This window comes from Apteryx mantelli, chromosome 21, assembly GCF_036417845.1.
Source record: "Apteryx mantelli isolate bAptMan1 chromosome 21, bAptMan1.hap1, whole genome shotgun sequence".
NCBI classification, from domain to species: domain Eukaryota; kingdom Metazoa; phylum Chordata; class Aves; order Apterygiformes; family Apterygidae; genus Apteryx; species Apteryx mantelli.
Genome location: NC_089998.1, coordinates 9,102,138 through 9,172,716, shown reverse-complemented (window position 1 = coordinate 9,172,716; position 70,579 = coordinate 9,102,138). Strand labels below are relative to the sequence as shown.

General features: G+C 46.6%; 2 protein-coding genes across 2 annotated transcripts; both read left to right on the top strand.

Annotated features, from left to right (window-relative positions):
- The first annotated feature begins 35,011 nt into the window (after window positions 1-35,011).
- LOC106499943 (CMP-N-acetylneuraminate-beta-galactosamide-alpha-2,3-sialyltransferase 4) lies at window positions 35,012-52,495 on the top strand. Its single transcript, XM_067309003.1, has 11 exons — window positions 35,012-35,094; window positions 42,837-42,933; window positions 45,131-45,188; window positions 45,837-45,893; window positions 46,453-46,580; window positions 47,502-47,565; window positions 48,459-48,554; window positions 49,177-49,369; window positions 49,717-49,845; window positions 51,337-51,483; window positions 51,849-52,495. Exons 2-11 carry the CDS (start codon window positions 42,855-42,857, stop codon window positions 51,954-51,956), a joined length of 1,059 nt encoding a protein of 352 aa, XP_067165104.1. The 5' UTR covers window positions 35,012-35,094; window positions 42,837-42,854; the 3' UTR covers window positions 51,957-52,495.
- A 6,611-nt stretch (window positions 52,496-59,106) lies between these two features.
- Window positions 59,107-63,824, top strand: TLR4 (toll like receptor 4). The gene is made up of 3 exons (XM_013961606.2): window positions 59,107-59,229; window positions 60,039-60,205; window positions 61,565-63,824. The coding sequence occupies exons 1-3, from the start codon at window positions 59,107-59,109 to the stop codon at window positions 63,822-63,824; spliced, it is 2,550 nt and encodes an 849-aa protein (XP_013817060.2).
- Window positions 63,825-70,579: the final 6,755 nt, after the last annotated feature.

The following is a 70,579-nucleotide window of genomic DNA, read 5'->3' as shown; positions in this document are numbered from 1 at the left end:
CTCTCTTTTTCTGTGCTTCCTGCCCCAAACAGGCCAGATGATTGCCCTTGCCAAAGCTTCATTTCCCAACCCCAGCTTCGCAAGCCCCAGCTGGGTCCCTGAAGCCTTTCTGGGCTCCTAGTAAGCAATGCACAGCAGCAGAAGGCAGAGAGTGGCAGCCCTTGGGGAAGATCCCTGCATGCAGTTTACTACTTGCAGCAGAAACACTCCTGATTAAGAACCGTTTTCCGCCAGGGACCAGGGGTATACGTGATTATCATGGCTCAAGTCAAATCTACCCCAAAGACTTCTCAGGAGGAATGACCACCATGAAGAAATGGATTTAATTCCTCTGGAAAACTAGCGTAGCAACTTCTGGTTGGGCTCTCTTTGCAGGTCTTTTGCGAGGAGGATATCTGCGGAGCCTCAGCAGGAATCTCTGCGCACTCTCAGGCCTGCTTCCCAGCGGGGATGCTCCATGGCAGAGGGGCCCCAGCCCAGCCCCATTTGGGGAGGGATGGGTAGCTCGGGGGACGGGTAATAGTCCACACAGCCTTCAGCTCAGGGCTACCGGATCTCACCCAAGTGCTGAGAGAAAGCTATTACCAGCCAATGGCTTTTCAGGGTCCAGCGATACGTGAAATGAGCTGGGTGTCTCAGCCCAGTGGTTCCCACTGTAAAGCTGTTTCCATTAATTGGGCCCCTCGTCATCAAGGCCGAGGAGTGAATGTACCATAGAGACCGAGGTCCAAATGCAAAAAAAGGGGCTGAAAAGACCCTGGGGATGTTTAAGTGCCGTGATGTATGGCTTCATCTGGTCCATCAGTTGGTGTAACCAGCTCTCATGCTGTTCTCGCACACTCTACCCAGCAAATAACTGACCTCACATAACCTCACCTCACCTCTGCCTAGAAACATCTTGCAAGGCCCAGCAAAAGGGGGCTCAAGGGCTCTAGTACAGGAGAGCACCTGGGTGAGGGCTGATCTTGATGCGTGGATGCGTCTTTTTCCTCAGGTCCTCATCCCACTGATCCCAGAAACATCAGAAACATGGGTCCTGGGAGGTGAAGGCAGTTCACCTTATTCCTGTGGATTAACCCTGTGCCCAGAGTGTGAAATAAGGCTGGTCAGGGCTTGCATTGACCTTCCATGACCCAGTGGGATCGTACTAAATTGCTGTGCACCGGCCCAGTGAATGTGAAATTGAAAAGATCTGGAGTGTAGTGAACAGCCAGGACCTCAAAACCACAAGCTGGGAGGTCACACTGGGCCTGAACTCACTCCTGTGGACTTGGAGATCAAGTGCTGCGAGTTATATTTCGCAGCACTAAAGAGTCTCCACCAGGGAAAGTCACATCCCAATGAAAGGTGCTGTAAAAATATGCCATACAGTTCCTCTTCTTTTCACCCTCTCCCATCTCCCCTGCTCCGTGTGAACAGGTTGTCTCTCAGACCCTCAGATGATATGTCTGCAACGGCCCCAACCACATACATGCATCATTATTGTTGTGAAGAGTTTTGCAAAGCAGGGAAGAAATGGGTCAATTGCACTTCTTTTTAGTTCACTTTGTTTTCATTTCCAAAAAATCAGCTCTTCTCAAAATCTTCTGTAGAGAATCTTAGCGTCCCTGGAGTTTTTCCAGCCTCTTGCCTAAGCATATAATCAGGCAGGACTGTTTTTAGAGAGGGGATTACACACACAATAGAGCAGAAGAGCCCCATTGGAGCTATTGCAATCCATTAGGATCTGCACTCTTCCCAAAATAAACAGCACCAGGAAAAATGCTGAGCTAACTTTGCTGCACGGGCTGTGCAGGCAAGAAGGAGACTTGGGTTTGGGGTTTTAACAGCCTTTCCTTTCTGTCCCTGCATTCACATTGCATCAGGTCATGTGTGGTCCATGCCAGGGCCCTGACTGCTGAGGATATTGCAGGAGCAGCACCAGCCTGGGGGGGCTGGTGGGGATGGCCAGCACTTGGTGCCTGAGAAGGGGCAGGTGGGCACTGAGGTCTCGAGCAGACTGCAAATAGGCCAAGGAGCATGATGGCAAAATACCGGGAGAGAAGAAACTGCTTGTTAGCCCTCATTCTGGGAAAGGCCTTGCAGGGAGCGAGGACAAGCTGGAAGTGAGAGCGAAACCAGACAAAACAGGAGAGAGGGAGACATTGCGGCTGGCCCCATCCCCCCTGCAAAGGCGCCAGCACAGAAAAGGTCCAGTTCATCCCCAATGCAGCTCCAGGGTGTTGACATCCAGGATTAATTCTGACCACAGGCTTTTGCTCTGCAGGGAGGGGGGCGGATAGGGAGCAGAGGCAGGGAACAGCATGCTGGCATCTTGGGAGAGGCAAGCGGGATGCAGCCAGGCAGCCCGGGGCAATCCCCGGCAGTGGATGCTTTGCCATTGTCGGTGCACAGCTCCAGCCCTTCGCCGCCCTGCAGAGGACCCTCCTCCGGGCTGAAGGGGGCTTGTGGCCAGGATGGACAAGGGGCCGGTGTCCCTGCTGAAGGTGAGGTTGGCTGGCAGCATTGCCATGGAAACTGGTGCTTCCCAGGAGGAGGAGGAAGGGAGAAGTGGAAACGGAGCAGGCCCCGCAGCCCCACCATGGATTTGAACGGGGAAGAAGTTTTGCACCCAGAGAGGAAAAAGCGGCATAAACAAGCCAGTGCGTGGGGATCTCGGGCGCTAGAGTGTTCCAGAAGATCAAGGGTAATATGCCCTGAGCACGCTAGCCCCTGCATGCTTGCGTGCACATACACACATGCACATGCACATGCAATTATTCATTTTGATGCATGACAAAACTGGTTTCATTTCTTAATGGGAAATCTCTATTTAGACCCAGATACAGCTTTCCATACCTTTCTGCTAGTGTTGCTCTGAGGACGCACACAGAGGAAATAAGCAGATATCTGTAATCACACAGCTAGTAAGAGGTATGGATTAACAAGGCAGGTGGCAGGAGAGCCAGGCACCAGGTCCGGGGAAGGGGCAGGCTGAGATGGAGCCCAGCAGAGCGGCCAGGGCAGTCAAGGGGGCTAGATGAGATGGGCAATGGGAAGGAAGGGCAAAGAAGGAGGCCTTAGCAAGGAAGATGCAGACAGTATCTCTGTTTGAGGAACTGGGCTGTGAAGAGAGTGAGAAGCAGGTGTGAATGTTTTTCTGCCTGCCTCAGGAAGGGGTTGGGGATGGAAAGCCGGGGTGGTGCAGAGGAAGGGATATTTCTACACTGAATGTCTCTCTCCCTGCATGCTGGCTCCAGGCCACCCAGGCTGAACACCCACAGTTTGTGCTGAAGTGTTGGAGAACCAGAAAGGGCCTGAGGCTGTGCTGGCTGGTCCCTGGCGTCTTCCATTTCAAATGCCCTCCAAGTGATGGATTTGATGCTTCCTCTTTTATTTATTACATTTAAAGCAGTTTTGCCAGGAGGACAGCTCAAGAGAACACAACTTATTTTTCTCAGGATCCCAGGAGCAGGGTGACAACAGCTACAGGCAAAGCAAAAGACAAGACCCCAGCAGCAGTACACAGTACAGCAGTCTACTTTCATCCTGGGCAGAAAGTGCAAGAGAAGGCAGAGGGGAGGTGGAGGAAGGAAGGTCTGTCTGCCTCTGACCTGGCTAAGGAGCATGAGGAGGCAGGGAGCTGGGGAGTCATTTGCTGTGCTTTCCTCCCAACTGTCGGGCAGTTATTATCAACTTGATGCAGCTGTAAATGTTCTCGCAGCAGCAGGGACCTGGGAACTGAGAGTGCGGCTCAGCTGAGTGTGTTATTGGATTATCAACTGATTAGAGCTGTTAAGAGTCCACTCTAGAATAATCAACATGGTGCTTTTTGGCTGCTGTATATCAGTAGGAGGGGGAAGGAAGAAGAACAGATATTCTGGCTGCTGTTGATTCACAAGTGAGTCCCAAGCATTGCCATCAGGAAGCCACACTCCGTGGGGAGTCGCGGTACCCACATGCCCCATGTCCAGGCTTGGCAAGCACCATATTGAGGGGATGTAGAGCTGTAGGGGGGCCTTCTCTTTTCCTGGCACAGGTATCAGGCCATCGGGTTTCCTGCCAGAAAAGGGTTAGGATCTGAAGTGTCTTGACCACGTAGGGAGACCCCCATGCAGTCTGGTGGTGGCTGATACTTGTGGTAGGCTCGATCCACCATGACTCAGGGCAAGGACATAGTGCACCAGAGATTACAGCTGCCTGCTCATGGTCTTGGAGAAGGAAAGACAGGTGGAGGAGGCCCAGGTCTTGAAGGGGAAGCTGGAACACCTGGTAGCAACTCTGAATCCCTCTATTGGGATAATACAATGGGTGGAGACAGCGTGGGCACTTGGGTGTTCCACCACTTGCAAAAGGGACTCACGAGGCAGGGTGAAGTGCAGGGGACTTTATAGGTTGTGTAAGTGCCAGTGAGATCAAAAGCTTAGGAGGAGCTGGTAGTGATGCACTTTAGTGGGCACTTATTGAGACAAGGGGAGATGAAGACAGAGGCCCAGGGAAGGAGTCGAGTTAGCAAAGGTTAGGCTGGGAGCTTTTTAAATGAAGAAGACACTGCATTCCCTTTCTTTGCCTCTCCTTGTACTGACACACAGCAGCATTTGGGCAATGGACAGACAAACGGTGCTGTGCTTGTTGGCCTTTCTCTTTCCCCTTATTACAATTCTTCAAGATTGGTTTGGCCTGTCACTGAATCATGATTCCCCCTGGAGAAGCTTCTTGCAGCCACCTTGCAGTAGGAGACATCCTGCTCTCCTTTGATGCATATTTTTGCTCTCTGGGGCTGCATCCTTCTGATGCTCTCTGGTCTGGAGAGCATAATTCGGCAGTGATGTTGTGGACCCCATTTTCCCTTCAGTCACAATGCTGCTGTCCCCACTGAAGTCAATGGCATGGCACTTGTGTGAGTGAGGAGAGAATTTGATATTACAAGGAATAACAAATCGCAGACACATCAAATGTGCCCTGTTATCCAGGGGTACTGAGCCAGTGACAAGCATGGAAGAGATCCCTTGCTCACTTTCTTTTTCCCTCCCTTGTCTGTCTCTGAGGAAACTAGTATTCTCCTTTCAGAGACCTGTAGGGGTCACAGTTGGATTGTACAACAGGCTGCATTCCCATCCTCGGAAAAGGAAATCAGAGCATTACACAGGCCACTTCCTGCTAAACTATAGGCTGGAAAGCCAGCAGGAGGCTGAGTGCCCACCACACACAAGTTGCTACCCCAAACCTGCACTCAGAGGTGGGTTCCAACCATTCCTATGTCTCTCTCTGTGTTTCTCAGCTTCCACCACTAATGCCCCAGGAGATTTGTTTTGCATTGGGATGTTTCTTGACTTCAGCAGGTAGTGAAGCCAAATGTGTTCCAGGGTGAAAAGAGCTGGACTTAAATTCATGCGCAAAAGTGTGTGATGAACAAAGATTTTACTAACAGGATGGGGTAAGGGAGATGGAAGAGGACAGAGATGCTTTAGATTAATATGATTTATACATGTGCAATTCTATCACAGGTCTGGAGGAGGGCCTGATTAGTAACTTGGAACCCATTAAAGAAGGCTTGTGCTGAAGACTTCTGTCTGTGTCCAGTTTCCATGCTCACGTAAACGGTGGTGGTCCCTCAAGGTTGGCGCAAAGGGGCTTTGCTTCCTGTTTGTCTAACCTGTTCTTACTGAGAATCAGGTAGTACAGACCTCAAAAAGAAAAATCCAGATGCCAGAATTTGAGGAACTTCAGGATATGGGACTTGGGTCTTGGCATACCTCCAGTGAAGTGAGATGGATGGTGCAGCTCCTGAAACCCTGACCTGGTTCCCTCTGGGATCAGTACCTAGTTCTGCAGTTCACTTATGGGGCTGTGGGCACGTTCATCTTAGCTTCTACATTCAAGGGAGCCTGCCAGTAACAGAGAAGTCACAGGAGTCATGCAGGAGCAAGTGGACAGTGGTGTGCTAGAAAAAGGAACTGTGTCGTGAGATATTCATAACCCCACATGAAAGCAGTCCCCTCAGCAGGTATTTTCTGCTGCTGTTGCACCAAACATCATGGCCTTTCTTCTTCCACAGGACAGCTGATGCAGTCTCCCACATAAAGAGCAACTCAGAAACAACATCATCCATCTTCATTCTCCAAGGTCCCCATGCTGAGACTCACCCACAAGAACACCCAGGTCGCTATCAGAGTTCCCTCCCTACTTCTGCACCTCACACGGCTCAGGGAGGCAAAGTATGATCTGGCCATGACCCTCAGGAAGATGGATCCTTTCCATTATACAGTAATTAAATTGCCTGTAATTATGTTTTTGACAGTGAAATACAGGCAGTAAATGATCCTAACATTCTTCGTTCCCTCCCTCTTCCCAGCCCCCCCAGCTGCCCCTCCCCTCTAAATGCTGAATTATTTTACAGTTGATAGTTCCTTAGATTTGCCGACCTTTAAATGCTGAACACTACATGCCTGTTGAATTTTAATCAATTTATTTTTTTCAACTGGAAATGTCAGACTTCTGTACGGAATTACTTGGAGCCGGCTGATGTGACAAAGACTCAAAGTTCAGCATCTGAAGCCGCAGAGGAGCAGAGAGTTGCGTGCATTAGCACAGATAATTTGCAGGATGTGAAAATGAGAGCAGGAGTGAGAGAGCATATATTTTTCATTAGCTTTGGTTTAGAGGGTTCGGGGACCTGCATTTATTTCATCCAGTGAACTCTGGCCTCATTAAATCCAGACCGTGGCAGATAATGACTGGAAGTAAGAAGCTGCGGAGGCCACTAAAGAGCAGGAGGTAAAGTGAGTTCTCTGCTGGAGCATGGAGTGAACCTTGGTGTATACAGGGACAGCAGGAGAGCAGCAACCTCTGCTGTGCTCGGTCTGTGGTACTGAGCATGGCAGAGAGGTGCAAGTTACCCAAACCGTCTGCCAGCCTCCACAAGTCCGGTTCATTAGTGCACGTTATATCACCAGCTTCACTCTGATCCATGAAGACACTGGGCTGTAACCCGAAGAGCCCAGCAAGCCTTTCACCTGCAGCGCTAGCCTTTCTCTGCCCAAGCACAGTGACGATTAACCTTCTCATTAGCGTTAAACTTGGCTGGCGCTGTTGAGAAGGATTAAAAATGTCCCAGTTGGAGCAAAGCTTACCTGTAAAGAGAGGAGGCCTACTTGTAAACATAGTCCTGTAGGCTGTTTCTTGCTGCTGGGGAAGCCCCCAGCAAGGAGTATGCACCCACAAGGAGCTCTGTTGTTTACACCGGCATTTCCTGGCCCTCCATGTCGTGAGTTTGGCATCCTGTTTGCGAGCAGTGGCTACAGCCAAGGCAGTGCGGGGCTGGCTTTGGGCCTGTTTGCCCAGCATGCTGCTCTCCCTCCTTTCTGACCAGGGGATTTATTTACTGTCAGTGGCTAGGACGCTCCACATCAGTCCTATCCTGCATCTCCTACTACCCTACTATCACTTTTTTCAGGTAAAAATTATCACCTTCTATTTTTCTTCTATCGGTGATCTCCCGTGTTTCCTGGCAGTGGTGTCTTCTATTCCAATCCTGGGCCATGACAGCCCTACAAACATGTTTCAGTCCTATTAAAATTTAATTCCTTCTTTGGAATAGAGACTTCTCATCACATAGAACTGGATGGATAAATGTTTGCTAAGGTGACAAGGACAGAGTATATTTAATCTTCCTTCCTTCTCTTCAAAAAAACTGCACCCATTGTTGCCTCTTGGCACAGGCACATTAAAATCAATAATGAACCTTACGAGTGAATTTGTGATAAAATATGGTCTTCTCCTCCTCCACTGAACTGTAATAAGGAGCTTTTTCAAAAGCATGCATGCACTTACGTGCAGCAAAAATAATGGGGTGACTGTGCATAGGTTCAAGTAAAGTTCCAAGTCTTTCTGGTGACTAGTAGGTCGAGGTGCAACTCAAATCCAAGTGACCTTCTAGTGGCCCAGACTATATTTGGAGATGTAACTTTTGGAAACCTGAAAAGTATCCAAGGAGAAGGGGTATTTTTCTATGGGTCCTGACCTTAAACCTTTCCTAAAGGTTTCCTGCCTAGTGTCTGAGACAGGGTTCAATGAGTCTTTGGTCTGACACAGCACCACAGTTCCTTTATTATGCCCTTATTTCCCTGAAAGGGATTTTAATTGGAAAAAGCTCATTGGTTGCAGTCCTTTCGGGGGGAATGAACCAGGTTAGATGAATTCCTAATTGGGAGAAGACTAACAGGTCTGGCCTGGTGGAGGGAGGCAGAACTGAGTCACAGTGGTGAGGTGCACAGGATTTTCACCTGGAGAGTGGACCCAGCTATGATTCGGACCAGCCTTAGTCTGAATCAGGCTGAGACAAAGACTTGAATCTGTGTTTGCCAGATGTCTTGGTGATTGTCCTGATCATCAATATATTGACCCATCTGAGGAAACCTGTTTGTACTCTCTTGCTCATGTTCAGTACATACAATTTTGAAAGTTCTCATTTTTGTCTGAAGAGGGAGAGACATTTCTTTGAATTTTGAGATGTTCTGTCAGGTAAGGGACTCATTCCTGCTCTGGTTTTTTGTGGTTTTTTTTTTTTAGCTTAGAGGTCCTACTTCTCAAATCCTCCCCTATCAAAAGGTTTCAGAGAAGGTACAGTAAGCCTGGGGAAAGCAACCTAGACCAGGCTTAGTAACTATTCATCAGTATTCTCTTTAGAGAAGGCAAATGTTATTATCGTCTTTGCCAAAAGGGAGTGTGAACACATCTGCTTCTCCACCCACCTTTTTGGCACCCCCTCTTGATACAAACGCCCACAACTCACCCTCTGTCACAGCTCGACAGCCCATTACAAATGGCTGTGTTTAAGTAAGGTCTTGCTCTCCGTTTTTAGCCCTCTTGGCAACTCCAATGGGTTCCTTGCCTGGCCTTTTGTAGCATCCATTTGCTTCAGGTTAAGAAAATGTCAAGCTCATTTGGAAATTCCTTGCCCTCCTTGCTTTGCTGCAACCATTAGTGGTCGTCTCCCTGCTGCAGGAGGCTGACATTTACATCGCAAGCTAGGGTGGAAATAATAGCAGTTAAGTAGGACTTTGCTAATCACCAGTTATGTCCACCTTCAGAAATGAGCTCAGTTGGCCAGAGCTAATTTTCTTTTCCTATTTCTCACATTCTCATCCCCCCATCCATGATTACCTGGTTATTCACCCTCCCATCCCATCACCACTTATTTATTGACTTGAGGCTATGTAGGTAAGGTGCCATTTGATGAAATACAGGTGAAAAAAATCACTGTCGTTTTGGAGACAAGAATAGACTCATGTGAATTTACTCGTCTCTTCACATGTGACCGTCCTTGCCAACTCTCCCCTATTGAGCCCAGCAAGTAAGATGCTAAAGCCCATTGACAGAGCTAGCAATAAGGAGGGACTGAGTATGCAATCAGTGCTGCTTGTGTTGGAGTTCCTGGGACACACAGGCTTTCAGGGGTGAGATGTTTTCTCTTCAGCAGAGAAAACAGTTAGGTTCTGTCCATTGTCCTTTTGTAGTCCAAACAGCACTGAACGAGAAAAGGGAGCTGGCATTTCCCATTACTGGTCACTCTCATGCACATGTGGCTGTTTGACAAAGGGATGGATTAGGTGACCTCTGGAAGTCCTGTTCACCCCTAATTTTCTATGATTCTGCAAGGCTGACATTTAAGGATCAAATCAAGCCTGGAAACTAGCTTCTGTGGGGCTCTACTAATCACAAGCTTCATTCAGATTTGAAAATGAGTTTTGACCAGGGCTATTGATTTCCCTCCTTGCTTTGCCTTTTCAGTGTGTATGCATATGTGTGTATTTGCGATTTTAACCTGAAAGACTTGAAAGCACCACTCCCTCCTCTTCCTGACTTCTGTGCACCTCCCCTTTGAAGCCCTGATATGGGACTTCATTAAAAAAAAGCAAACAGCAGCAGTCAGGAAGTGCAGGGGGAGGAGAAGTAAGAAGAACTGATGAGGACAGCAAATGTTTGAAAGCTGAAGAAGAAGGGGAGGAGCTGCAGCAGATGTTGCCAGCTGTTGTTCAGTGTGTGGGTGTCACATCAGCTCACCCCTGCAGAACGGTACAGCCCCACAAATTCTGCCAATGTGCTGCGGCCCTGCTGCTGTCCTTGCCTCTTTTAACTGATTCCGCTACCCAACCCTCCTTTCTTCCTGCTCTCATAGTCTTCATCTACCGATATTCTTTCTGTTGCTCCATTCTGTGCTCTGGCCCTTACTGCTGTGTCTGATAGCTGTCAGCCAGCTGTTAACAACTGGGAAAGGGGAGTTGGGGAAAGCGATCTCTATTCATATGATTGAAATCTGCTAAAAACATGAAATCAATCCAGTCTATGTGCTTTGTATATAAAAAAGTCTGCTTTTTCTATAGCCTCTCTCTCTTTCCTTGAAATTTGCTTGTTTTCCTAGGCTGACACTCTGCTTTATCATTAGAAAGGGAGTGCTGATGTATATTCTTCCTTCTGTGTATGTATACAACTGTCTTCTACCAGCCTCAAGAAGTCTTTCTCTGAGGTGTCAGGATTTTTTGAAGCTCTATCAGACAGAAGCAGCTTGACTCCCCAGTCTTGCCAATCATGCCTAAAATTTCATTACCCTCTCCCATGCCTTCCTTCCCCCTCTTTTCCCATTTGATCAAAGAATATTAGTAAGGGTGCAAAAAGGATGTATTTGTATAGCCAGAAATGAAAGGCCAGTTGTCCATCTAACCTTAAACCTTCCCCTTATTTAAATTCATTATGCTGTTTTTATTCATCTGATCACAGAGTATTCTCCCTGCAGGACCTCCACCTTATTCAGCATCTAACACAGATGCTTTTTGAGAGTGCTCCAGTGAAATGTAATGTGGGAGACTTGTGTGCAGAATAGTCACTTCATTTTGTGCAGAGAGTGATCTTTTCTCTTTTTATCTGTGCTAGTTTCTCCATGACCCCTCTGCCCTAATCTCCATTCCCACTCCAGCTCCCAGAAGTCAGAAGAAGAAAGTGAAAACCCCTCTGTCCCTGCAGCTAGAAAGGTGTGACCCTCTGACCACAAGCTCTCTAGCAACCTTTCCACCACATGCAAATTTTTATAGCATGTCAATAAAAGGATCTTGAGGCCAAATGAAAATCGAGCAGCTGCCTGAATTGCTTGAGGGGAAAGAAACCCATTCAAAGAGTTTTTTTATTATTATTATTATTGTTAGATTAAACATTCAAATGAATGACCCAATCAGTTTCAGACCTCTTTGTTCTGCCAGCCCTTCTGGGGAATCTCATGAGCGCCAGCCAGCCACAGGACAGTCAGCCCTGCTCTAAAGAAAGCGAGGCGCTTTGGCAAGCGCTGCTCAGTCCCTCCAGCCCCTTAGGGTTTGCTGTCACCCTGCCCTGCAGTCCCTGCCAGGCCACAACATTCAGAAAGTTTCAGCACTCAGTGCTGGAGTGGGATTTCCCTGAAAATCCTGCTGCACTGGGTACTGGGCAGCTGTAGGGGAAAAAAAGTGCTGGGAAATTTGGTCTCCTGAGAGTAGAGGGTGCTGTGTCCTCCTCACACTCATGCGGCTGTTAAGAGTTTTTGGGGGACACAAACAAGTGCAAAGCTCTGCTAGGGTCACCACAGAGGTTTCTCCTCACCTCAAGCGTAGCAAAATGAGCCTATGTTGTATTTGAGTGCCGCTGTACCTAATATTGGCATTGCATAATGTGATTAACTGATGGATTTTCAGAGTGTGTAACTAGCAGTGGACTGGACTTCAGTGCTTTTCTACCTTGAAGACTAACTAGAGACCCTCAGTTTCATCTGAGTGATCAGCAGTCTGACTAGAGCAAGGCTAAGCCAGCTGCGCACCTCTTGCAAAGCCACACGTTCCGTGCCTCGTCTTTATTCCCCTTCTTAGTTCCTTGACCGTTCACCTCTCCAGCAGCAATCAGCCTCTCTGGCCCTGTCATTATCCTTGCTGTAATGATGAAATAATAGCCTGCTGCTCAGAGCTTGCCATCAGGATTGTCTTGAGTGCAGATGGCCTGGTATGTTATCCAGGCAAGGGAAAGTGCCAGGGGATGTATCCACTGGCTGTGAGAGCACCCGCTGTTTCAGTGGTCCAGCCCAAATGTCCTTCCTCAATGGCATTTCTGCACAGCCTTCTGGGGGCAGAGCTGCAGACAGGCTGGGTTTCAGGTGCCTTGTGTATATGCAAAGGTGCAGGTCCTGTCCTTCCCTCATTACTGCACAGAAACAAGTTACCCTGCATGCGTTCACTGAGGCTTTTTGATGTGGTACTAGATCCTCATCAGGAAATAGTCTCATTCTGGACTCATGCACTGCCCTTAGAAAAACTACTTTTCCTCTCCGTTCATCTCTTTACCTCTCTTATCTTTTTTTTTTTTTGTCTGCTGTACCATTGCTGACTGCAAACTGAGATTGTCTCTTAGAAGTATTTGCACAGCGCTTAGCATGAAGAGATATCCTGGTCCTACATTCGTAGTGTGAGTGTCTAAATGCATTAGCTCAAGGACCTCACTGCAGGGCACCACACACTGTCCTCCATTCTGGACAGGACCTTTCTACAGAGTTCAATGTCTGGAGGGACCCTGCTTCTGCCTGTTTCCAGGCTCTTAAGAGCTAGCATCCATTTCAAAATTCAAACCAACTTCCCTGCCCATCCGCCTCTTGTTTGTTTGTTATTTTAATCTTCCTCCCTGGTCTACGGTGTGAAGAGAAAGAGCTGATTGACAGCTTAACTGTTTCAAATCAATAGAAAGAGCACTTGGAGATTAAAGCAATTTAAACAAGGTGTTGATGTGGTTTGGAGCTAAAACTGCACTTGAAGGAAACAAGCAGAGGAGATGAAGGAAGTGGGTCAGCCATGAGACACAGGGAAACTGCTTGGGTAGAGGTGAGATTACAATAGGCTAGGATGGTTTTTTCATCAAAAAGAGATTACTGCTTTCCATAAAGGAGGCCTAATCTTGAAATTGCTTTAGCCTGCGCCTGATCGTTCCATCGATTTAAACATGCTGGCCCTGCCCCTCTTTCTATCCTGATGCTCTCTAATCTCTGGCACATCTCTCTCTCTTTCAATCTCTGATCCAAAGTTGTTGTAACTGAGCCGTAGAGACAACTCCTCCCACTGAAGCCACTTTCTTTGCCTTAAAGAGGTCTCCTGACTACATTTGGTTTGTCAGGCTGGAGAATAGATGCAAAGCCCCAGCAGTATTGTGACTTCCTCCTCTAGCTGATGAAGTACTTCAGGGGCAACTTTGAAGCCATCTTAAAGATCTTTTTATGTTTTTAATCAATGCAAAGGCCTTGTCCCCTTGCTAACTTACTTGATCTCCTCCCCTTCCCAGGCTTTTAGGTAATTGCTGTGGATGAGCAATACTGCATATCAAGGATAGCTGAGCCAGGGCTATTGATCAATCCAAATGTGCTGTTGGCATGGTTTAGAAGAGCTTTACTAACTTACCCCAGGGGTAGATCAGTTTTTTTAGCCAAATCTAGTGAGTTTCATGTTCTTCCTATTTTGCATAGCCCTAATGAGGTAGTAATTCAACCCCTCCTTCCCTAGACACCCACTGTATGATGGCAATAATTTGCCCTGGGACATGCCAGTCTTTTTCCAGTGACCATAGAAAAAGCTCAGCTAATTGGTTTAGACTAAATGCCTGAGTTCTGGCCAGCTAAAGTCAGGGAGGAGGACTCCCACTCTGAGTGACTATATGTCTGCTAAGAAGCAGCATTGCCACAGTGAGCAGGTAGGTCAGTTCTGCCTATGCCAACTGAGGATCTGACCCTGCGGGGAGGCAATCCTGCAGAAGATGCACAAAGAAACTGCTCCACTGCTCCAGACAGCTAATTTAGGAGAGAGAGCAGCAGTGTGGGGAAGCTCAGTGTAAAGGACAGGGAAACTTGGTTTGTCTGTAATTCCAATATTAAAATCTTCTCTAAATCTGCAGGTGAAGATCAGCAAGAGCCTATAGCCTCCAATGCAGGCACAAAGGCTGACATCAGCTAAGTGCTTGACCTTTTGGGGCACCCACAGAAAATAAGAAGTCTTCAGGCCAGCTTTACAGCAACCAGACTACCATAGAGTAATTCCTGATCTGTATCAGTCTCTGGGAGGTAATGTCAGGTCCCAGTTCTTTATCAGGGACTTGAGAGCAGAGTATCAGAGAGGATGGTAAATTACTGTTTATTTTCTGTATCACTAGAAACATACAGCAGGATTCTGCCTCTCTGAGTTCACAAGAAGAGCATCAAGTGGAAACATCTGCTCCTTTGGTGAGGGAACTGAGTGTGTTTCAAAGGCCATCCACAGCACTGATGTACCCTGTCTCTAAGTGTTTATTATTTTCTTGGTGACAAGTGTCCAGCTGACATGGTAATTCACATGGCACCAGAAGAGCTGTCACAGCTCTGTGCAATTAGAATGTGCCTTACAAAGGCACGTTCCAGCTTCCTGGGTGACGTGGTGCTTGCACCGATGCTGAGTGTTGTTTGGTTCATCATCTCATTGTTAGGCCTTTCAGCTGTCCCACTCTCTGTGCTAGGCACTGCTTGCTTCAACATGCAGCCTGTAACATAACCGGGCTTTCCAGAAGGGACTTTTGAGTATGCGTGGGTCTGTGGATCTCAGTATGGGACATAACTCAGGTGAGTGGACACGGATTCAAGAATTCAGGTCAGTCCCACCACTGACATGAGAAAATTAACTCTACTGCTTTATGAGCCAAGTCACTTATCTCCAAGACAGGGATCATTATATTTGCCTGCCATACAATCATTTTGGATACGATTTACTGAAATACTGGCCTGGTGCTTGACTGGTGTCTTTTGAAATGGACAGCTTGCTCTGTAGGGAGGGAAGGGTGGCCTGTGTGTGAAGGGGCAGGACTTTTGGTAGTGGTTAATTATTAGAAGCTTTGTTTAAGAGAGGCTAGAGATCTGAGTGAGGTGTTGGTCGCCATGTAGAGTCCAGACACACCTCAGCACTGATAGGGATTCACAAGCTGTGAAACACAGTCTTAGCACGGCCTGCTGCTGGTGGATATTCTCCAGCTGAAGCAGTGCCAGCTTGGGCTCCTGCCACTCGAGGTCCAGTCTTCCAGCTCTTCTACACAGCACAGATGGGGTTTAGCTGGGGTTCCGGGGTTTGCACTTGTATAGCTAGCAGACTTACAGCACCAGATCAGTCTGACAAGGGGACACCGAACTGCAGATCTTCTCATCTGCAGTGGCAGGCACTGAGACCTGGGAGGAAGTGTAATCCAAATCAACCTAGGAGAGTACAAGAACCCTCCTGAACAGCTGGCTTTGCCCCTTACACCCTGCTTTTAATTTTCTGGCAGATGTAGTCCATGCTGGTTGCTCAGAGGGCAGGGCAACTTTGCAGGGAGACAGTGAACATTTGGAGTTAACTTAGTGTCAGGAAAAGCTTCTGCAAAATTGCCAGCCTCCCATGGGCTACTCCCTTTGTAATGGGCTGGAGAGCCTGCTGAAGCGGGGAGAGAAAGGCATCATGTTTGCAGCTTTTATTTCCCCCCTTCCCTAGACTCTTCCATTATAAATCTTGGGTCCTTTCCATTCCTCCCTGCCTACCCCTGAGCTCGTGTACATACATTATCCTCCAGCTGACAGATTCAGCAGTGACAGATTATCTGTGCTGGAGAAGGGCCATTTGGATCCTGAAAAGCTGGTGAGGTTGGTGAAAGAGTCCAATGGCCAACAGCAGGAGTGCAAAGAGAAGCGTGTTTTTTTCTTGAAATCTGAGAGGAGCCAGAAAGCACAGGGAAGCAAGAAGGAAGGCTAAAGCCCTGGGGCCAGATAACACACATTTTACTTCAGGTCCTGAGCTGGCTGCTCCTGTCTAAGGTCTCTTTGGTGGCTTGAAGGCTAAACTGTTATCTAGGCCCAAGAAATGGTCTCCAGTATGTTTCTACTACTCAGCATCTAACTGTGTTTCCCTTTGAATATAGGCAGTAGCGCGGCACGGCGAGTTTTCACCCAGGCCAGGGAGGAAGTAAATAACACTCTACTGTCATGATAGTGTAACCCCTTTTCACCACGTCCAGCATGCTGAGAAAGGTTGTTACGTAGAGAAAGGGAAGTTGTAGGGAGATGCAGGTGCACAAGTTGGGAGAAATGGTAGAAAGATGCATGAGAACAAGCCAGGTCAATTCTGTCACGTCCTCACGTGGTGACGATCGATGCATTTGCACTGTTGGCCACTAATCTGTGCCAGTCTGCACCAGCTGAGCACTTAGGCCATGAGTTTTGTGTGCTGATGGCATACAAAATGTTTAATGTTTCATTGTGTTCTGCTAGTAAAAAGAAAAAGGATTGTACTGGAGATATAGGAAGGATATATTCACCAAACATGCTGAATAACTACTGGGCCTTTTCAATGAGGCTTTAATTCTCCAGCAAATTGGAACCTAACTAAAACATGAGCCTATTCCCCAGTTCCTCACACCACACAGAAAATAGTCCAAATTTAAATCTGGATTAATTCACTTTTTGAAGATAAAAGCAGGGGGTGAAAAGGCACTGAGTTCCCACCCAAAAGCGTGGCTGATTCTTAGGAATGTGACAACACTGCAATGAAACTGCTTCAGTTTGGCTGTTGGGGGAGACGTGCAGTTTGGCATCTGCAGGTGCAGATGAACTGTGAGCTGAGGGAGATGGAAATACATCACCCAAGAAAGTGTTCCATTTGTTCACAATGTGGTAAGACTCAGGATGTCATACAGTGATAACCTTCCTCACCTAAATATGAAGAGCTACTTGTGGAGACACTAGAGGCATGACAAAGGATATCAAATGCCATCCTTATGAAAAAAGGAACTGTGCAAAGGGAAGGGAGCTCCAAATTTCCCGGTTCATCTAATCTCATGGAACTGTGAACATCCAGAGGATGGAATGACTCGCTTGAAGGCCTCTGGCTGCTCTTGATGTTGTTGCCTCCGTGGAAATAGTTCCTTCCAGCTTGCTTTTAGGAGGCCCAGTCAGTATCGTCTTACATGGAAATGATTCTCCTTGGGAAAAGTGCTATGCTGAACAGCCATCCCCCTCCCCATCAAATCATGAGGCCCAGTCTTTGGTGTAAACCATGAAAGAGCCTCTGCAGGAAGAGGTAATATCACTTGAAAGGTACCAGGTGCCACCAAAACTGTACTCACTTTCTTCTGTATGCTCCTGGCCAAATCCAGCAGATAAGGAGGGGAATCTGCTTGCAAGAATGGCGTGGCTATTGCATTTCAGGGTGCAAGAAGAACATAGTCCCTTAAACCAGTAAGCAAGTGGGCTTTCAGATCCTGCAAGGGGAAGTAGTGTTATGCCATAAACTATATGAGACCAAGTTCACCGATGTGCCTCACTGCACTCATGAACACCTGCATGCATTATGGTGGCTGCTAGAAGGCAATTCCAGGATAATGGCAAGAACTCATTCTAATACAACTCCCCAACAGTGTGAAAGGTGATGGGAGAAGATGGGAAAATTTCTTTCCTAAGGCTGCTCTTTCTCTCTACATTCTGAAGTCTGAGATCTCCATTCCCCCATTCACAGGTATAATGATATGCTCTTAATGGCTGTAAAATTACAGAGCTCTTTTTTAACTCCAACAACAGCATATCACTCTCTGACCTCCTGCAGTAGTGAATTACATGAACTGACTACACAGTACATCAGGTGTTTTTTCTTTTAACCTGTATTATATTTACCTAACCATTAATCTAATGGAATAACACCATAGTTTTCATATTATGGAATAAGGCAAGAAGACTATGAGATTGCTTTTCACTATACCTCTTCTAATTCTAAAATAGTCCTGCCATTAACATTCCTTCCCAGGCTAAATATCCTGAGAATTCTGGCTACATGGGGTACATAAAACCCACTTAGGGCACCAGTAGCCTTTGTTTCTCTTGAATTTTTCAGTCTCAATTAAACATTGACATCTTCCCCAGTGTGAAATGACCCAGAACACACTGTGCTACTGTTTAAGTATATCCAGTCTAAATTTGGTCATATCTTTCTTCAACAGCTAAGAGACATGGACAGTGGCTGTTTGCCTAATGCAAAATATTCAGACCCAAATTCCTATAGCTCAAATTTCCTTCTCTTCCCTGAAGTGGTAGCATTGTATTGAGACTGTCCAGGCAATATCCCCATGCTAACGTTCTTGCCTACAATCTTCTGTGGAATTCATCATATTCATAAAAAGATGATATTGGAGAAATCTGCTACTCTTCTCTCTTGCTACACCGAAATGTCCCTCTTATGAATCAAATATGTCAAATGATCTTGTAAATTCATTGCATCAAATAATCCCTTTCAGAAGTTCCTTTAGTGCGAATGGCCAGTTATCTACAGTACATCAGATGTTGTCTTGGTGAGGAAGACTGGAGAAATGTTTAAAGTCCCTTCTCTATCATAACATTGATGATCTATTATGATCCAATGAGCAAAGGTTTTCTTAGATTGAATATGTTGCTAGATTAGTTTAACAAACCACAGGTACCATCTTGGATGCAACACCACCCTGGAGTATCAAACCAGAACTCCTAACAGTCTTCAGGAAGCAGAAAATGACCCCATGCCTTTGTGGGTGAAAAACACACTTGAAAGGTCAATCCCAACATGACATCAACCAAATCTGATGTTTCTGTTTGTACACCATCCCTTTCCTGGGATGCTACAATCTTTGCTGATCCCAGATCTCTCATATGCTGTCTTAACCTTTTTGCCCTCTGGCCACTGCTCTGCCTCAGACTAGCAAACATCAGCCTTCAATACAATTAAGTTTCTGGAAAATCATTTTTGAATTGGAAAAGACCAGAACAGTTAATACAATAATATTATCCTGTGATTACATAGAATCTTGGAGCAATCTTAAAAGGTAGGAGAGCATCATTAACTATTTTTCACAGATGGCAAGGTGCACGGAAGGGAAATGATTTATTTGAAGCTACATCTCAAGGCAGAGGTAGAGGCAGGAAAGGAACCCAGGAGCCCTGACTTCCAGTTCCATTATAGAGTGTAAGTGGAAACCAACTGAGTGCTTACAAGCCTCTCCAGGTACAGGAAGCACCAAGGCTGCTCTAGCAGACTTGGCTGCCAGCCAGCTGGAGAAAGAAAGCACATATGGGGTCCAGCTGAAATAAATGAAATCCTCTCATGGGAGTTTCAGACTTAGTTGGCTGTTTTACGACCAAGAAAGCTAGCAAAAATCTCTGGACATGTCCCTTTCCTGCAGCTGAGCAGCCTGTGAAGTCTGAACCAAGTGCCCTAAACATGGCTTGAGTCTCCAGAGGCTTTCTTTTTTGTCTGTGCTTAGCAAAACCTGTCCCTTTTTGCATGAGATTAGCCTTTTTTATCAGTACGAGCCTAACTCAACTCAGTGACACCGGCAAAGGAAACACCACTGAGATGAGATTTGTTGAGGTTGCAGGCCTTCTGTGAGGATAAATGCAAACATATTTTCCCAACGCTCCCTCTGCATACACCTTCCACCTCTGAACAATCAGCTCCAGAACAAAAGGAGGCTCCCTGGAGACACACACACCAGGCAGGCTTTGAGAAGCTCTAGAGACCTGCTGTCCCTGAGCAGGTGTGACTAAGAACATGGACACATGTCCATGGCTTGCTTCTCTCTGCCCATGTTTCCCATTTGCTTTCAGCACCAGAATTAGCTTCACTTTGACTTTGTTTATCAATTTCCTTTTCTTCTTTCAATCTCCCTTTCTTTCCCTCTCTTTCTTGCTTTCCCCTCCTCTCCTGGGCTAAGCCGTAAAAACACTCTGCCCAGACAGTTTGGCAAGAGGAGCTGTACAGATGGAATAAGGGGGAGTCACAGATTTAAAAGCATCTTTGGGATCAAGGAATTTGAACTATTTTTATGTAGTGGCATAATTACAGCCCTTGGGGATCTTGGTTCAGTGGAGGGGTCCTCCATAGAGCAGAGCAGCTGCAGGGGGAGTTTGGGGGTACCAGGGTGAATGTTTGACACGGATGACAACAGAGTCAGGGCAAGATCCAGAAGAACAGCAGGCAGGATACAAAAGATCTCCCTTGAGTTAGTTGCTCCCACAAATATGTGTCAACCCCTGACACCATGGCAGATGCCCCAAAACGAAAGCAACCAGAAAGGGAAATCTGGAAAGCTGTGCCTGTATTTGCACAGAGAGTCTTGGTCCTTCCCCTGTTTGCTAGCTGTTAAAAAATGCTACTCCTGGCATCGGGAGCAGAGAACCAGGCTCCCAGTCCCTCGCCCTTCCTGTGGGGCAGGGGCCTTGCCTCAAATGGTGCGGTTTTTGGCCTGGGCTCCAGGTCTCCTCTGCACCATCCTCACAGGGACCCTGAAAGAGGCAGTCTCAGTTGCTCTTCCACTCGCCTCATGATGGAGCCAGAGCAGCGTGTGGACACAGCACTGTGTGCCAGGGGAGCCTACCTGCCAGGGAAGGGGCGTGAGCAGCCGTGCAGCTCACTGTAATTTCTCTAATGGCTTTCTTTGGCTTGATAGATATTGAAGGAAGCTTGTTGCCGGGGCAATTTCCATGGAGAGATAATAAGAGATCATTTTCAAGTGAGCAAAACTTTAATGGCACATTCTGGTAATGAGGCAGCAAGGAGAGTAATGACCGGAGACCTCAGAGTGCGAGCACATCATGAGACGGGGGGAGGAACTTTTAGTTCACTGCTTGAGACAAACATTTGAGGTCTGATCTTTGTCCCCTTGAAGTCAGCCTGGAGTTTTGCTGTTGACTACGGAGAGAGCAAGATTTAGACTTAAGTGCTGATAATGGGGCTAGGTGGCTCCATACAGAGATCCTGTTGAATTCATTGAAGAAGCAGGAAGACCCTGGGAGAGCTCACACACCAAAAGCTCCAGCCTCCCACTTCTGCACAAGGTAGGCTGGAAACAAAAGCCAAGGGAGAGCTGGTTACTCCCACACACAATAGTGTACTTTCTCTCTGAAACCAAAAGGAAATATTTTTAGCCTGTGTGTGTTCAGGGGCTGAATTCCTAGATGAGCAGGAAGGGTGTATAATGGATGGTGAAGCTCCCTTCTGTTTTATGGTCTGTGTCCTGTGATGGACATCTTCAGAAATCTGTAGGACACAGTTCTGGAATACAGGGAGGGCTGTAGTGCCAGAGGGTTGGTGTGCAGAGACCAAGGGTTCATGGATGGGGAAAGCGAATGATAAAAGAGAGACTAAGGAAGGCACACATCTCCTCCAGCTTTTATATCCAAGGAGAACTATATTGATTGCTCTGGTCAACTCATGCCACTCTGGCATGAGTGTAAATATGTGATCCAGCAGCATAAAAGACACTGCTGAATTAGAGGAGCAAACTGTGCCTCTGTGAGACCACTGCAAATAACCACAGAATGGAAAGGACTGTGGAGAATCTATGTGGGGCCAGAGATGCATCATGGAAACCAGATTTTCCCCTCAGTTTTTCAGAGTCAGGAAATTCCAGTGAGAGTCTGGTGCAAAGCCCCAGACACTTAGGTGTATCTAGATCAGCCATGGTTCTAATAAGCTGAAACATTTGGAATAGGATGAAAAAATCTCCTAAATCCTAAGGTACAGAATTCTTTTTCCTAGCTAGTTCTAAATCTCAGATAAACCTGGGAAGATTTGCCCCATGATAAAAATGCAAAAGTCAGTGTGGTTGTTTGCCTCCACTTGGAGACATGAAGGTGCATCATATCTCTCCATGCCTTGAATTCATCTCTGTAACCTGGTTTTGACCTCTCTCTTAAGGAGGCCCCTCATCAGCAATTTCTTAAGGGCAGGCAAAGCCAGTTGTTGTTTATCTCCCCTCAGAAGAAGGAAGGTGAAGGGTCTGCTTTCCTCCAGCCTCGTTAACAGTTGTTTCATTAATCACAGCTTTCTCTTCAAAATCCGAGACAATCTGTCCAATTAACATTAAAGCTCTGGCAGTCACTTGTGACAGTGGGGAACTTTGCAAGCAGCACTTTGACAACTGTCACTAATAAGTCTAACATTTTAAAAGCTGCTCACAAACAAAACAGACCGGTTTCACCTCGTTAATACCCTGCACTCTCTGTTTTTATGAGCAGTGGAATGAGCCTCCTTTCTGTTCACTCTTATGCTGGATCTCAGCAGAGCCAGGTTCCCAAAATACTTATTTCATGGACCTCTGTCTCTGTCCGTCACATCCTAGCACCCTTCAAGGGTTAACTAGGCAATTTCTTTCTCCTGGAATATACCCCCAACCAGGCTTTAACACTAGACTACACCTGAAAGGACTGAGTTTCATGGAGCTGTAGGTCAGAAAGAACCGTCTCTTTGAAGTGGAGGTCCAATAGAAAAGGTGATTAATAACAACTCATAGGGGTCACGCCTAATGAGCAGAGAGTAGTAGAAGTAGTAAGTTGTGGAGAAAAAGTTATCCAGTTAGCCACATGCCTCTTAGTCTAACCTTGACTCAAGATTTCAGAGTGAATTTTGAAGGAAAGACCAATTAAATACCCAAAGATAAAGGGGAAACGAGATAAGATGCAACACAGGTTTACAAAATGTAGATTGTGTCAGACTACCACGATAACTTTGTTTTGATAAGATACCTGATTTTCTAGACAAAGGAAAAGCTGTTGATCTCTTTTTATCTAGTTTTCAGTAAGGTATCTGATAGGTGCCATGTGGGAAAATATTAGCGAAGCTGGAGGAAATGAGGATTAGTAAACTGTAAGGTGAGGTACAACTCTCTGGAGGGAATTTATTTAAAAATTTCTCACAGAACAGTTTTGGAACCAATCTTCTTTTCTTCTTGTGGATGATCTTTGCAGGGAAAGCAGGATCACAAGGCTAAAATCCCCCAGTGGCAAAGAACTGGAAAATTTTGGCAATACAGAGGAGAATGAGAATACGAGGCAGAAAGAACTACATGACCTTGAGGACAAGAACAATAGAAATGAGACAAAAGACAAAAAGTTTGAGATGAAAGTCACAAATCTGAGGACTTGTAATAGCCTCAGCTATAATATGGGAGATGCTCAGCTGGAAATGATCAAGGAGGAGATCTGTGTGGTCTGAATGACTGCAGACTGACTGAGATATCAGCCACAGAAAGCCAAATGCTATTCTGGGTGTATCAGGAGGGGTATTTCAGCAAATATAGATAAGCGATGGTGTCACTGACTATAGTTCTGTCTTCTTAAGGTCAACATAGATAAGGTTAACCTTGCTTGACTGCAGAGGAAGGCTGGAAGATGATCTAGGAGAAGGAAAACAGATCACAGACAGGAGAGCAGAAGAGTGAGAAATGGTGGTAAAACAAAGGATGACATGAAAGAAGCTCCAGAAAGGTAAAGGAGCTGCGTAAACTGATGGGGTATGGCTCCTGAAGCAATGAGAGTGTGTATGTGGTCAGACCAGAATCAGGAGAAAAGGTTCCCTGTCTGCTGGTGGAAGTTGAAGGGAATAGAGAGAATGCTTTCAGGTCTGAGCTTTTGATTTCACACCTGCAATGACAAGGACTGGCCTTGCTAACCTGGGCTGTCCCTGATACTTGTGTGGTCCCAGGTAGGACATTTCTCCCTTGAGTCCTTTATTATATTCTGGCCAGTTTTCTCATTCCTGATGCTCCTGGGAATCCCTTGAGGCTCCTGCCAGAGAACCAGTACATCTCTGTGGGAAACTGAAGTTATGACTGCAGCATATGTAGGAACATCTCAGCTTTAATGTAGCCAGGACTGGTAACAATATCAGGCAAAACAGAGTGGCAGAGGAGTTAACATGGCGTAAGAACCCAAGCTATCTGCTCAGGGTTGCAGTGATCTGATTGCTGTCCTGTGCTATCACACTTTTACCGTTCTGGGTTAGCATTTCTTGCTACTTTCTTCCTAACTTACATCAACATATGAGACAAATGCCTCTTCATTTTGCTGTCTAAAGATACCGAAGGAGGTTAAGCTGGCATTTGAAATCAGGTGAGCTGAGACAATTTTCACAATACATGTTTTCCCCTCCTGTCTTTTGCTCCTGCATTAAAGTCATTTTAACCAGCACTTGCTTTTTTTTCTTCTGCTTTATATTTGCCTCATTTACAGGCCTTTTGTGAAAGCGGGGCAAGTGTTTTCTGATGAACTGACCATGGATTTGAGGATGTTGCTGGGAAGACTATTTACTGGGTGGATATGAACTGGGCTTAGATCTAAAGGCACTGTTAATACCTTGTCTGGCAGAAGGCTATCACATGTGTCACAGCTTTGATTATTGCTGCCAGCCATGCTGGGAAGTCAATGTGGAATGAAAGAAGATTGGGAAACAGATCTGAACAATCAAGGTGATATACTTCCGGAAGGAGATGGGAGGGAGAGAGGGAAAGGCTTTGGTAATCCTGCAGGTTAGGACCAGCAACACACATGTAATTACATGTAGATGCTGGCATGATGGGAGAAAAGTGTTTAAGGAAAATTTTAAAGAGTTTTCTTCCCTGGTGTGATTATTATGTTAGCGGCTGCCAGGCACTGGGGAACCTGCCGGCCCTAAGGATGACAGAAGCAGGAGCTGTGGACTAGGGGCTGTGTCTGAATGACAGGAGTGTCCTTCCCCACCCCATTCAGAGATGTCCCAGCTTAGCACACAGGTATGTGCCTGCTCACCTATGTGTTACCATTCCTGCCCCTGCCCTTCTCCTTGCCCAGACAGCTCAGGAGATATCACTAGAGCATGTGTACAGCTCTGCTAAGGCCTGAGTACTCTTTCAGATACATATGTAGAGTGTCAAGCTTAATCTCACCGTTTGTGTCGAGCTACCAGATTAGGAAGCCCCCCTCTTCTTCCTGAGGGATCACCATGTTGACAGGTTGATGGTGAACCTCCAAATGTCAGTACTTGTTCCCTCCAGAAAAGGTCAATGCCCCAGCACTTCTGGACAGTGACTCCATGACCTTTTCAAAGCATGGACAGCTGGAAACAGCTCTGTGAAGAAGGCCAGGGCAGGAGGACAGCAGACAACTATTCCAAAAGTCTGTTTTAGTGACAGAATGTACAAGTATCCCAAACACATAAGCATTTACGTCCAGCTCTTCAGCTGCTCTAAATTGGTTTACAGCCAGTAACTTCACTGGTACTGTAGTACTCCTACCAGCGTGTTGTCTACCTCATCTTCCTCCATCTCTTCTTTTATCTGTAGGATCCCCACACTGAGTGCACCCATTTCATTTTCTCATCATGCTCCAAGGGTCAAGTTTTCCTTTCCCTGATGCTTGGATAGTCATTTACCTCCATGCAGGCGAGGTATGAAATGGTGCCATGTTTGAGGTCTCTACCTGTGCCATCCTGTCTCATTATCTATCCTCTAGATACCAGTCTAGACACAAGGTTGTAAAGCTGAGGAGAAAGGGTTTAGCTTCCACGTGCTGTCAAGCGTCACGTATTAGACCCTCAAATGGGAGTGTGAAGAGAAAAGAGGTCAGAACAGAACTTGCAGGTGACAGACACCGGTGCTTCTCTCACTAAGATGCTTTGCCAACATATCTCCAAGAAATGAAGACAAAAACTAGATTAAATTTGCATTTCAGAGCCCATATATGCCCTGAGTCTTTGTCAGGATAAGAATTTCCTCCTCCGTGTATCAGTACTATGAAAAGGGGGTTGCAGTTGCATGGCTCAGAAAAGAAAGGAGGATATTTAGGCCAGGTCCTATCAGCCCCATTTTCGGTGTGATTTTAGACGTTCTCATTTCAAGATGAAACACAAAAGTCTTTTCTAACTGTCTGAACTCAGTGAAATGCCTCTCTCACCACCCCACATCTTCAGAGCTAGGCTCATGTTCAAATGCACAGATGAATTGGGGTCCAAACCTGGAGCTATTTCAGAGATTAGAAGAATAGACAAAGAAGATCCCATGCCCTCAGGAGAACATAGTTGGGTAAAATTGTCTTACTGGCCAAATGAGATGAAGCACGGAACAGGTTTAATTTGTGTGTTACATTCTTGTTAATAACAATATCTAATTAAGGCATCTGGCGACAACTTAATGGGGAGAAAAAGAAAAAATCAAGAAGACTTTATTGAATTTTTCTTCCAACTCCAGCTCTCTGGATTTAAATGAATCCATCATCGGGATAGAGCTTTGTTTGTCTGAATCTGTCTTCAGCCCAGCACTTTAAGCTGTAGCTTTATTGTCTAGGACCTATCCCTTAAGACTGAAGTCGGCATTCTTATGAAGATAATTGCTTGAAGGGGAAATTAACCTTTATGATGTGATGATGGAAGCTGTTGTTCATTTCAAGAGACTGTGAAGATTTTGGGGGGCTGGGAGCGATTAAAACTGGACTAGGATTTGGGGATGCAGATGAGAGGTTGAAATGGAGTTTGCCTTGGACAGGGATCCTCTCATCCCCTTTTTCATTTCTGATTTTATTGTGAGATTGTTATTACTTAAAAAAAAAAAAAAAGTTGTGAAAGAGCCTGAAGTCTTATTTGTATGTGTGGACATCTCATGCAACAGGATCTTTATCCCTGGCTAGGAACTTTATGTGATTCTAAATAAAAGATAGCTGATGCATCAACAGCAGGGTGGTTAGTTTTGTTTGTTATATGCTGCACATTCTCTTTTCTCCTCCTGCTGCTGGCTTGCAGAAGAGACAACCATGCTGTCCACAGCCTCTTGCAGAAGGAAAGGCCCTTTGGCCTTCTCTCCCTGTTATCTTTTAATGTGGAAGACATCAAGGCTCTGCATATCAATATTGTAAGGTCTAGCCCCTCAGAGTATGTCTACACTGCAACCCAAAATATAATGCCAGCTTGTGCAGACCAACCCAAATTAGCTGTAAACTCAGGGAGGGAAGCAATGTTTCTGCGACAGTTCAATCAGGGTAAATCTTTACCCTCAAAAAGAAGTCCAGCAAGGGCAGGAGTTTAGCACTGATTAAACAGTTCTGTGTAAAATGACACTAAATATTTTTTGTGCTATTTTATGTGCGTTGATCTCTTGTAACAGGACACGTACAATTAACCAGCAGCTTTGCTATTAATAACTATCCCTGAATATACAGATAAAATGAATTGGAGTCTCTGTGGATTATTGCCTTTCTCCATCTGACACCTCTTTAGTTGAATGACGTGGAACAAAAAGGGAATCTTAAGAGTATATAATTGAGTGTGTATTAGGGTTTATGAAGAGATTCCTACAATAACTGTCATGTTCTACCTGAAGGAGTAACTGTTATGTGAACATGCCAAAGTACCACTTTCCTTGCTATGATCTTAGTTCTCACTTGCTTTCTCTGCATTAGCTTAAAATCTACCTTAGCCAATGCCACTGAATGCAGCCTGAGTAATGACTTGAGTGCAAAATAAGGATGAGAATAAAGAATGAGATCAACACTTACTGTCAGAGGCCTCAAATTGGGCACCAAAGTAAAAGAAGGCCTGCTATTTCAGAGGTAGCTAGCTTCTGCTGCTTCCACCAGCGACAGCTTCTCTGAAAATCAGGACATGTTGATTTATATCCTCTTGGAAACTAAAGATCTATGCTCCACTGTGCTAGGCATTGTCAAGTCTCTGCTCCAAAGGGGACAGTTAGATCAGGCAGACAAAGCACTGGAAGAAAATTGAGGCACTGGGAGATGAAGTGACTTGCTTTCAATGTCACAGTGGATTGGTGGCAGAGCCAGGAAGAGGAGCTCTCTATACTGGGCTGCACTGTCGGGTATCCTGATATGGACACCCCTCAAGGGTAGGTGCATTGCTTTGGGCAGCATTGCTATGTGGCTTCATTCAAATCCTCCAGCTCCCACTGATATCAAACCATCACGCAGCGATGGAAAACCATGGCCTTGCAGGTTGCTTTGAGCCAGATCCTCAGCTGGAGGGTACTGGCAGGGTTGCACTGTTGTGGGAATGACAATCCGAGGGAACATGTGCTCTGAGAAATGAAACCTACCTACAGTTTTAAACACCGGTTTGTAGTGGATGCAGCAAGAGGGAAATTGAACCCTTACATTCCCGTTATTGGCCTTCTCTGAGGATGTGCTGGGAGACCTGCAGTTCCAGGACAGCACTGTAGTTCTGCTGCATGTGATACCAAACGACAGTAAAATGAGGAATCACTGAGATTGCTCACATTTTGACAACAGGAATGCTAGCCTGATGCCCTGCATTGCACTTGTCTGCTCTTTCCCACCGTCCTGCTCTCCAGTGTCGCTGTGCCCCTGCTCCTGCCTCCCCGCACACTCCCTCTCTCCAGAGCCCAGCAAAGTTTCTTCCCACGAGGTGAGGGAGAGGAAGGCTGGTGGTCCAGCTCTTGCTCAGCAGCATAGCAAAACAGTGCAGCATGGCCACACGTAGTGGGCCAGAGCGTTTGCATGCTGGGAGGGGAGGGGAACTCGTGCTGTGGTGAAGAAAGATTAGGTTTGTGCCTCCTCCCGTGCTATTTCTTACTCTGGTGCAGCTGGTAAGCACAGCAATAGTGACGGAGAAGAGAGACACCATATTCTCCTTTCTGTTTAGAAACCCCCAAGCCCCATCTGACTAAGGGTCCAAAAAGTTTAATAAGGTCAGGATGCCTGGAGGGGATCAGGCTATTGATCCATGTGGCTGCATTGTGGAAGATCCCAGAGACATCGACTTGTACTCTACATGGCCAGTCCCAGGCTTGCTGTGCCAGTGCCTCTTGCCAATGGGGTCTGAGCAACCGCGTCTGGCTGCTTTGTTCATTCCCTGGATGTCCAACCCCATCAGAAGGGAAGAGTCTCTTTGCCTGGTACCTCCTGCCGTCCTGACTGCAGGAGGAGACCCAGTCTGCAGGGAGTCTGCTCCACCAGGGATGGGGGATCCAAGGGGGCAAAGATCAGATATACAAATAAAAGACAGAAGATTTTTCTAGGGATCCTGAAGGGATTAACCAGAACAGCTAAAGCTACTGTCTGTGAGCCATTCTGAAAGACAGGATAGGTCCTGTGCCAGTGGGAGAAGAGGAAGATTTGCTTTCACACTCTTCAAGGCCATGTTGTGTATCACCAGCTCCTCTGACCTTCTCTGACTGAGATGTTTGTTGCTCTCAGTTACGTGTTAATAAAATGTTGGCTTTGATGAGTTAATGTCCTCTTGAGATTTGGGGGTGCTGGGGTGCTCTCATTAAAGAACACACACAGCTTACCAGAAATTGGGTTTCTGCTCTGCAGCCTGGGAGCAGGGCTGATTAATACAGGCACAAACCCTTCCTCTGGCTGGGAGGTGGTTGGTACAAGGCTGGCCCAGGGCATGGTGGAGTAACAGGGAGACTACTTGTGCCTGCCTGTGGACATACACCCCGAGATGGTTTGTGAAAGGATGCTCTGCAACTGCAGCTGCAGCCAGTCACCATGTCCTTTCAGCTCCAACGGCTCGGGGGAAACGCTCTTTGCATCCCAAACCCTCCCTCCTTGTTCCCAGCCCAGCCCTTTTTCCATTGCTGCCCTGGATCTTTCCATCCTATGTTCCTTCTCTCACCTCCCTTCCTATCCCCTCTCCCCCACCACCTTTCAGTCTGGCTCATCTCTCTCTCACGCACAGACACACACACACACTCACACACTCAAGCCTTCCAGAGCCACAGACCTGCCAGCAGATCCTGAGCGTCGTAGGGCTGAGGGATGCCCTGTCACCTTCTGCCCCTCCACATCCCTCCTACCCTATTCCCCACTGATCTATTGCAGAGGACAGGTAACCTCAGCCAGAAAGATGGATGCTACAATTACATTCCCCTTTCCAGCAGCTCTTTCCCCTTGCTTCTTCCTGATGGAAATCGTGGGCAAGAAAAATCTATTATTACTCTCCAAATCATATCAAATATTTATCAGGGTAATTCTCTAGTTATCACCACCGATTGCAAGCCTTAGTCACGTAGTAAATCTTGTTAGTGTCATCCCTGGGAACGTGTCTCGTCTGTCTCCTCAGCTGAGCGCTGCATAAACCAGGTTGCCCCAGGGGAACGTAGCTTATGGGAAAGTGAGTGGCGAAGGAGGAGGCGGAGGCGACCAAAGATGGTGTCAGGCTTCCCAAATCTCTTTTCTCCCAGGACGCAAGACTAGGTCAGTTCAGGATGTGGCTAAAGGGAGGTCAGGCTTGTGGCATGTAGGAAGGGGAGCTCTGTTAGGCCACATCAGCTGATGCCTCCCTGACGTGCTAGGTACCGTACACATAATAAGCTAGTTCCTAACCAGAAACTGTCTGAAATAGGCAAGGTTAAAAAAAGGAAAGGTGTATTAACCTCCACAGCAGAGAGATGAAGTGAGTTACTCAGGGCCACACAGGGAGTCAGTGGCAGCATCCAGAACTGAGATTAAGGTCTGTGAGCCTGAGGCTAGCGGATCAGTTACATGATTATTGATCTTGGAGGACTGCAACTGGTTTGAAACTGTGCTGTTCCCAGAGGTGCTCTAAATTGGGGCAACCTTGACATCTCTGGTAGCCATGCCAAGGACTCTTCTCTTCCACCCGCTGCATAAAGGACTGGCAAATACAGCCACTCTAGCTGGGTTTTTTTTTTTTTGGTTGTTTTTGCTGGCACCAAAATGTTTCCAGATTGTACCTATTTTTAAACTTTATTGGGTCAGATCTGGACAGCTTGGAGACTTCAGCTCTTTCCTCCTTCTACCCCTGTGCACATAACTTATAGCTGCAAAGGGAAGAAATGAGCAGCAAATTTCCTCTGCCAGAACCAATCAATCTGGCACCTGTCATCAGCATCACAGCAGCTATAAAATATTTAATTTCTTAATGATGGATTGGCAGATTGTTTAAAAAAGACAACAAGGAAACAAAGAAAAGGAAACAGACACTCACAATCTGCAGTCACACTCTTTGCCAGGCTGAGTCTTTGGAGCCAACAGAAGAAATGTGTTTTTCCATCCAAGCTACCTGATAGTGTTGTCTATTAATAAAATCCTGCTTGTTGTTTTTGGGTTGTTCCGGTTCAGTCATTGCACCCTTGACTTGCCATCCCAGGGCCCCTCCAGAGATTCCTGATGAGATTCAGCCTTCAGAGGAGTCTCTCTTCTGAAAACAGAGAAACTTCTCAGTGGCACAGATCTTTCCTCCCTCGGGTGCTAATATGCCAATATAAATAAGGAAATAAGAATGACCAGACTGGGTCAGAGGAAAAGTCCATCTAGCCAAGTATCCTCTCTCTGGCAGTGACCAATGGTGGATGCTTTAGGAAATGCATATGAATAGGTCAGTCATACAGCACTACTTCTCTAGAAGCCTCCAGCAATTTGCAGTGCAGGGATATCTTTGTGGTTGCTAGCTCCTACTGGAATTTTCTTCCATAAACTTGCCTAGTCACTTTTTAAACTCCTGCAAACTTTGAGCATCCAAAAAATCTTGCCGCAAATAGTCCCAGCATTCTACTACACACTGTGTGAAGCTGTACATCTTATTTTGTTTTCAGCATATCACCTGCTAATTTAACTTGATGTCCACGGTTCTTGCATGAAAAAGACAGTGAAAAATCATTCTCTCTTTACTTCCCATCCCTTGGACATGTTTGGCTCACAAAATAGGGAGCAGCACAGAGATGCCTGGGCTAATGGAGATGAGAATCAGTAAGTCTGCAGTGGATAGTCTCATTTCACAGGATATGTCAGCTTAGAGTGTGCCCAAGCTAATATCATCTGCCTCTGATACCTCCAGTTGCGAGCTTAGGGGGGAGCCTGAGTCCTTATCCATATTATGGTCTATTTGCAAATGTTCTGCATTAAGGGGAAGGGGATGAGTGTCCACAGCCTAAAAAGCAAGAAGGAGCATTGCAAAGGGAAGGTTTTGCAGGCAGAAAGACCCTCTGCTGAAGTTGCATGAATTACTTAAAGGACTTAAAAAAACATCTCTCTGTCCCTATATCAATTTATACCCATTCCACTTGCACCTTAACAGAACTAAATTTATAGGCAAGCAAAACTGTCTAGTCAAAGAGTTCCTTTTACTGTAGCCTGTTCTGGTGGGCTTTATTGCAGATTCAAAGATATTTGTTTCTTTGTTTGTTTAAGCTTTAAGCTGTATTTCTGGAACTCTTTAATGAAGAGAGAGTTATACGGTTTTGCTAAAGCAAATGCAAACTTTTAGCCATCATAGATGCAGAGAAAAACATGAAAACAAGAGTTCTAAAGTCTCAGAAAAACCCCTCCAAATCCCTAGAGAGAGGAAAAGGAAGTGAACATTTATTATTTATCGCTGTTTATTATTTTTAAATCAATCTCATGATTTGAAGTAGTGACGCTCTGCAGTGGTGTGGCCAAACCTACATGATTCATCTGGGCTGGGGGAGCTTGCTGGAAGGTTTGGCAGACGCAAGTGGGTGGCTGGCAGCTAGCACACGGAGCCTTCGTGCTTCCTCCTCTGCCTCTCCACGTGGTAGTGGGGAACGAGGGCTCTGACAGATGTCTGTGGGGGGATCAACCGGTTGTGCTGAGCCTGATTGTGGCTACCCTGACTTCAGTATGGGATAGTAACGCCCGGTAGACAGCAAGTGGAAAATAACACCTTAGCTAAAACAGCTTGATTCACTGGGAGATGTCTGGCAGAGCCCTTGGGCTTTGTCTGCTCTGGTGATTTGTTCTGGCCCTAATGCAGACATCCTGTTTAAACAGGCTCACAAAGGCTCCTGGTTGTCCCAGTAGGGCTTAATCCTCTCTGAAGAGGGGTCAGGGCAATTAGCAGAAGTGCCCATCACCACTGGGAGCTGGTATGTGATTGCATACTGCTGCTTCAGACCTCACCCCCTGCTTGGATGCGGCTGCTATAGGGCGAACTGTGGTTTCCCCCTGCTCCCGTGCAATGTCTCCAAGCCGCAAAAGGATGTTGCTGCGTGCACCAAAGCATAGTGCGCTCCTAGGGGCTGCTTGTTTTGGCACAGGGATAAGATGAAATCAAAGGCCTGTACTCTCGTGTCTGACAGCTCATTTTCCTCTTAACTCCGGATCTCTGTCTTCTGCCGATGGTGTTTAAAGAGAAGTTGCTACATTGATCCTGTCTAATATCTCTTTGAAAGTGTTGAATGGAAAACATCCTGCTTATCTCTAATCAAAGCTGTGTTTTTCTCTGCCTCTGGGCCAAAACACCGCACAGACTTGGCCCTTCCGGCAGTGCTGGATGCTGAGCAGGCATGGGGCTGCCTGCCACCTTTTCGGGCATGAGGAGCACTTGGAAACCAGCCTGTTCCCACTGTGCAACCGGGCAGCAGGATTTTTTGGATATGCAAAGGGAATGCAGAAAGGCAGCAATCCAGCAATTCCTAGCTAGGTGGTAGCTGATTGCAGCATAGTGAGTCTAAAGAGGGATCTCTTTCCAATCTATTAAAATAGACTATAACACCAGCAAAAATTGGGAAGTGTGACTCAAAGCGGAGGATGGAAGAAGGATAGGGCTGATTGGTAGCTAGACACCCACAGCAAGAGAGCATCTAAGCAAAAATACTTGCATCCTACTGTTGTCAACGAGATTTCAAATTAAACATATGCTTAAGTACAGAAGGGACTAAGAGAATAGTTGGTTATAGGAAGTTTTTGGCTTTCAATTATAGAAGGAATATGTTACAGGAAGTGTCCTTGGGAGGAACGTTGCCCTCTCTACCACAGCACCTTTTCTATAAAACTTTAGCAAAGAGCATGAGGTTAAATAGATTCTGCTTTCCTTTCTTCCTTGTCACCCAAAGTCAGAGCAGAGGGCCGGTCTGCGGGTGTTCCTCCTCACTTGACTCCTTGCCAGGCATGCCTAGCTGGAAACCTTCCTCCAGATGGAGCGGACTAGAAAAGGTAAGGAATAGCAGAAAAGGAAGAAACGAAAATGTATGAATTCCCCTAATTTTGACTGTGGTTTTCCTGCTGTGTAGACCACTGTAAAATGAATGTAAAATATTGTGATTCCACTCTAATAACTTTTTACATCCATTTGCACTGGCATAAATTTCCTCTGAATAGAAATTTTTGTCAGAATCGGGTTTAGGCAGATTCTTGGTTTTATTATTTGATTCAAGAGAACCTACTTTCTCCCAAATATATTTTTTTCATTAAAAAGTAATAACTGAGCACCGCCAACCAAAGCCATGTAGTGTAGTGAGTGTAGTCCAGCTCCAGAATTTTAGTGTTAGAGGAAAGAAGGAATATGGGGCACTGGGACAGGGGCATTTCCAAAACTAATTATTCCAGTTTTCAGTCAAAATATTTTGGTTCTCTGGTAGTTTGCTAAAAAGTCAAAATTTCAGTGAAAAAGCTTTGACAGAAGAGGATTTGGGGCTGAATTTCTCCCAGAGATCACCCTCCCCTCCGGCTTTCTCACTGTCATCCTACCTCATCCCTCTGCTTTTTCTCCAGTTTTCATAAATATAAGTGCTGGCTCATATCTGTGGTGGGCTGGTGATTCATCCCTTTACCTTCCCGTCTCCAAGGAAAGCCTTGCTGAGGCTGCTGCAGGCACGTGGCCTGGAAGAGCAGCTTCCCAAAAAAGTCCATTCCCTCCCGAATCCTTCCCTACAGGTCGCCGTTGTCACCTCCAGGGATTTCATGGAGACGCCCGGCCTTGTTCCAAAGCCACCGGCCTGGGAGCCACATGAACAGGAAACTGCAGGCCACTGATTCCAAAGGAATTATGAGTCTCTAGCCATTACGAGTGTGGAGAAGACACTTGAAAAGATTAAAAAAAGACAGAACGTGTGTAAAGAGAACCGGTGTTTTATGTAAGGGTGTGTAACCGGCGGCGGCAGCGGCAGCCGGGGGACGGTGCCTGCTCCTCACGGGCGTCTCCGGGGGCCGGGAAAGGAGGGCCGCCGCCTTAGGGAAAGGGACCGGACAACGGGCAGGGAGCGAAATGCATTTCCCCGGGGTCTCCTGGGCCGCAGGGCGGCTCGCGGCTGCAGCCCCCCCCCCCCCCCCAAAGTAACGGCGGCGAGTTTCCTTCACGGAGGGACGAGGCGCTTCTGTTCCTCGCCATCCTGCCGCGCGGCGGCGGCGGCGGCCAGGCCTCGCTGGGGCCCCGCGGCGGTGCTTCCCCTGCTGCACGTGGCACCGGCTGCCCCGGGCCGCGCCGCAGGGCTGCCCCGTCCGGCGGAGCCCGAGCGGGGAGCGGGCAGCGCGGGGCTCGGTTTCCCGCCGCCGCGGAGGTAGGTGCCGCCGGCTGCGGGTGGGGCTGGGCCGGGCCGGGGGGCGCTGAGGCGAGGGCAGGGCGGCAGGGCGGCCGCGCCGGGTCCTGCCCCGGCGTATGGGGCCGCTTGCTCCGACTCTTGGGGGCACCCAGGAGCAAAGGGGCTGCGCGAGAGGCCCCTGGCCCGGAGGTGCCGCCGGGCGCTCGGGTGGTCGGTAGAGCCGGGGCCGAGCCCGGCCCGCGGCTTCCTGACAGGGAAGGGCGAACGGGTCGCGGCTGCGTCTCCTCAAGGCTGGGGCACGGCAGGCAGCAGCGAGCTGGGCTGGCGGAGGCCCGCGGCGGCTCGGCCTCGCCGGCGGCGACTCTCCCCCGCGCGGGCTCGGCTCCTCCGGCCCCGGGGGAGGCTGTGATTTCGGGGGATGCAAACGCCGCTGTGACTGACACCGGCTGGAGGAGAGCGGACGGGGGAGGGAGGTTCTGGAGCACAAAAAAAGGAGCCCTCCCCCCCTTTAAAAGCAAAGTTTCAAGGCTTTTTTTTAGTCCTCCTGGCAGGTGCGAGACACACGCAAATGCAAATCCTTTCCTGGGAGCTGCAAGGACCTAGAGGGGTCACCTGCTGTGAGGGAAATGAAGGCAGGGACAGGGAAAGGGGCTGAGCAATGCCCTAGCGTGGCGGAACGGGGAGCACGGATCAGGCCTCCGTGCTGCCACTCGTGGGCACAGCGGACAGGGCAGGCCTGAGTTTTAGCAGGGAGACCACCTCCACAACTTCCAGCGGAGGAAAGCCCTTAAACTCGAGCAGGAGGAAAAAGCAGGGGGCTGGGACCTTTGCCAGGTGTCCTGCAAGCAGTCAAGCTTCAGGTGCCCCTGGGGTCAGGGCTGCGATGACGAGGAGGCTGCAGCCCACCTCTGGATCCCCCATGGAAAAGCTGTTTCAGGGAGCGGCTATTGCAGGCACCAGTTTAATGATTTGCAGACCTCTGCGCAAGCCCCGGCAGGCTCAGCGACTCTGTGCTCCCCGGCACGGCCCGCCTGCAGCGTGCCCAGCGCCGTGCACCCTTTTGCACCAGATCTGACCCTTCCTCCCACCCCACTTTCTGCCTCTCTAATGCTTTATTTTTCACCTGCACTGTGGAGACTGCAAAAACCAGAACTAAGGGCTTGTGAAGCCAGGAGTGGCCTGTGCTGCCACAGCAGGCAGGGCAGAGGTGGAAAGTGTGTGCATATCCCGGAGGTTTGAGAGCCATCGGCTCTTCCTGGGCCAGTTTGTGCATGTGGATCCTGCGTGGTTGCGGGTCTGCCTCGATTGCTCATTTTTGTCTTGCAGAATAGGTCGGGGTTGGTTAGGCTCCAGGGCCTGCTCACCTGCCTTACTTTTAAGGCTCAGGGCGAAGAGAGGCAGGAGCTGCAGAGGGCAGGATGAATTGCTGAAGCTTTGGGCCCAGAAAGCTGAAATCAGAGCAATGGGAGAAAACACGAGGACTGAAGGAGGGTTTTATTTGAAGTCGTGCTCTGGAGGGGACTCTAGGAATAGGAACAGGTGGCACGCAGTGTTAGCACCATGGTGAGGCAGGACCCGTCCGTGATTACAGCAGAGGACATGCGAAATCAGTCTGGCTCCAGAGTGAAAAAGCTGCAGCACCCTGGGGTGCCTTTTCCCATTGGGGTGCCAGACATCAGCAAGCAAAGAAAATGCAGCGATGCCTGCGTTCCCCCAGCACCCTGTCGTCCCCCATGCTGTGCAAAGTACAGGAGACTGCTCCTTTCTCAGCCCTGCTGCTGGATGTCCCCATTTCCAGCTCCGCGCTCCCCTGGGGTGGCCTGGAGACCATGCCACGTGTACCAGTCGCTGCCACCGTCACTTATTGGGGCACTTTGCAGCTGTCACCGTAGGTGCTGTCAAGGCTTCGTGATGCCGTTTGCTGGTGTTGTTAATGAGCGCTCTCTCCCATGGACTTGCTTAACAACGTGGCACAGCGCCTGCTGACAGGAGCTGAGGACCTGCCACGGCTGGAGCAGGGCTTGTTAAGCAGAGAGAAGGGCCTGCTGGGAAATTTCCATGATGAGGAATTTTTCAGGCAAAATAGAGGGCAGCATAGGGCAAAATCTCCATTTTCCACTCCATGGCTCCTTTGGTGGGGCACTAGGTTGTTTGCATCCCCTGTTTGCTTGAGTGAGTCAAGCTATTTTGGTGGCAGCAGCACCTCCCCAGCCTGCCTGTAGGTCCAGATGTAAGTGGAAACTGGGCTTCTTCTGGTTGCAGCTGGCAAGAAAACCCCTTTGTGTCAGAGGGGTTGAGAGGGATGGCTGAGCTAGCACCCAGCTGGCTTTGTGGTCAGAGATGGATTGCTTTTGAGCTGATCCTGCCTGGAAGCCAGAGCTAGCCCCTCTGAGATCTCACTAGCCTTTGATGGCCCTGTGAGACATGGGGCTGATTTCAGTCCTGTATGTTGAACGGTGTTGAGCCTGCTGAAATATTTTGTCTCTGGCTTTCACCCCCAGTTTCACACTGCACCCTGGCTCTGTAGGCATGGCCATGCAGGGGCTCGGAGGCCTCTTTGGAAAGGGAATGTGTCCTGCCTGTCTCGCACCTCCCCAGCTCCATGCAATCATCTGTAGGTTTTATACACAGCCACTTAAAGACAGTGCAACGCTGGCAGGAGGAGAGTAAAGCCCATGTCAACGTGTGCCAGATGCAGGCCTGCCCAGCTGATGCACATGTGTGGCAAGGCGGCATAGGGGTGGCTGCAAGGCAGGGGTGCTCGTTTCAGGTTGGGTGCACACCCTGCTGGGGTGCTCCCTGCAGACTCCCCCCATGAATGTGTCTGTGGGTCCTCCAGGTCCATGATTACACACCTTCCTTTTAAAAAAGGTCTCCTTAAACCATGGCAAGCTGAAGTAATGCTGTGCTGGCCATGGCACCTCCTGGTCTCACAGACTGAGTTGTAATATAGCCATTGAACCGACTTTCTGCCAAGCATGGAGCAGTCACACGTCTGTGCTCTAGAGAGCGTCACGGCGTGGGACTCCGCTGCGACCACATCTCGGTGCATGCTTGCATGCAAACGTGGCCGATGCAGGACTTCCTGCCTTGGGCCACCTCCTGGGCAAGCAGGACGGTCAGTGCCAGGAGCTGGGACGTGCAGTGTCCAGGGACACCCAGGATCACTGGGTTTAGCTCGCCAGTTCCTTGCTGCCTCCCTGGCCCCTGCAAGTTTTGGCAGCCCGGAGTGTTTCTGCAGTGCATACCGAAAGCACACGATGGCACTGCAGGAGCACAAAACCGACTAAGCCTCCTCTGCAGCTCAGTTGGATTTTTAACCCCTCCGTGGAGGCGAAGCTGCTGCAGGCACAGTGGCTTTCCAGGGGCAAGGTGCGGAAGGGAGGTGGGCGAGTGGCCGTGACGCCCAAGCGGTTTGCTGCCCCCACTGAGGGCACAGCCTGGAGCGTGAGCCGCTGGCACTTGCTACGGGAGCACCTGATCTCCTTGGGAAAGGAGGAACCGTGAGGACAGGTGGTGCCGCAACACAGGCCCGAGCACGCATTTGGGAACTGGCACTGTGGGGACCTGGGTCCGCCCAGAGACTCCCTGAGCTGGTTTCTTCCAAAATGCACAGTAGATGCTTTGCGCTGTGGCTCCTCACAGCTGTACTCGGGGTTCACTGGTCTTGGTGTGCCTCCAACCTGTCTCTGCACAGGCCCGGGCAGACCTGCAAAGGGCCTGGGCGCGCTTAGCCAGGTGGCAATACAGCTCTCGGGCTAGTTTCGGCAGCAGCATCTATAGGCACCAAATGCATCAACCTAGGGCCGCTTAGGGAAGCTGCCCTCTTCCCTAGGCTTGCTCAGACCCTACTGCTGCCGCTTTGGCTTTGCCTCCTGAGCTCCTGCAGGCAGAGAGTCTTCAAATACACACCAGTCGGAAGGAAGCCCTAGCGCAGGGCTTGCATGATAATATCCTGCTGGCAGCAACTGGGTTTTGGGAGAGAGCGAATGAATTTGTTAGTCTGCTAGTTCCTGAAGCTACTGATCCTCTGGCTGAAAACCAAGGAGAGCCATAGAGACAAACGGAAAGACTGCAACATATAGGACTTCTTTTTTTTTTTCTGGAATAATCCATGCAGGAGAGAAAGTCTCCTCAGAAATATTTGTTTATGAGAATCCTAGTATTTATCTCATCTTTGTAGAAAACTCCTACTGAACTGAAGAGGGATAAAACCAGCAAGTTCTGCCCAAAATATTGCCAGATCCTGTAGGAATCTGGCAAAGCATGGTCCCCTTGAATTATCTAGTGGGCATGAGGTGGATGGATCTGCTTTTCCTCCTCCTGTCATCCCCATAGGAAAACGTTCTCTTTAGCAATTTTCCATAAGTAGCAAGAAATATCTCCAGGAGAAAATGCACAGAATTAAGAGAGGAGATAAAAAAACAAAAAACAAAAAAACAGTCTTCCAGAAGAGGAGAGGAACTGAGGGGTTTGGGTTTGTGCAGCTCTCGTCCATCTGTCTGGATGGAGCACTCTTTGCTTGATATCTTCCTGTTTTAAATCCAGCTGATTGATTTTCTTTCTCTTTCTTCTTTCAAGCTTGTTTATTTTAATAAAGATAGATTTTTTTGGAAACTCAAAGCAAAATATTCTGCTGTCTCCACCTACCCTCCTGGCACTGAGTGCAGGTGGTTATTTCAGTGGTTATAATTTGATTTCTGCCTCTCCTGCTGGGCCGATATGAGAGAAACAATATTTAGAGTTGATTTTCCTTTATTTTTTTGGTGGAGGAAGCAAGGGAAGGCGGAGGCTAGGAGTGCTGTGGGAAGAGAGAAGAGAATCAGAGGGAATGCACTCTCATTTTCTAGGCCATTTTTTTCCCAAGTTTGCAGTCTCTGGTGGACAAAAACCCCGGTATAGCTCAACTGATCAATTGCTCTCTGAAGAATAGAAAATGGCTCATGTCTTTAGGTATTTTTATGTTATTCTTGGCCTGCCGCAGTGACTCATAGCAGCTGCTCTGTGCCAATGAGTTCAGGTTTGTAACCTATTTGAGAGGAAGAGGATTGTGATAATCTCCAGTTTGCAAGTGGGGAAACTGAGGCATGGAAATAAATGGACTGCTTTCCCTTTCAGACATGTGCACAGCCAAGGAAGGCATATAGCATAGCACTAGGGACTGATTTCCAAACCCAAGAGACCATCGGCACTCACAGTCCAGACCACATTTGCAGCAGCACTCAGATCCCGATTAAACTTCAACAAAAGTAGATATTCACCACTGCTTAGCAGCCAGCTTTTCTCCAGTGATAATACTAAGCAACAGATTTTCAAAAGAGTTTAGCTACTCCCCTGTTCTTGGAGCTTTTTAGGGAAAGCGCCTGCTTTTAGGTTTAAAAAGGAATGGCTTTTTCTTTGCCAAAAATCTAGCCCTTCATTTCTAGGCATGGAATTAAAAACATAATCATTGCTTATTTCTAGCTTCTAAATGACCAGCGTCCCTCGTAATCCTTTTGTTCCCAGTTCTGCTGGTTTCTGGGGACAGGGCTAGTGATGGTTTCTGTGCGTATCTGAAGATAATTGCTTTGCTAAATAATTTTTCCTACTTTAAAACATATATCAAGATAGTCTGTCACATAGTTTATGTTTCCTGCTGTGGAGACAAATACTTTAATTAAGAGGGAAAGGGAAAAAAAAAGTATCACACAGAAAAAGAAAAAGCTTCTGTGAAAATAAACCTGAAAGGCTTGAGAGAAGTAGAACAGGGCAGAGAGAAGTCCTTTGGCAGGCAGGAGGCACACTGCCTGGACGAGCATGCATACGTGCATGTGCTGTTGTGATTGTTTTGTTAAATGCAGAGAATCAGGTGCTGGTGAAAACCCAGAAGCGGCTCAGTTGCATTTCCATTGAGCAACCAGAAACCTTCCCCATGCAGCTGCCAACACTGACAGGGGAATTTTTCCTCCTAGCCAGCAAAGCAAAGAATAGGAGTAGGACACCCCAAAGCTGTTCCCCAAGGGCTGATCAGAATCACATCCCCTGGAAGAGGCAGTGGAGGCAGAGAACAAGGTGCCTTTATCAACCCTCCTGGCAGCCCCTGTACCCAATTGCCCTTCCCTGGCTTTAGCGTGCCCTGGGAAAAGTCCAGCAGAAATTTCCCGGTCAGAAGAAAGGAGCAAGCGCCTAGAAGTTGCACTTCAGGGCTGGCATTAACTCTAGGGACAAATGAAAGGGATGGGAAGTTGCAAGTACATGAATTGCTGCTCAGTCCTGAGGATTTGCTCCCTAGGCCTGATTGGAGGCTGACAGCATTGTGCCTAGTTTCATCTGCAAAGCGCAACAGAGCAGGAGAAGGAGACACCCCATTTTTAACTGAAAGCCCAGTGTGAGTCTGCAAGGTTTGTCTGCAAGGAAAGAGAGTAAGAGAGCTCCTCTCTTCCTTGTATTTCTAAGCAAAGGCACCCAGCCTGAGAAGGACACACACACTCAGCCCACTTGTGGCTCCATGCCTGGAGTGGGCCTGCAGCCAGAGCCTTCCTAAACCGCTGTCTTAAGATCTTCCTGGAAAACAGTCCCCATTCCTTTTCCTGAAGCCCACACAGAAAAACCCTCTCCTTTCCCATAGCACATCAGACTAATCAGGACCTCCCTTTTAATGCCAGCCCTAATGCACCACAGGTGCTGCCCTTAGCTGGGTGATCACCTGAGCTCCGTGGCATGGCCCAGGTGAGCTGCAGACACCAGCCGGGGGTTTCAGGGGGCAACCTTGCTTCAGCTGTGTGGCAGTGAGCAAGAAGATCTGCTTGGATGAATTAATTAACCTTGCAAAGGTAAAGTTTCAGGCCAGAGGACAGGGGGAAGGAGGAAGGGAGTGGACTGAAAGCACCACAGAGCACTTTCCCCAGCTGAGCAGGGATTTGTATCCCCTGCTCATAGAGGATAATTAGATGATTGCCATCAGATGGGTAAGCTGAGCTCTTACTTTCTGCACCATCCCTTCAAGAGAGGAGGATATTATTCCTGTTTTTTACTATCCTGAGCCAGCAATTGTCTATGTGAGCTGTGGCACTGTCCCTATATAATTAAGGCTGTCAATCAAACTCAGGCACCTAAACACTACAAACTCCCTGGCTTGTGAGGATTTATCACAGGACTTTATTGCTTTGCAGGCAAACCAGTGCTTTGTGGACTTTCTTTTCTGTTGTCAGAGGAACAAACTGTAAGGCCTTAGGAAGGGAATGTCCCTGTGAAAGATGTCTCTGGTGCTTAGTGGGATTGCTAGCTGTGCCCACAGCATCCTGCGCAGGCAGGTGGCAGTGAGCCCAGTGCTGGACACTTGCTGATGCTGAGTTGGGGTGGGGTAGCTGTGGTTAGTGCACCTCCAATCCTGATCACTGTGGTTGGTTCAGAGCTTGCTTCTGGGGCTTGGAGCATGGGGAGGTTTTCCTGTGGTGACCTGCAGAAGATGACCTGGACATCTGTTTCACGAGGGGTGTTCCAGTTTATCTGCTGCTGTGACTGGCAGGAGCACCCAGCAAAATGATGAATGAAGGACTTGCCTCAACGCGGCCATTCTTCTCTTTGCACGGGGGTCTCAGTGGGCTGGCAGGCAGTGTGGTAGGTACCAGGGCTATATGGACTGAGGCATGGTGCCTGGAAGGCTAGGCTTATGGGCCAGCCAGTCAGCCTGTGTCTGAGAAATCTCTGGGCAAAAGCCTTATGGCACAACTCCTTATCACCCCTGTTTTGACTGATGAATAGTCTCTGTTTTTTTGCAGAATGTGCATGAAGACAGCATGAATGCCAGATCTCTAGTGGGGAAACTCTCCTTGGCTTTTTTCCAGTGGAAAAACCTGGTGATCTTGCTGTTTGTGGGTAAGAAAACTTCAATCCATGCTGAGCCCTAGGACCTTGCTGTGCTAGGAGCTGTACAGAGGGAGAAGCCCCTCCAGGCCCCAGTATCTTCACTGGGGACCCCCCCCCCAAAAAAATGGAAGATGATGGAAGAGTGGAGGGAGGAGATGTGTTTCCATAAATCAGACATGCACAGCCCTAGGTGTCCCTAAAGACTGAGATGAGGGGCATTTGTGAACTCTTATGTGTTCCCGACAAGAAAAGGTGGTTGAGAAGGGGCCGTTTCCCTCTTGCTTCCCCCGGTTTATGCTAGTGTGCCTGGTGTGAGTGTGAGCTGGGCCCACCGATGCAAGAACGGCAGCAGGCTGGCTCCTCGGCCCTTTGCCATTGCACCAAGAGCTGGCACCAGTCATTCTCATTTCCAGGGAGGATCAGCAACCAGACTAGAGGCCCAGATCACAGTGCCCTCCTTTAGCTGTGTGTCTCTCCGCTGGTTGTGTTTTCCAAATGCTGAGCCTCATCCTGCAAACAGTCCCACCACAGGCAGCTTCCCCTGTGTGGGGTTGTTCTGTTCTCCTGTGGATCCGCTCCTGGCACAGGCATTGCTCTTGCATTTGTCATTAATAAAACCGAACTTCTCCAGAGAGGCTTTAGCTGTGCCTGTTTAGGGTATATTTTTAGAAAATTAAGTCATCTTGGATGTCTTTGGGGGCATGGAGAGAACAAAAGTGTCTAAAAGGTAACTTTTTTCCAAAGTGTAAAAATCTCTTTACTGTTTTGCACAACTGTAAAACAACCAAGTGGTGATTCCCTGAGTTCTCCCCTACATCCCCCTGCAAATGCTATCTCTGTAGCAAGGACGTTAAGGAGATATTTGCAGAGTAACTATTTTCAAAAGTGTTCATACTTGAAAACACCAGTTCAAGGCCTGCATCCGCAATGGTGTATGTGCACAGGGCTGTGGGAGGCTAGAACAGGGTTAACCTGCTTCTGTGTGTGTATGTGATACACAAATTAAATTCCTCTGTGTGGGGGGAGGTCTAGCAGTCACCCTCTGATAAATGCCGCTGTGCTTTTTGCAGGATTAAGGTCCAAAGGTGGGTGTTTACCTATGTTGTGTGTATGTGTGTAGCAACCCAGCACTAATTGGCCTGATGAAAGCCTTTGTGTGGTGAGTGTAGGAGGTCCCGGAGAGACCACTGATACAATACCTGTATGAGTGTATGTAACTGCTTGTGAACTCCCTCCAGAAAGAAAACCAATTCTAATTTCATACCATCATTAGAAAGGCTGATTGTTTGTCGCAGAAAAAACTCTCTGCTGCTTAATGACCAAGATGCAACCGTTGTCATTTTCATAAAAAAGAAAGAGCCATCATGGTGCACAGTAATGTAATGACTATTCTGTGGTACAATATGGGAAGCACTGAGAAAAGTCAAATTAAAAATCTTTATCTCCAATCAGAACAATCTCTTTACTAATGTTTAAAGGCCCCAAATAAAAAGCAAAACTAACACTGGAAAATCCATATCCTCCTGTCCTCCATTTGGCATGAGCACACAGGCAGCTCTGTAAAGCCAGCGGGAGGAATGGGCACAGTGGCCAGCTGGCTGAAGTGACAGAGAGCTGAGCCTTTTGTAAATGAAAGCTCCCCATGGGTCACAGAGGAAATCCTGCCCTTTCTCCCAAGTCAAAGGTCTTCCTTAGGTCTGCAACAGTGTGTGTCTGGGTGTCAATTCCCTCATATTTCGTGGCCTGCAGAAAGCCTTGCAGTTGTGTTCTCCCACAGATGCCCTGAGTTTTTGATCATGCACATGCTCAGGTATCCTGAGCTCCTCTTCTCTCTGTGGTTCCCTGCTAGGCCCATGACCTCGGCAGACGAGGGCAGTAACCTGCTGACAGAGCTCCTTGTGGACCTTTGATTTAATCTCTGCTGCCCCATGCGTCTGGAACGCAGGATGGTGTATTTACTAGGGTTCATTACCAGAAGGCCTCATTTAATTCTGGCTAGCAAGGGGCTAATTCAAATACAGCCACTTGGAGGCTCCTATACTCTGGAACAGGGTCTGCTGGTCTTCAGGTCTGATGGCTGGAGAGGCTCCAGTGATGCTGTCTGGGGGGAGAGATTCTGTGGGCTGTGCAGTGGGGCGGTTCTAGCTGTAGTGATGTTGCTGTGCAACTGCGTGGCCTGTTTCAGCCTCTCCATTGCCTTCAGCAGGTCTGTATGTGCAGAGCCTATACTACTCTGTGATGAAGTCACGTGAAAGTCAGGCAGAGTAAGTTATCTTTTCTTCTTCCCTTTTCTGACCTCAGTGCTACTATGGTCTGGGCAAGTGGTAGGGCACATGGAGGAGGAACAATTTGTTATTGTGGAAAGAAAAGGCAACCCTTCTTCCAAGGTGACACAGTAAGATCTGGATGAGAAACAGCTCCCCCAATATGGTATGAATCCTTGGGGACTTGGAGGACTGTGTTCTGCCTAGCAGTGACTTGAGGGCAGGGCAGACAGAACTTGCAGGATGAAACAGCAGTGATGAAACTGGTGATGTCTTAGCTAGACTATAGTAGAGACCACTGTCAGAGTGTCTTGTGGACATCCCGCAGTGCTCTTCATTGTATGTCCCTATCTGGAGGCATGAGCATGGGTCACCTGAGGCCACTGATTTTCTAAAATTTGACGGGTCAAGACCCTGCACAGCTTGACCTAACTTTGATGTTGGCTCTCCAGAGATCTCTTTCCACCTAAATTACTCAATGATTCTGCTGAGCAGATATGGAGCTCTTTACATGTTCTTTGGAGGGGCCCTGTTCATGGACAGATGTGGTCAGGAGCTCAAATCCCTCCTACATCCTGGCATCCTGGACTGCTTTCAAAGACCTCCTGAAGAAGAGATGGTTGGAAATGAGCTCTGTTTCTTTCACAGGAAGCGCCTTGGTGCTTGCAGGAAACGCTTTGTGTGGAGAAAACCTTTTCTTGGAAGGTTTGTCAATTATGTTTTTTGTCTGGGGAATTTTGGTCAGAGATGACTGAGTGCTCAGTGGCTGCTGATGGGTGGAGACTGTCAGTCTGGAGTTTATGCGCAGATATGCAGGAAAGGAAACAGCTAGTTTGAGCTGTTGCACAATAGCATCTTAGCTCCATTACAAGTGAGTCAGCAAGTCAGCAGAATGGTGCAATACAGATGCATATGTAAAATGTCCTCTGAAGGGCAATCAGAGAGGAAGAGATGCACTGTAGAACTGGTCAGCGCACAGTGAGGGGTGAACTTTGTCATGAAGTGAATGAATAAATGAAAGTGGAACATAACTGGAATTGTATGCCATTACTGCTGCTCAGAAGGTGGGTTAGAAACAGTGAGCAATAAGAATTATGTTTAAAAGATGTGGGTCATTTCTGGGAAGTGTTTCAGGATAGCTCAGTAACTTTCCAAAGCCCTTCATCATTCAGCCTGCTTCAGATGTCTTAGTCCTTGTGTCTGGTACTGCTGTGACTGCTCCACTCTTCCCTGAACTGCTGGCACTCTGAATCTCTCTTGACAGGTTTGAACCTCACTGGAAGCCTTTCCTGACCAGCAAATCCTTATACTCGCTTATGGACAGGCCTTTTAGAAGAGAGCTTGAAAAAGTTCTGTGGTTCCATAAACTTCCTTTTGGGCTACAGAGTTCAGGTATTGCAGCGCTCTGCCCTCAGTGTTGTAATGTTGTGGACGGACACTGTGCAACTGAAGAGCCTCTTCCTGATGCAGCTTCCATGAGTGCTGCAGAGGAAAGGGAAATCTATCTGGGCACCAGGGTTCATTGAGAGGGGCTAGGTTGAATGGTTGGGATGCTTTTGAGGAAAGGTCATAGTCCCTGATGGTGATAATGGAGGAAGGGGATAGTGCTTTAACTCCGACTTCTAGCTGTGCCAAGAGGGATGGAAAGAGAAAGGTTGACAGAAATGCTCTTATGGATGGAGTAAGACCCATTGCAGAAGTTAACAAACATCAACTGAGAGGGAATAACTGATTGGATTGGTACCCCTTGCTGTTTTCAATGTGAGGTAATACAGACCAAGTTCAAGTGCTCATAGTGCTGGTCTGAGGTAACCTGTTTGTTTTTGCATTGAAATAGACTGGGCAAATTCAGTTGAGGAACTACTGCATGTGGTAACTTCTGACAAAGCAGGGTGGTAACCAGCTTTTTAAACTGAAGATACACCTCAGTGTGCAAATTGATCAGCTTTGCGGTGCTTCTTCCACGGGGCAGTATCAGTGCCTTTTGTTCCTGAATCGTTCCTCTTGGGGACCTTATTATTTGTGCAGCATCCAAAATGAGTGGAGAAGAGCTAGCCTAAATGGTATCCCTGCCTCCCATGCGTGCAGAGCATGCCCTTTACGTGGAAAAAGGCCTCAGTATTGACAGTGTTGGGTGGATCGCTGTGACAAGAACAGTGTTTGAGGTTCTCTCATGTAAAGTGCCCTGGCACTTTATGGAAGGGTGAAACCTGGCTCTTCAGAGCCTAACGAAGAGAAGAGCTCTCCTGTTGGCACTGGTGGGGCCACTTTTTTCCCCTGAAGATAACTCTTCAACTACTTCTTGTCTTTCAGTTCTGTCTGCTTTTGCCACATTGCAGCTTCTTCCACAGCAGGAGTTGCCTGAATCCTTTGAGCGGTACGGAGACTGGGCTGGGGCTGGGTGCTGGGGGAGCAGGAGCGTGAGGGAAGTGGTAGGTGGTCTGAGAGCCCTGGTTTCTGAAGCTTTTCAAAGTTTTCTCTCTTATTCCTCAATTTCACAGCCCTTTCTGCCTCTCACTCCTTCTGACCCTCCCCATCTCTCTCAGTGGGTTTCTCTTTCTTTCCTTTTTAAATGTGCCCTTTCAAGCAGCTCTCATACTGATGAACTTAAGCTGCTAGATCCACACTTCCTCCCTTTAACTTCTGTCATGCCGTGGTCTCTGTTCTCAGTGTTGCCCTATCCCATCCATTTTCTCTTGCTCTAACTCCATCACAAATGTGGCAGTCCAGGGCCTGAAAAGTTATATGCATCCTTATGTTCTGCCTGCCTACATTCAGAGAGAGCAGGAAGTGAAATATACTGTCTGCTGCAGCTACTGGAAAACTTTTGAGTTTGGAAACGCTCTTCTTTCCTGTCATAAGCGCACATTAGATGAAATTTTCTGTGGCCTCTTGTTCTCTCTCTTCCCAGTATACTGTGTGCCTCAAGCAGAGGTTCTCCCTCCAAGTTAAGAACTGCTGGTCTACTGGGCATCCCTACTTGACTTTCCATTTCCTCTGTGTCTTGTGTCCTCCCTCTCCTCTAGCTGACTAGAGGTCCCACTTAATTTTGCCAGCATGTTGATGACACTCCATTGCCTTATGCTCACTAAGTCACACCTCTGTGTGGCTGGGACACAGCCAGAATCCTACTAGTCAGGGCTTCTCTGCTCTGATGCCACCTAGGGAGTTACTTGAGGGCACCAGACAAGGCTCAGGGATGCTCCTCAAACCTGGTGGAGAAACTTATCGGTGAAGGACTTAACCTCTTGGAATCTATTCTTTTGCCAGCTTATGGTGCCAAAGGTGTATTGTGGTCGGCAATGGTTATTCCATCCATGGCCAACGCTTTGGGAAAATGATTGACTCTCACCATGTTATCATAAGGTACTGAATTCTTACTAGAACCTAACATTTAGACAGAGACTGAGGAGTGATAATGTGCATGTGTCTTTCTTGCCTGGCAAACATAACATCTAGGATCCATCAGGTCAGGTAATCTAATGACTTTCTTGCAGTTCATGGCCAGTCACTGCAGGAGTTAGAATTTACAGCATACTCATTCGCAGATATGTTCCCTGGGGCCTGGATAGCCAGCTTCAGTGGCCCAGTCAATGAGGTAGCAAGCAATCCCAATGTTACAGGATGGGTTTGGGCCTTGACAATGCCAAATCTTTGATTGCAGTGCAACCTTATATGCATTTTTACTCTCACTTAGGAAAGTCATTTAATTTCTGTGTGCCTCAGTTCCCTGTATGAAAAATGGCAGTTTTCTGCCATCACCGCCTGCCTTTTTTTTAAGGGGAGGAAGTATTCCTACATCTGTGTGAGGTACCCAGTTCTGTGGAACCAGGTCGTAAGGTTGGATCATAATGTGTATCCGTTCCCTCATGTGAGTTCACATGGCCCATCTTGCATTTAACAGCACACAGCTGCTTCCGTGGTTGGAAATAGGTGATATTGAAACTGCTCCAGGGACAAATCCTGCTGTTCTGGCTTTGATTCTCAGATTAAATGATGCTCCAGTAAAAGAGCACAAGAAAGATGTGGGTGAGAGAACCAGCATCCGTCTCTTCTTCCCTGAATCGGCTCTGCCCAACCCTCTGGAAAACAATGACAATGAGACACTGATGGTGTTTGTCCCATTCAAGCCACTGGATTTCCTCTGGCTGAGGGAGGTATTGCTGAAAACAAGGAATAAGGTGAGATGTCTTTAATGAGGGATGGTTGAAACCAAGTTATCTGGAATGACATGTTCCATTGCTCTAATAATCATGTATCCTTCAAATATTTAATGAGCTGCACAATGGACCTGAGACTTTATTTTTCCACTAATTAGAAACACCCCAGTCTCAGCCACATTGCAGATAGGTGCATTGGCACGAGTGGAAGAGACCTGGAGTTTCTTTGCTCCGCCAGACTGTCAGTCCTTCTGAGCACCCAGGCAGAGCAATAGATTGCAGCTAAATCAGGGATCTTTATCATGGCACTGTCTTGTGTGCATGGGCATGCCTTGAATATCTCTCTTTCTCTTTGCCTTTCCCTACAGACAAAGGCGGGGTTTTGGCGCCAGCCCCCTTGGGAATGGAATGGGAATGTCTCTCACCTACGTATTCTCAACCCATATGTCACCTATGAAGCAACGTACAAACTCCTGCAGTTGAAAACGTGGAGTAGGGTATGATATCACACTGGAAAGCAGACAGACAACCATCAGTATTCTGTGTCTTCTCTAATACCTTACTGCTTGAGTGCCACACAGGGCAGAAATCTTGGACAGCAGAGATGGGGAAAGAAAACAGGCCCATTGATTAGATTAGCGAGTCCCTTCCCGAGTAAATGCAGTCTTTCCCTACAGCATGGTATTACAAGTTTTGATCGCTGCTCCTACCAAAAAAACACAAGACTTTTCTGACCTGTCACAACACTGCAGTGTTATTCCTGCTTAGTGCACCATTCCTGTCAGTCTGCCCCATGACTCTTTGCCATTCTGCATTCAAATCACTTTTTAGAGTTACACTTCTGTCCAGAGTTCTAGGCATCACACAGCCTGGTTCCCTGTTGTGACAAGCAGCTTTGTCAAATAAGCCCTTTCACGTATGTTCCTAGACTTTCCCTGTCTATAGACCATTACTGAATTAGCTAGTGTAAAATGAGAGGAATTTTGGTTGGCATTCCTTAAAACACTCAAGTCTAACAGAATTCTGGCCTAAGGCTAGCTTTTATGCCCACTGCTTCTGGAACACAAATTTCCCATTCGCTACATGGTGGAGGATATTAATGAATGTAATGATACTTTGTCTTTGGTCCTGACAAACTTTGTGATGGTGCTGTGCAATCTTTAACTTTAAGCCTGCCGGGCGCCACCAGGACATTTCAAATCTGCAGCAAATCCAAGAGAAGCTTGAAGGCCTGGTGTGGCAAAATAACCTTTTCCAAGGTCATGCAGTAACTCTTGGCCTGGGCCGAGACTATATGCCAAGTCTCCTGACTGCTGAAGAAATGCTGTTAAAAAGCACATTTCTCTGCTAAAATGCTTGAAAGGTGCTAAGTGGGGCAATCCAGGTGGGGAGTGTTAAGTGCTCAGTTAGGCTTGGGGGACCAAGAGCATTTTCAACTGCTCTGTGAGTGTGGTTACTGTTCTGCTCAGTCACAAAGCTTTTAATGCAGTGTGTGAGTTTGTACATGGACATGTTAGCTTTACATGAACAAAGAGCATTTTTGTAACACGTAGGCCAGGGACAGGCATTTAATGCTTAGCTTAGAGATAAGGCACCACATGAAGGCCTCCAGTAGAGAATACACTTAAAGAGGCACATGAAAAAGAAAGAGATGCAGAAACCTTGTACAGGCTCCATCAGGGATGTGGCTTTGTCAAAAAGTGTGCTGATTCCCTCCATACGAAACCTTTTGGTTTCCATGGAATGCTGTGTTTTAGCATCACAGAGGTCACATTCTCCTGGACCCTCCTTTTCTGCATCACCTTCCTATAAGATGATGATTGCTTGACTTCTGGGAACACTGTCCAGGCATCTGTCCTGTTTTATTTATGTATTTTTTTTCTGCGTGGAGTGGAGGAAGCTACTGGTCCCAGCTGGTTGCTGATGTCAGTATTGTCAAAGTAGGAGTCTGAAATGCTAAACAGCTGTTCTCTCTTTTCTCTTCCCAGAGATATGCCACCACGGGAATCATTGCTTTGAACCTAGCCCTCCATATGTGCCAAGAGGTCAACATTGCAGGCTTTGGTTACCCTGGCAACCATGACAATGCTACGCCAATACATTATTACAATACGGGTCGCTCACGGGAAAAAGAGGTAGTAAATGCATCCTCTTCAAACGAAGGTGTTCTTCATAGTGCAACTTAGTGGACAAAGCTAGGACTCAGATAGCTGTGAGCTCTGGTAGCTATCACCAGCATTACCCATGGTAATTCTTGTTGGGACATGCCAGGAGAAGGAGTGCTTTGTTCCCAGAAAGGACCTTGAGCACAGATACGGGCTCATTCAGTGTGCCTTTTACCTGTCCTTGTTTGGTGACGTGGGTCCTGCCCAGCCCTATCAGTGGAAGTCCTGCTTGGGGCTGCAGAGGAAGCTGGGTCAGAGGGGATCCAGGGCATTTTGGGGAGCATTTGGGGCACTGTAAGAAATAATCTGTAACTCTGGCTCTCTTGTCTCTGCAGCTGATTCAGCACAACCTAACTGCTGAGAGGAACTGGCTGCTGAAAATGATCAAGCAGGGGGTGATTGCTGACATAACCAACCCTTCCTTCCAGGCCCAGAACCACTGAGTTGCTGCTTGTTGTCCTCCTGCAGACACCGCTGGTGGTCCCAGCTGGGCTTTGCCCTTGTTCCAGGTTGTTTTGAGCAGAAACATCCTGTTCCATGTGGGGTGGGAGATGAATTTTGGGATTCAGAGCACTTGTCCTTTCTACTGCTGGCCTCCAGCTTTCGCCACTGCCTGCCATGGTGGAGGATGAAGTGTGTCATACAATGCTTCTGCCTTGGGTGATCCCCTCCTGTTTTGGAAATGGCCATTCTTTGCTCACTGGTTATTTGTATAAAGCACCGAACTGGGATGCTAAGCCGGTCCCCAGCCCCTGGGTAAGGGAGGAGGGTGACAGTGTTTTGTGTGCCTTGAGATTTCAAACTCCTTCCTAAGCAGATTGGAGTGAGAGGCAGACCCAGCAGTTTGGAAAAGGACTGTGCTGAACACTCAGAGATTCAGAATCTTACTAATTGTTGGGAAATGTTAATGTCTGCAGGAACCACTAAGAAAGTGGGATTTTTTCATTGTTCTGTTTGAGAATAAAAATGCTTCTGATTTCGAGGAGTGTCTCTGGTTGGCACTGTCTTGTGTGAGGAGGATTTCTGGTGGGGACAGGTGAGAATTACATCAGCATCGCCTCTGAGATCTTTTCATGGCTTCACAACCCCATGTAATCCTGCTTTCTTCGTCTTCGTGCTCTCCGTAGCTCAGGATGTTTCTTCCAGCCAGTTACGAGCATGGAGCCAGCCTGCCAGGTCTATTTTGTGTGCTAAAGATCTTCTGCATTTAAGAAATCCCTTCAAATTTCCACTTTGTCTGTGGCTGGCTCCTGTTCAAATTACACCTCTGGCACCCTGTCTTTTGGGTCAGAAGCCAGCCCTTTGATCATAGGTCACAGCCTCCTTCCAGCATGCATCTAGGTTGTATCTCCTCTTCTTTGCTTCTCTCATTGCTATTTTCTTCCCAGCCTGCTATCATCATGAGTCCACCTCAGTTGCTGCCTCACTAAAAGGCTGTCTCTACCTGGAAAAAGAACCTATGTTGTGATGTTAAAATGATGGCTATGTTGGTATGATACCTTCTTTGCAGACTCTTCAGCTGGGTGCTCATTGAGGTGAAGGATCTTCTTGAGTAACTCTTTGAAGATATGCTCTAAGAGTGGGGTTGGCTTAACTTGCATCAGGCTGTATGTGTCTGACAGCAGCAGCATTTGATGTGTGGGAACATTAGTACAGTGCTCATATAACTGCTCACAATTTCCACAGGAGACAAATCTTCCCTCCCATTTCCTTCTGCCATCCGGTTTGCTGTGGCCAGGCTCTCAGGGCACTTCCTGTCTCATGACACTCCTTTTCCTGGGTAACTTCTCTTCCAGTATTTTAGCCCTGTCTCCTGAAACTTCTGTGTAACCCCTTCTTTCTCACAATCTGCAAAGCATTAATGCCCTCCATGTAGCTCCCACTGTTATTCTCTTTTGGCGAGCCTGGCTTCTTCTCCATTGGAGCTGAAATGTTTTTGCTCTGGTTGGTGCATACAATTCATGACCAAAAAATCTCTACCGAAACTCCCCAAAGCTGCCTTGTACCAGAAGACTGGTGTAAGAACTGGATGCCCCAGCTGTTCAGCTCAGCTTGATAAAGAAGTCACTTGAAGGGTAAAAGGAGATGACCTAATATTTTCTTACATGCAAACAGAACTGAACTGAGCGAAGGAGGATAACTGTTTCAGTAAGTTTCCCTTTATCAGCTAAACACTGGCTTCAGGTTTTGCTCTATATGTATACAAGTCTTTGCTGTCTACATAACACATAATAGCCACACAGGCTCTGCTAGATTCCAAAAAATGGTTTCTGTAAATGCATACAAATATATGGATTTTGCTCGACCAGTATTTTGGAAGTTACTGCTTTGTAAGCAGTGGAACTGGGCTCTCAACTGTGTGGATGACTAATACTCTATGTTCCGCTCCTGGTAGGGTAAAATGGCATGAAAATATTAATGTCCAACAGCTGAGGTATAAAACATGTTATGAACTAAGCCCAAGAGATGGTTTACATTTTCTCTCTGGGTAACATGTACAAGAATTTCACCACAACTTGCAGGACCTGTCTCTGCACTTTCTGTGGCAGTTGTTGCAACATCTTCCTGTCATGTAATGACAAGTCATGGTAGTGAGACCATAAATATGAGGCTCAAGAGTCTTAGTATTGGTCATGGCCTGTGGCAATGCTCTCAGTACTTGCAGCAAGCAGGTCCATTACACAACTTTTTGAATTTATGTTTGAGAACTGACTGATGTGTTTTCCCTTAAAACAAGGTTCTATAATCTTTCTAAGTGACCACAGTTCATTACAGCTGTCTCTTGTTCCAACCTTTTCCAGAGTGTAGGAGCTATGCAGTAGGGACTTAGTGTTTAACCATACTTCAGTGGTGGCCCTGAATCCCAAAAGCAACCTATCTTGTGTCCGGTTTGCAGTGGCCTGGGTAGCACTCCTGCCATGCAGTTCCATAGAAAGTCTGTGATCTGCAGTCCTCCAGGTCCTACACACATTTCTTGTTTGATAGTCTGAATAAATCCTTGCCCTACAGCAGACTCATTATTATCAAGAGAACTGGGGGAAAGAAGGTGGAATAAGTAGGATAGAGCAAAGCCACAGTAATACAAAACATATGCAAATTAGGTTATGAGATACCATAATAAGGACGTAATGGAGGGAGGAAGAAAAGGAAAATGAGTGGTATTGTTGCTTGAATAGCAAAAGCTAGCATCGGTCTGAACAGAGAAATCCACCCTCCTCAGGGCTGCAAAAGGCAATTACACCCCTTCCGAACACAGTGCAATTCATGGTAAGGCACTGTGAACATCTTTTCATCAACGGCAGCACTGCATCCCCAGCTTAGTGGACAGCTGAGGTGCGACAGCGATTCATCCGTGACAGAATGGCACGGCATTGCTAGGCATCTTCGGTACCAGCCAGCCTCTCTCCAGGAGTGAAGGGAGATCCATCCTCACTCACTGTCCATGAATGCTTGGCAAGCGAGTCTGGATGCTTCCACCATCTGTGTGAAATCCTCCCAACCATTCAGATTAAACATCAACTGCAGTAAAATATAGGGCTCCTAACTGACCTGACATAGTCCATATGGAGTAACTGCCACAGATAGTGACTATCTTGACACTGATTAATCACTTCTTCTAGTCGTGTATTTGTCCCTGGTTACCTGACACAGTTCTTCCCTAATAGCTTTTGCATGGTTCTGGGGTATTCATGTGACCTTGGCTTTGGGGAATATCCCATCTGATGACACACATTACCTACTCTGATGTAGACTGCTTTTGATCAAACTGACTTGGACATTAGTTTTTGGTTTTGTTTCTTTCCCCTGTGTACACCAATATCTGTCCTTTACTGCAATGGGAAACACCTTAGGTATGCTGGACTGTGTTTTGTTTTGGGTGGCACCATTTGGGTGGCACTTGGTCTGTGCCATATAGCATGTAGAGATTGTCTCCGCTCCCACCTCCATGTCCTTACCTGTCACTTACAATCACAGGCATGACAAGCAATCTGCATTGCTGGCACTCCTTGCTTTGAAACTAGCGGTTAAATGATCTGTAACTAGAGTCAATCATTGCTCAGACAGACAGCAGTGAAGCTGTCTAGCACCCCCAACTAACTGCAGAGTTTCTCTCTCAGTCTGAACATGGTTCTGTTCTTCAAAGATACAAGACCCCAAACCAAAGGCAATAGGTCTTTCAGGCTGATCAAGTGTGAAATTACTACACCTGTTTCATATGGGGAAGCAGCACAAGCAAATGTTATATGCACCAAGACACTGTAATAAGGACTCTTTCCGATGATATTAGTTTCTTGGCTTCCTTGCCAGCCTCAGTTCAGTGTGTGGATTAGGGCCATCTCTAACCAGTGTCTATCAGGCCAGTCAGGGGATACCATACAGTTGCTGTACGAGGTGGTGCCTAACCATTCCCAGGAAGCAATGTGTTTGTGGTATCTTTGAAGCAAAAGGATATCAGAGTCATCTTTGATTTTTTTTTTTTCATTTTTCCTTGTGATTTATATAAATTGTCTTTCCCAGCAGAATGGCTGGGAAAATTCAACATCCTGCTGAATTTTTGAGACATTTCCTTTTTCTTTGTCTATCCACTCAGACAACCTTTGAGACTTGGGCAGGTGACTGACTTGTTGAGCATAAGTGACTGTGCATCAGCTGAACCCTGAGGACTTGCTAGCTGGCTACGCGTTCTGAGCCTAGAACCTAGCTGCAACACAAAGCAATTTAAACTTAATTCACCACAAGTGACTGTTACGCCAAGTTGTGCTGGCAGATATTGTGCGAGCTAGGAAGGCACACATGGCCAGTGCTGCAACTCATCTGAGAGCAATGCTTGGTTGTCTGGTGTAGCGTGATTGTTTGCCTGAGCTTCTCAAGTACTTTTGGAAGTTCTGGGCAATAGCAGTTGATCTGCATGTGATATTGGGTTAGCTGTGGCCTTCAAATCACCGTAGTTACAACAGGCCTATTTATTTACATCACTGACATGTTAGGGCAACTCCATTTGCCCCAGATAACCTCACATTACAGGGTCCTAGAGATGCTGAGGTCCTCTTGCTTTCTTTGCCTCCTTTGCAATTACTGGGTCGCTTTGCAGATGTTAAGAATTCATATACTGTTCATATACTTTCAAGTTCCCTTAATGAATGCCTGGAAGGTATTACCAGTTATATCATCCAAGAGTTTTGCAAAGTTTTGTTTTCAAACAGAGTTCATAATTATTGTTTTTTGTATAAGAAAACACTAGATGCTTTGTCAGTCTGTCTACATTGTGACCATCCTATGCCAGGTAATTCCTGATTACTTTGCTTCGGATCGCAGAGGCTGAGTACATGCTGTTTGCTGTTGGGTTACTTATATTATAATATTGTTCACGAGAGCAAAGCTTTCCCAGACAGGTGTTTTTAGAAACATTGAGATTTTCTGTAACATCTCATTTCTAAGAGATCTTTAATGATCCCACCAGTAAATTGCCAGCACAGTGAATCATGTGTCATTTTAGATGTTATTCTTGTCACTTTAAAGGATTCCAAATAATACTTTTGTTTCTTGTGAACTGAAGGAAGCAATTATAGAGACATTATGGCTCTCTCCAGTCATTGCACATTGTTATATGCAAGCTGAAGAATATGAAGTTAACTGGCATTGACTTTCTAAACTGGTGGCTGGGTTTGATTTGTTAGCTTGCGTGTTTTCTGCTTGTGCTCCATCCCTTGCAGTTTGTATATGATTTGTCCTTGAACCAGTGATGATGTACATTGTGAAATTGTCCCCTATGATAGAAGCAGCATATTCTTTGAATGTCCTTCAAGTCATACTTTCCACTTGACCCCTAAGCATGGCTGTTGGATGGATTTTGTGATCCTCCCAAACTCTCCAGCATCTTCAGTGAGTCTTCATTGAAATGGTAATTTCTAGTGCATACTTCAGGCTCATCTCAGCTTTAGATAAAAATTAAATGTGGATTGCTTCATTCTGCATATTGAATACTAAAGGACACATTCATTTGTCCTCTCTGCAGACACGATGCTCTGCCAATTTCCTTAATCCAGACACAGAAGCAGTCAGCAATTGTTTCCTTTCACTTTTGATTCCATCTGTAAAAGCAAATACCTGCAATCACTAGCGTCTTTTCAGAAAGGTTTTTTTGCAGAACTTGCCCAATTTTGACAAAGTTTTTGTCTGCTGGTTTAATGGGTGCTGCCTGACTGTACATCAGGGTGTCAGTTTTAGCTCCCATTGTGCTGTCACGTTTTTTTCATCACGGAGATCATCTGTTATTTTAGGTTTTCCCATACTCTAAATGGCCCTCTACTGATCCACTAAAGAAGTCCACTCTTCCCCAGGTATTTTAAACTTTTCTTTGTAAGCCTGGTATTGCAGCTTATATTTTATATCAATTTTACGACTTTCATAAGTAGTCACTCCATATTCCATCTTATTCTCAACTAGTATCTCATCCTCATGTCCTATTTTTGCATGTCTTCTATCTACGTGTGTTAATAACATTTGGCAATCCTACAGCTGGATCCCCACTAACACTGCTTAGTTATCCACTGAAAGATGGAAGTACTACCATTTATCAAGATAAAAAAAGGCAGGGAACTTTATTAGAGGGCTCACAGCCTATTTAAAGGGATATCACCAACTCTGGGTTTTTACAAAGCCTCTTCCAGAAACAATAGCTGTGTCTACACTGTGTATTAAGGAAGGTGCAGAGACGGACCTCTGCAAACTCATGTAGCAAAGCTTTAAACACAGATTCAGGCACAGCCAGGGCACACAGCAGCTCTAATCCCAGCTGGGGTGTTCGTGCCTCTTCCGGCATGCTCTCCTTGACAGCCCCCCAGCCAGGGGGAGGACACAGAGGGGCACAAGGCCCGGTGTGCACAGCTGATGTGGGTTTTTACTGCCGTGCAGGATAAGCCAGCACCTGTGGCTCTGATCCATGAATCTCCTGCCCCTGTTTGCCACTTGTGCACTGCCATGTGCAGCTTCCTGCTTGTTACGGAAATAATTTCAAAGCTGACGCGCAGCCAGATGGATAAATCCTAGATGCATGTTTGTAAGAACTTGGCCACAAATAATGCTGTTATTACCTGGCTCAAGAAAACATCTGCCCAACCTTAGCGCTTCCCCACTACTTGCCAGCGTGGTATATCTGAGAGAATGGCAGGGGGACTAATGCAGAGAGTCAGTCGCTCTCACAGTACATTCAAATTATGTGATGTGAAAAATGACCTTGCTGAATTTGGACTCAGAATTTCACAGAAGTTTCCGTATTTAGCCAGTTTGCCATGAGCTAATCTGAGGCAATCGAGTCAAGTGACACACTGATACAACTCATATTCCTCTTTAATTTCTAGTCCAAACTATACCTTTCATTACTTCCTTTTTTTTTCTGTTTTTTTAAACACATAGCTTCAATAAGAACAATTCATTCAGAGCATGCCTAGAAACTAGGCAGCTACTAATTTCACTTCCCTGACGGTTCTGATGCAACTCTCAGTGAGAAGCAGTGAGAAGCAGGAGTGGTGAAGCACTCAGCATTTCTCTTGCTCCATGTCTTTAAGTTATACCCATGGTTCTTTTCCCTGAATGCTTGGACTCCTGAAGATGCCCAGGAGAGGAGCTTTTCCCCTGTGGACACTCGTGGTGCTGCTGGGGCTGACGTTTTTTCTGTCACAGCTGGCAGGCTGCATCCTTGATCCCTGTTTGGAGGTATGTGATCTCTAAAAGAGCACAAAATCCTTCTGTTTCACTGCAGTAACTTTTCCCTCTGCTTGGGAGATTTGTGCATCAAATCTGCAGAGTGTTAGCTTGTCTCATGTTTTCTCCAAGGATGTTACCAAGGCTATTGATATTTGAAGTGAATGTTGGTCTCAAAAGCATCTGAGAATCAGTACCAGCAACATGAACCATTTCTTCTTGTTGGCTTTCTGTACCTCTGAAGTTTCTACAGTACAGTTAAGCTAATGGATTATGTTTCCCTTCAGGAAGAAATCCAAACCCTATCTATTATTTCTGCCAAGTACAGTATTTTAGCCTGATTTGTACTGTAGAGTGGTTTCGTCAGTACCCCAAGTACTTGGCACTGATCAACTGCCTTTTGCAAACTTTTGAAGATACCCATTACTTACAGAATAATTTCTGTTAGAACTACCTGCTTGTCTGCAATGTAGTAGAGCTGAGAGCTGATCCGGGACACCCCAGGCATCCTGTGTGTTTGTTTTTCTGGCTCTCTCGAAGGTTGCTGCCAGTTCATCCATAGCCTCAAGGAACATAGTCCTGTGGTTTTGTACCTGCCTCAATCAGCAAGAAATGTAGCTTTTCCCAGGGAATAGGACTGGTTCTATTAAAGTGGGGGAGATGCTTAGGATACCTGAAATTGTTTCCTGAAGCTCAGAGCAGCTTATTTAAAAAAGAGCTACAAGGTTACTCATTCTGCTCCCCACTTCCCTGATAGTGCAGTTTTCTGACTGCTTGTAAAGTGCAGGTATTGACTGTGATCGGATCTGTCACTGTTACAGGTTGTCCCTAATATAACTTTCAGATGCATGGGACTGAATTTCTCTGGAGTTCCCACTCAAATCCCAAATACCACCCAGAACCTGGATCTCAGTTTTAGCCACTTGAAATCACTGAGCTCAAACTATTTTTCCTCAGTCTGTGAACTGCAGCTTCTGGATCTTACAAGGTAATGAGCCCTTTTATATGGATACTGGTTAATCTGGCTTCACCAGCTGGACCTTCGTGGTTGCTTATCTTGGGTTTTTGTTGGTCTTTGCTGTTCATTTTCTTGCTATTGACTTTATCCCTGTGTCTGTCTCTCTGCACAGGCCCATGGTCAAGTGATGTGCCGCTTTTAGTCCAGTTATTGGGTGCAGGCATTCTGTGCAGAGCGGGGCCTGTTGGTCTGACCTTGTGGGTTGGGGTGGAAGAAGGAGGAGGAAGATCCTTTACTTCTCTCCAAACAAGAAAAATGTCAGACTTTTCACTGTTCCAAAAACTCCGAAATGGAACATTTTAGGTGGGCTGTTTTTCTTTTCTCAGTTAAAAAAAAAAAGAAAAATCTAGGTACGTTCATTTTCTAAAAGGTTGTTCTAAAATATCAACATTTTCTTTTTCCCTTCTCTTCCCGTATCTGGGGGAGGAGATGGGGGAAGCTTATTAGCAAATTTGAATTGATGTATAATTTCCATTGACTTGAGACAACAGTTTCTCTGGGTAAACTGTTTCACTGAATAATGTCACTCAGCCCCATGACAGTTACAGCTGTGAAGTGGTTGAGTGGCAGAGCAGATTTGCTGTAAGGCACCGGCTGGCTTGTAAAGCTAATTTTGCTTGTGTTCCTTCCAGAATAGGTTTGGCTCTGAAAATTTGGCTCTTCCCACATAAAACAATCTTTAGGTGGCCACCTCTGTTTTTTCCTCCCCCTGTTCTCCTTTACAGCCAACGTGGCCTGAGGATGTCCCCACTTAGATATCAACAGCAAAACTGCAGACTGAGTTGTGAGCTTTGCCACTGCTGCAGCACACTGGTGCCAGGGTGATGGCCTAGATGTTGCTGAAGTGACAGTCTGAAGGCTGCAAGAATGCAAGGTGTAAGGGAGTGCTGTATTTGGTTGGCTCTGCCATCAATGATAGGCATCACAGTATGACTTTCGCCTATTTTGTCTTCTGTCCTGCTGCCTGCATGTGTCTTGACCTTTGCCATGGCCCAAGGTCTCTTGCTTTGTAGTTGAACTCCAGACGCAGGGAGGGAGGAGGAGGTGAGAGAAGGTGTCCTGATATGCAAAGGTGCCTTTTGTGTGGCAGGTTAATTCTGCCTTCTCCTGGGAAATCACAATGTTCACTTGTAGATCCAGTCTTGCGAGGGAGGTGCTGGGTTCAGGAGGACCGGCTCTGCTCTGCCCAGTGCACTAGAGCCAAATGTACCACCAGAATGAGCTGGAGCCTGAGAACAATTCTTTAGTGCTTAGTACAATAGTGTCTGTGAATATATATTGAAAAGGACAGTGTTTCATGCACATTTATTCTCTTTTCCTGTCCAACAGGTGCCACATCCATACAATTGAAGATAACTCTTTTAAGGATCTTTATAACCTTTCCACCTTAATTCTAACCGCCAATAACTTCAAGTACCTGGGGCCAGCAGCTTTCTATGGCTTAACCTCTCTGCGTAGACTTGTGTTGGTGGAAAATAACATATCCTCTCTGACTGACCTGCCCATTGGACACTTGCATACCCTGCAGGAGTTGAATGTGGGCCACAATAACATTGCTTCATTGAAGCTTCCCAAGTATTTTGCCAATCTGACCTCTCTCAGGCACCTGAGCTTGCTCTCCAATAAGATCACATATATCTCCAGAGGAGACCTTGATGCTCTGAGGGAAGCAAACAGGTTCAACCTCACATTGGTGCTTTCTTTGAATGATATCAAATACATCCAGCCAGGGTCCTTTGCAAAAATTCACCTTGGTGAGCTGGCTTTAAGGTCCTCTTTTGAGAACTTCAATGTGATGCATACTTGCCTTCAAGGTCTGACTGGTTTACAGGTCAACCGACTAATAGTTGGAGAATTCAGAGACCGTCAGAGACTGGTGGACTTTCAGAGTGGACTCTTGAGTGGACTGTGCCAGGTACAGATGCAGGAGTTTGTCTTGATCTGTTTCAGGCAATTTGAGAATAACACAGACACTCTTTTTGACTGCATAGGCAACGTCTCCAGTATTCGGTTGGTGAACCTCCAACTAGAAGAGGTGTCAAAGGTTCCTATGTTGTCTCAAGTCAAACACCTGGAGTGCAAGAAATGCAAGTTTAGGGAAGTGCCTGCCGTGAAGCTGTCTCTTTTTAAGGAGCTTAGAATGCTTCGTATTACCAAGAGCAAATACCTCAATAGCTTCCGGCAGAAATTTGAGCATCTATCTAACCTGGAGGTCATGGATTTGAGTGAGAATCGGCTGTCCTTCACCAGATGCTGTTCTCCTCTTTTTCTTGGGTCTCCAAATTTAAAATATTTGAACCTAAGCTTCAATTCTGACATCAGCGTCACTGGAGACTTCACTAACATGAAGAATTTGTTAACCTTGGACTTTCAGCACACGAAGTTATTTGGTCCTGGCTCCTACCCTGTCTTTCTCTCCCTTCAGAAACTCATTTACCTTGATATTTCCTATACCAAAACTCATGTTAAATCCCAGTGTACATTTTGTGGCTTACACTCCTTGCAAGTGCTTAAGATGGCAGGCAACTCCTTTGAGAACAACAAACTGGCCAACAACTTAAAAAACCTAACTCGCCTCCACACCTTGGATATTTCAAGTTGCAAATTGCTACAGGTGGATCAAATTACATTTGCTGCTCTCTCTGAGCTAAAAGAGCTAAACATCAGCAACAATAAGCTGCTGAGCTTTGATCCTTTAGTCTACAAGCCTCTCCAAGCCCTCACAGTCCTGGATTTCAGCCACAACCAGCTGACTGTCCTGTTGGATTCAGACCTGGAAAGTGTGTCTGATAGTCTGGTCTTGTTAGACCTCTCTCACAACCTGTTTGATTGCTCTTGCACACACCTGAACTTTCTGAAGTGGGTCAAGGAAAATCAGGAGCTACTGCAGAACAAGGAGCTGATGATGTGCCACATCCCTGAATATGTGAAGAATGTGAGTCTGTCTAGCTTCGATCTGTCCTCCTGCCAGGTCAAAACAAGCACAGTGGCATTCTCAGTGAGTGTGTTGCTCGCTGCAGCTGTGTCCCTATTCCTGATTTACAAGTACTACTTCCAGCTATATTACTCATTGGTGCTGCTCAGTGGATGTAAGCACTCTGCTGAAAGGGGGGACACCTATGACGCATTCATTATCCACTCCAGCAAAGACCAAGAATGGGTGATAAAAGAGCTGGTGGAGCCCTTAGAAGGAGGAAAACCTCCCTTCCAGCTTTGTCTTTACTACAGGGATTTCTTACCAGGGGTACCCATTGTCACTAATATCATCCAAGAAGGTTTCTTGAGTAGCAGAAATGTCATTGCAGTCATTTCTACTAACTTTCTGGAGAGCAAGTGGTGTAGCTTTGAGTTTGACATTGCCCAGTCCTGGCAGCTTGTTCAAGGGAGGGCTGGAATCATCATGATTGTACTGGAAGATGTGGATAAGGCCTTGCTGAGGCAGAAGCTGGGACTATCCCGATACTTGAGGAGGAATACCTATCTGGAGTGGAAAAACAGGGAAATAAGCAGGCATATCTTCTGGAGACAGCTGACAGGAGCCTTACTAGAAGGAAAAAAAAGGAATCATGAGGAGGTAAAGCTCATGTAAAGACAAGGTAACATCGCTTTTGTCCTGTCTCCTGTTCCTCTCAGCCATCCTGGCCTTGGCTGATGGCTGGTGCTCAGAAGTTCTTCAGTGGTTGTTCAGAGGTGGAGCTGGAGGAAGTGGATGAGGGCACTGTAAAAGCATTACAGAAACATTTGCCTTGCTGTTTGCCCTTCCTCAAAGGAACTTGCAAGCTAAAGAGTCACTACAGCTAAAAGAGCTGCACGTGTGGAAGCCAGCCTGAGCTCCATCTTTGTGTGTAACTGCCTCAACAGAAGGTGGTCTAGCAATCCACACAGGTCTGGTGGTCAGTGAACAGATGTGAAAATGGATGGACCGCTCTCTTATTCTCAGTTATCTGCCTCTGAAAGTTGGTTTAGATCCTGGGACCATTTACTCAGTGAAGCTTGATATGTTGCTTCGGAGCTTGGAACTCCAAAGTGGAGCTTGGTGTGTTGCTTTAAGTGGATCCCAGGATCGCCCAGGGAAAGAGAAGGTATAGGATTCTTGGCTCTAAAAAATGGTGGGAACAGAAACAGGATTTGGATCCTGAAAGTCTTTGGCCAATCTCCTCAGGAATCATGACTCAGGGGGAAAACCCTGCTGAGGGAAACGGGTTGCCCTACAGCCACAGACTATCTGTCAGCTACTCAGTGAAGCTGAGCAGTTATGTCATCAGTGTGTGGGAAGGTTGCGGTTGGTAGGAAATTTCCCCAAAATGTTTATTTCAGTTTGATTTAGACCAAGACCAAATATTGAAACCCCCAAATATTTCCCTGACCAGGAAATTTTATTTATATCCAGATCATGTAGCAGCTGGGGGAGTGGTTTGAGATCTTCTGGTGTAATTCAAAAATTAGTGGTACCAGAAGAAGCCGCAGAAATCACAGAATCACGGCGTGGTTGAGGTTGGAAGGGACCTCTGGAGATCATCTAGTCCAACCCCCCTGCTCAAGCAGGGTCACCTAGAGCACGTTGCACAGGATCGCGTCCAGGCGGGTTTTGAATATCTCCAGAGAAGGAGACTCCACAACCTCTCTGGGCAACCTGTTCCAGTGCTCTGTCACCCTCACAGTAAAGAAGTTTTTCCTCATATTCAGATGGAACTTCCTGTGTTTCATTTTGTGCCCATTGCTCAGCACCTCTAAAATGAAGCTATTTCTTTGCTTCAGCTGCTCTTCCTTTTCACATGTTTCTGGGTATACTGTGTGGAACTGCCTTATATAAGCAAGATTGAATCTGGGCAAGGCATTTTGACATTTATAGACAGCCAGCTCTAGAATAAACTTTTTCACTCTGTGGGCCAGCCTGAATGTATGGGTCAGCTCACTACGGGAAGGTGCTTATAGGACCACCAGCCCATGGGATGAAATGGGCTTTATATGAGTTCAGGCCTAGCAATGAGGCTCAGAGCCCCTCTTCTCTTGCCCATCAGCCTGTGTCAGCCTCTGGTCCTGGTGGACATCGGAATGTGTGCAGTCAGCATTTCCCAGGGTTCAGCTGTTACATCAAACAGGTCAGTCTCTGGGCAGGAGAGTTTTGTTTTTGTTTGACCAAGAATGTGTTCAACATTTTACAGCAAGGAGAGAAAGAGGAGAAGAGTTTGCATTAGCTAAAGTAAGCGTATCCCAGCACTGCCCTGAATAAAGACAGGGAAAGTCTAAATGGCATTAGACTGTGTTACAGAGAACTCCAATGATGTCTCCAGAATTGAATACTGCTGGAGTATTGCTCTCTATTTACGAAGGCTTTGGTTGGGATTAATCACTGAATTACTCTAGTTTTAAACTTGCAAATCCTTCTATAATCAGTGGCATTCTACAGAGGTAAAACAGAAGCACTTGAGTGGTGAATCAGATCTCATATTTATTCAGAAGAAAGGGCCTGATCCATCTCATTCCTCTAAGCACCAGTTAGCAACACCCCCATGGAAGCCAGTGCTAAGCGAGATCAACATTAGATATGATTTGCAAAAGAGGGAGAACTAGTTTCAGGGCTTGGGCTGGCAAAAGCTGAATCACAGTTCCCTCTCTATGTGCTGTGTCAGTATTATATGAGGACAGAACTACCAAAAAACCCTACAACCCTCTCTAAGGTCTTTCATTTCAGGAAAAGTCCATGTAACAAAGCTTTAATAAAACTAAGCTAGATGCTGCATTTGCTTGTCCAGCCAGTTTGTCCTGCACTGGCCAAGTATTGTTGCAGTAATTTCCAAAGTGCTGTGTTCCTTGCCTCTGCCGTGATTGACAGGCCTTAAGCACTGCATCTTGCCAAACCAACCTGCCTCCTCACCCAGGGGTAGAGGCCACAGGGAGCCAGGGGAGGGGGTGCCGTGCTGGGAGGAGACGGAGGCTCAGTAAACAAGGGCACAGCTCAAGGTTCCTCGGATTGAGGCTAAAGGAGAGCGCAGAGGACAAAGCAAATATTAGCCTGGATTTCAGCAGCTACAAGTTCAATTGGAAAATGAAAGAGGAAAAATTAAATAGGGTGGGAGTTACTGCTCCTGAATTTAACAGCAGTGAAGCGGCATTTCTCTCTCGCTCTTTCTTTCTGTGGTTCCTCTACAAACAATTCAGTGTATATGTATTTCTGGCACAAATGACAGCATCCTATAATTCTTGATTATAATAATGGGTTTCAGAAAGCCTGAAAGTGGTTCTGGGCATAAAATAAGGGTTTAGGACAGTATTGTTTAAAAAGTGAGTGTTTGTTGAATATCAAAGCAACTTTAGGAAGAGAACTGGAGTGATGCTGAGAGGAGGTTGCCACCCGTACCATTTAAACAGAAACCAGTCACTTGTCATCCTCTTCCTCTTCAAACACACTCAGAGTCTCCTCTGCAGAGACAGATGTGTGACTTGCCCCAGACTTTCTTACTGCACAAGCACAGAAAGCAAGCACAAAAGCCATCATAGCTTCTGGAAGGGGTGAGAGGGGAGAGATGGTCTGGTAAGACAGTTTGGAGGCTGAGGCTTTCAGAGGACACTAGGGCAGCACAGGGGAGTTTGGAAGAGGTTCATCCTCTGCAAGCCCCACAGTCGCTCATTTCTGGTTCCCTAAATGGCTGCATTTATAGATTTCACCTTCACGTCACTTGGCTTCAGTAATAGTTTGTGATTTGAAGACACAAGCTAAGTTTTGTTATTGCCAAGACCTTAGGCAACAGAACCAGGCATTTTAGCCACCGCCTTACTGTCTAGAGCAATACTGGTCAGAGGCAGAAGAGGATTTGCTACGAGACATGGCGAGCTTCAGGGAGACAGTCTGGCTGGTGACATGAACATCCCTGAAGGGTCCCAAGCATCAGGCCCTGCGATGCACTGCAAATGCCCTTCTGTGCAGCTGCAGGCACTGCTGGGCGAGCTGCTCCAGCCCTCCTGCCTGCACACCCCAAGGGAGTCACTAGTCTGACGTGGCAGTGCTCAGGCTGCCACCAAAAATACTTTGTGGTTTATGAGTCTAGGAGGGAAAAGGCTGTGTACTCTCACTCTTTCTCTAGCAGAGAAAAAGTAGATTTGTTTTTGGAAGATGCAAAACAACTTTCTTTCCCCCTTACAATAAATGGCAAATTGTCCACTCAAACCCAAACAGTATCAGATCAAGGAAAAATACTGTGTATAAGTTCATATTTATGTATTTGCCCTTGTTATAGGAGCAAAAGGAAAACTCAGAGCATTCTCATTTCTTATAAGAGGTTGTCATGCATTTTTGTTTGAATATGTTCTCTGTGCAGTGGGTAGCTTTGATATTATTTACTTGTTTGAGTGAATAAATGAGCAGCCAACCAAACATCCATGCAGGTCTGCATTCATCTCTCATGTAAATAACTGAGCATGTTCCAGTTATGAAAATGTCTATGCTGCCCAGGTCATAAAAACAGATGGAGATGAAGCTCCAAAGGGCATCCAAGATGTTCAGCTTTTTCCATAACTGGGATATGCCCTGATTTCACCTATGTGCAGTCTTATTTGCACCAATGCTTTTCCCATTCTCCACTCCTGTGCACTTTTTCCAGTGCCCAGGTGAAACAAGAAGTCTGTGCGTGGGAAGTGTCCAAGTTTTGTCCCTCTGGGTCCTTTGCTGACTTGCTCCAGAAGCTCCTGACCAAAGTGCACGTGCAGGGGCTGATTTCTCGGAGGAAGGACATCATGGTATGCTGGCACCATCACAAAGATGTGCCTTGCAGTGAGGGCTCCAAACTGAGCAAGACCCTCGTTAGCATGATTGAATTTGTGCTCTCCACACTGTAGCAGAGATATTATATAACAACAGAAAGCAACAGCCATTTGCATTTATGCCTGCCTGGATCTGGCTGGCTGCAGGAATGGCATGGCACGAACGGTCCTTTGGCTTCCCAAGTATTAGCACAGACTTTTGGTGTCAGTTAAAAAATCAACAACACAAGAAAAAGCAGCTGTTTCTGGAGTGACTGACACTTGACAGGAACAGGTTGAAGGTTCTCTGGAAGAGTGTTTGTCCTTTGGGAAATGCTATTTTGTAGGTGGTTTATATAATTTAATGAGGTAGTATAGTGAATCTATGGAACAGAAGTAGTCATAGCAGACTTTCTGCTTTAGTATTGTATCAGATTGCAATCTTCAAACAGAAACTTCCCACAGAAACAATGATTTTGTCAATATTTTGGAGGGATTGGAAAAGAAGTATTTCAAATAAAAGTTAAATTGTTCCATAATAGCACTTTTAACAAGTTGTTTTAAGCTTATGTTGTTGTTTTTTAAAATAGTTTTTCATATCAAAATTTCTTTCAATTTATATAATCTGACTAGCGTGCCAAAACAAAGCCATAATATAGAATCTTTCCATTTACCCAAAACAAAAAATGCATTTTTTTGTGGGAAAACTCAAGATTCTTCAATTTTGTACCATGTTGAAAAACAGAACTTTCAACAAAATGGAAATTCCACTTCCATGACAGCTCTTACCATGACCTTCTGAAAGTTAAACCTTCACCTGCTGTATCACATATGTAGTTTGGGCAGCAGAAAGCACTGAGGAATCCCCAAAATGAATTGCACTAAATGCCTTTTGCAAAACATCTTGAGTAAGTGCAATCAGTCACTACAAACTACCTGTGATGAGAGCACTGAATACAGTAAGAAAGAGGTGATTCCTTCACAGCTTGTTCTTTGCCATCAAGCTCAGGCTGAGAATCAGGACAAACAACAGCAAAGCATGATTTGCAGAAGAAGGGCCCATCTACCGGAAGCCCAAACCTTCCTCAGCTCCAAGATCATATGGAGGGCAAAGTCAATAATCAGCCAGCCTGGATCTCCATGGACTGCTGGGAGCATAGACATAAAGACATGATTAAAGACAGATCTGTTAAAAGCCTTGAAAATCAAAAGAAGAATAAAACAAAAACAAAAACAAGAACAGAGATCCGGGTGCTGGATCTCAGTGAGAGTGGTTACAGCTTAGTAGCTGGCCTCTGGAGATGGCCTCTGGAGATGGCCTGGTCCCAGGGTTTCCAGCACTAACAACCAAAAGCACCGAGAAGGCAGAAGTTTTGAAATGAGTCTATATATGCTCCCTTTATGTATGGTTTTGTGTAATAATGATGGGAAAATGTTTTGAAAGCACTACCTCTGAGAAGTTGCTTTTAAATCAGGTTTTTGCATACAGGTGCTTGTTCAGATCAAGACTAAAGCTTCAGCAGTGTGTTTTCCATCATTCCTGAGAATAAGGAATAATTCAGCTAAGCTCAGCAAGTCCCACTGAGGAGAGCCGAGACTGCAGGACCTGTGAGGTTTTCACCCTCATGCTGCCTTGTTGGGAGAGCCTGGCTTGGCCTCTTGAAACATCAGCCTGGGACATCCTGAATGAAAATGGTGCTTTGCCTGATCCTCTCCATCTATTCCAAGCATCAGTCATTCCAGGAGATTGGTTAGGTTGGGCTATTATTCATTACCTGAATTAGTCAGCCTGTTCCCACCCACATAGAGAAGGAGAGGGACTGAGTCACTGTTTAAATCTATTTAAATGCAAATGAAACTCAGGCTCTGAAGTCTGGTATGTGTGCTGTCTCCATGTGTTGGCTGGGGGAGTCTTACATGCGTTCTGCAATGTTCCCTATGGCCTCAGTCTTCAAAAAGTGTGACTTTGGCTGTTACTGTCACTGGATGCTATACTAGAGAAGCATGATGACACTTCCATTAACCAGTTTTCTTGCACTGCATTGCTTCCTCCACAGCCTGCCTTTTTAGCAAATCCAGAAGAAACATCTGCACCTGAAAGCTTCTTTGTGTTTACTAGCTGCCCAGATTACAACCTTGGGCTATTTTAGCTTTATCAATGGTATTAATGTCTTACGTCTGCAGCACTGCTGTGGCCCATACTCCACGCCAGGAGACTAGGCAGCCCTTGGGACTCAGCCAAGGCAGGTGACTGGAATTAAATGACTGTCAGCATCCTCTGCAGGGTCGCAGCCTTGAAGGGCAAATAGAGCCCAACCCAGATCTCCCTCCGTCCCTGCCAGGTCACCCAGTATAAGTTTTGCTGCTGCAGAGAGGAAATGAACCCATACTTACAAAAATCCTCCAGTTTACAGTTTATTATTCTCCTCTCTGCTTATACTTATTCTCAGTTACAGAATATAAATTACAGGAGGGGAGATAGTCCCAAGGAACAGACATCTGCTCACTATGTCTAACCCACAGATCTAAACACCAAACAGCAGTGCACGACCCACCTCCACCTGGCCTGGCTGAGCCCCCTCTCTGCGTGACGAACTGACGGGC

What these genes read in the sequence shown, in the direction of transcription:
- LOC106499943 (XM_067309003.1), top strand. Translation starts at nt 42,855, where the DNA reads ATGAATGCCAGATCTCTAGTGGGGAAACTCTCCTTGGCTTTTTTCCAG. An exon ending in TTGCCTGAATCCTTTGAGCG is followed by an intron (nt 47,566 to 48,458) that starts GTACGGAGACTG and finishes TTCTTTTGCCAG; the next exon opens with CTTATGGTGCCAAAGGTGTA. An exon ending in TCTCACCATGTTATCATAAG is followed by an intron (nt 48,555 to 49,176) that starts GTACTGAATTCT and finishes TTTGATTCTCAG; the next exon opens with ATTAAATGATGCTCCAGTAA.
- TLR4 (XM_013961606.2), top strand. Translation starts at nt 59,107, where the DNA reads ATGCTTGGACTCCTGAAGATGCCCAGGAGAGGAGCTTTTCCCCTGTGG. An exon ending in TCCTTGATCCCTGTTTGGAG is followed by an intron (nt 59,230 to 60,038) that starts GTATGTGATCTC and finishes TCACTGTTACAG; the next exon opens with GTTGTCCCTAATATAACTTT. An exon ending in CAGCTTCTGGATCTTACAAG is followed by an intron (nt 60,206 to 61,564) that starts GTAATGAGCCCT and finishes CCTGTCCAACAG; the next exon opens with GTGCCACATCCATACAATTG.